The 72089-nt window shown below is 37.2% G+C and overlaps 5 protein-coding genes, 1 long non-coding RNA gene and 1 pseudogene across 8 annotated transcripts; 6 read left to right on the top strand and 1 right to left on the bottom strand.

The window, feature by feature from the left end:
• The first annotated feature begins 13745 nt into the window (after nucleotides 1-13745).
• Nucleotides 13746-14189, top strand: LOC139198152 (uncharacterized). The gene has a single exon (XM_070826419.1). It carries the CDS (start codon nucleotides 13746-13748, stop codon nucleotides 14187-14189), a length of 444 nt encoding a protein of 147 aa, XP_070682520.1.
• Nucleotides 14190-19710: 5521 nt separating this feature from the next.
• Nucleotides 19711-21486, top strand: LOC114819108 (UDP-glycosyltransferase 88F4-like). Its single transcript, XM_070826035.1, has one exon. It carries the CDS (start codon nucleotides 19736-19738, stop codon nucleotides 21347-21349), a length of 1614 nt encoding a protein of 537 aa, XP_070682136.1. The 5' UTR covers nucleotides 19711-19735; the 3' UTR covers nucleotides 21350-21486.
• Nucleotides 21487-23027: 1541 nt separating this feature from the next.
• Nucleotides 23028-27098, bottom strand: LOC114826630 (transcription factor bHLH80-like). 2 transcript variants are annotated; one of them, XM_029107303.2, is made up of 5 exons: nucleotides 26446-27098; nucleotides 26240-26332; nucleotides 26021-26086; nucleotides 23576-23644; nucleotides 23028-23377 (listed from the first exon to the last, which is right to left on the bottom strand). In XM_029107303.2, exons 1-5 carry the CDS (start codon nucleotides 26860-26862, stop codon nucleotides 23330-23332), a joined length of 693 nt encoding a protein of 230 aa, XP_028963136.1. In that variant the 5' UTR covers nucleotides 26863-27098; the 3' UTR covers nucleotides 23028-23329. The 2 variants fall into 2 exon arrangements, with proteins under 2 accessions (XP_028963136.1, XP_028963135.1); XM_029107302.2 differs by having other exon boundaries at nucleotides 23028-23412; nucleotides 26446-27092.
• Nucleotides 27099-37069: 9971 nt separating this feature from the next.
• LOC114826629 (26S proteasome non-ATPase regulatory subunit 1 homolog A-like) lies at nucleotides 37070-44712 on the top strand (annotated as a pseudogene).
• A 4577-nt stretch (nucleotides 44713-49289) lies between these two features.
• LOC108173880 (uncharacterized) lies at nucleotides 49290-52021 on the top strand. Of its 2 annotated transcripts, XR_011583764.1 has the most exons (4): nucleotides 49290-49618; nucleotides 49760-49977; nucleotides 51223-51289; nucleotides 51613-52021. It is a non-coding gene; the product is annotated as an uncharacterized lncRNA (long non-coding RNA). The 2 variants fall into 2 exon arrangements; XR_011583765.1 differs by lacking the exon at nucleotides 51223-51289 and having other exon boundaries at nucleotides 49304-49618.
• A 5457-nt stretch (nucleotides 52022-57478) lies between these two features.
• Nucleotides 57479-60553, top strand: LOC103441818 (patellin-3-like). The gene is made up of 4 exons (XM_008380528.4): nucleotides 57479-59039; nucleotides 59423-59547; nucleotides 59631-59781; nucleotides 59867-60553. Exons 1-4 carry the CDS (start codon nucleotides 57726-57728, stop codon nucleotides 60122-60124), a joined length of 1848 nt encoding a protein of 615 aa, XP_008378750.3. The 5' UTR covers nucleotides 57479-57725; the 3' UTR covers nucleotides 60125-60553.
• A 2160-nt stretch (nucleotides 60554-62713) lies between these two features.
• Nucleotides 62714-63769, top strand: LOC139198151 (uncharacterized). Its single transcript, XM_070826418.1, has one exon. It carries the CDS (start codon nucleotides 62714-62716, stop codon nucleotides 63767-63769), a length of 1056 nt encoding a protein of 351 aa, XP_070682519.1.
• The last annotated feature ends 8320 nt before the right edge of the window (nucleotides 63770-72089 follow it).

The following is a 72089-nucleotide window of genomic DNA, read 5'->3' as shown; positions in this document are numbered from 1 at the left end:
GAAAACTTTTGTCTTGTTAATTGATCTCTGAATGTTTGTTTTTTGCGATTTTTTCTGATGTGATCTCGAAGCATATACAAACAAGTTTGACGGTTGGATCGTTGAAATTAGTTTCGTAGAATTCATATCCCATTAAGTTCAATGGTGTGTGTATATATATTTATTAAGTAGATTTAAATTTATTTATTTTGTATGTATAACACTTAAGAAATTGAATGGTATGTATATTTAAGCTGATCCAATGGTCAACAATTTTTAAAATTTAATTTAATAATATATATATATAATTATTATAGTTTTTAGTTGTATAAAATTGTTACATTAATATAATTATTTTTTAGGGTTATAAAATTATAAAATTAATATATATATATATATATAATTATAGTATTTGAAATATTAGGCGGGAAATTTCCCGCTTGTTTGCATGAGGAAATGGATGGAGAGATTTAGTGTCGGTTTTAACCGACGCTAGTTTCATTAAAGCGACACTATGTGAATTTCAAAAAGTGTGTTAGAAGTTGCGTCGGTTTAAACCGACGCGAGTTTCATTAAAGCGACGCTATGTGAATTTCAAAAAGTGTGTCAGAAGTTGGTGTCTTTTTAAACCGACGCTAGTTTCCTTAAAGCGACGCTATGTGAATTCAAAAAGTGTGTTAGAAGTTGGCGTCGGTTTAAACTGACGCTAGCTTCATTAAAGTGACACTATGTGAATTTCAAAAAGTCTGTCAGAAGTTGGCGTCGATTTAAACCGACGCTAGTTTCATTAAAGCGATGCCAGTTTCATTAAAGCGACGCTATGTGAATTTCAAAAAGTGTGTCAGAAAGGTACCCATATTTAAACCCCTCTCTTTCCCATTTCAACCATGCTTTCATTTCTCCCCCAATTTCAGACTTTCTTCTTCTCCTTCCCCATTTCATCTGTGCGTCCCCTTCTTCCTCCTTTTCAGTTTTTCCTCAACTCCTTCCCCATTTTCTTTGGATCACCAGTTTGAAGATCAACATTCTGAGGAAGTCCAATTCGAGGAGGAAGAGCTTGAAGGTGGTTCATTTTTAAATTATTATGATTATTAATTTTAGTTTCTATTTTGTATTCTAACTAGTTTTATGCTTAAATTGAAAATTTATTTTTGTTTCTTGGTTTTTAATTGTTTTTTTTTTTTTTTTTGTATTTATGCATGTTGGATCTGAAGAGCAAGGACACTGGAAATCGCAGATCCATAATTTTTGAAAGGTATAAAACCTGAGTTTAATCTATAAAGATTAGAGCCCTAATGTTGAAGTAGTAAAGTATTGGAGCACTGATCTGATGGCAAGCATGGCAGCATGGAGTTGCTAGTATTATATATGGCAGTATGGAGCTACAAAATCTGTGGTCTTTGACAAAGGCAAGCACAGGAAAGCATCATGGCAGCTGCTAGTATTATATGCAAGCATGGAGCTCTCATTAGTATTATATGTAATTGTTAGTTTTTTTATCTTCATCTTGTAACCGGTTCTCTAATGGCTCCTATATATGTGTTATTTGTACTTCCTTATTTATATGAAATAGAATACATTTAACAAGAAATTCTACACCCAAAAGACCCAAGTTGAGTTCTTGAATAAATTGAATTTGTGAAGTTTGCATCTCATTTACCATCTGTGTAGGAATGCATGATAATTATTTTATTATCGAGATGTTAGGTAAAGTCGGTTAGGACCGACAATAGATTGAGTATTTTATTTGTTAGCTGCTAGTTGACGTCGGTTATGACTGTCATCATGTCAAAACATCACGTCGCTTTAAATCGACGTAAGACTGGATATTTTATAATTTAATTGCTAATTTGCATCGCTTTAAACCGACGTTAGTGTCAATGTCAGTGTCGCTTTAAATCGACGTTAGTATCAGTGTCGCTTTAAACCGACATTGTGTAGTGGCAGATTAAGCGTACAAACTGACATTGAAGCCCTTTCGCGACACTAGCATTAGTGTCACTATTCAAATCCGACATTGCATTGTTATGTCGGATTTTTACTAAATTTCCGACAAAAATTGGGTTTCTTGTCGGTTTTTGCTTCACCAGTGATAGGGTATATTGTAGTAGTGTGGGTCACATCAGGCAAGCTCATCATCCACCGCTACAGGCCCCACAATTCTCCATCACCATTCTCTACACCTGTGGCAGCTTCGTCAACACCCCTAGCATCCCCGCCTACATCCGCCGCACCTCATGTTAACCTATATTGATTGAAGATCTATGATGTATGTAATGAAGAACAATTTATAGAGAGAGAGAAGAGAAAATGTATATCTTTTCTTAATTAACAAGTAATACAAGGTACAATAGTATTTATGCACAACAATCTTAACTACATAACTAACACAGCTCCTAATCTTATGGCAAGTGTAACAATCCTACATTCACTAACTCATACTACAACATCCCCCCTCCCCCAAATCTCTTGTTTTGATAAGCTAAGCATGAAATTGTTACAATGAGTTTGAAATAAAGGAGCACTGAACCCTTTTGTCAATATATCCTAACACGCCCCAATCCCGATGTTCGTGGGACATCAGGATGGTCACGTGCTGGCCGACACCCGAAGGTGATGCAAGCCATTTATGACTGCAAATGTAGATAACATGTGACAATATGCATATAAATTTCATTGACATACTAATACAACAAAAACAATATTCAACTGCCAACAATGAATTCATAAAGATGATGCATGGATGTTCAGAGCATATTAGCGGAAGGTGGAATTACAATGAAGTCAAAGCTGAAAGGATAGCACGATGTCAATGGTAGGGGAATGCCTCGTAGCTCGGGTCGTATTCCTCGTACCCAGGTCCTGAGGGGGCGCAAAACAAACATGAGTGGACCAAGTTGATATATATATATATATATAATAAAAGAGTTATCAACATACTAACCCCCAAAGCTTTATGAAAACTAATAGCATAATAAGTGATAGGTTTTCTGAAAACCCTAGCACGCCATAAAACATCTCATAAAGCATATCTCATATATAGTGTGCTAAAAAGTGGTATCAATAGTATAATATCTCCCGACCCATTGCCAGCGTCATGTCTCTCGGCCTAAAGCTAGAGATTATTTCTCCAGGCCCTTTGCCAACTCCATGTCCCTCAACTCGAAGCAGGGATTATTTCTCCCGGCCCATATGCCAGCACCAGATCCTTGCCCCTGGCAGAATAGTGACCACTTGATACACACAAAAACATTGAACATAATCTTTCCAAACATAGGTACATATATCTAAAAATCATCTTCATAGTATAAAGTCATCCATCATCTATACTATAAAGAAGTGTGTGAAACCATGTTCTAAATAGTACATCGTCATCCATCAAATGCCCTACAAGAACATGGGTTTGATAGAAAGTATGGTATTCCGAAATAAGCTCAGTAGAGCATGATAATCAATTTCTCATAAAACATTCACAAAACGTATTTAGTAAATCATGTTTTTCATGTATGCATTTCTATTAATAAAACTTGCATTTTAGAAGGGTCCACTCACATATACTCCGTTGTAGATGAGCCATACGAAATAGGAATAACGAAATCACCACTAAAGATTGCACCTAAGCAGATAAAGCTTATAATTAATAAACTATACTTAAACAATTTAATTTGGGAAAACGGACGTCATTAACGGGTCCAGGATGTCAAATTTAGCCTAGGAGGGGTTCCAGACGAAACCTGAAAAAGTCAATGAAATGTCAAAGTTGACGATTAACAATCAAAGTTAACAATCAATGTTGACCGGAAGTCAACGGTCAATGGGTCGGGTCGGTCAACGGGTCTGAGTCAATCAAAGTCAACCAGGTCAAACCAGTTTAGGGTTGGACCAGGGCAAGGGTTTGGATTCGGGTTGGGCTTAGGGTTTAAAATGGAAATTGGTTGGGCCGGTGAATCTAGGCTTAGCCATTGGGCTTTGTCCTAAGGCCCGAAGGCCTGGGCTCAATAAGGTTTAGGGTTACAAGGGTTTTGGGCTTAAAACCCAAAGTGTTTAGGATTTTGGGTCTACGAGTCGAAGGCCCTGTGCTACACCACTAAGAGGTTTAGGCTTGAAGCTTTGCCCGATTATTTTTTGGGCTAATAAAAGAAAAAAATTAACTAAAAATGATTTGGGCTTAAGGCCCGACCCAAGAATTGGGCCAAGGGCCTATGCTACACACTCAACTCAAAGGCCTGTGACGCGTTGGGCTTGGGTTTCTCGCCAGGGAAGAATGTGTGAGCTCCTTAGCTCTGGTTGCCGTCAAACTAGCAACCTAGGGTACAAGTTTGGTACCAATTGAAGCTGAAGTCGAGAGGGGAAGGTTGGTTACCTTTGTTTCTCCGAGAAGTGAACGGAGGTGGTCGGATCTTGCTCGAAACCCACGGGGTTAAACCAAAGGGATTTGGGTTGATTTTGGGTGTTATGTGTTTCACCGTGACGAGGAAAGATGAGAGGAGGAGTCCACGAAGGTGATGGTGGCATTGAGATGTCGTCGAAGGTGGTGGTGATGTCTCGACGTGTGTGCGTGGGTAGATCGGGGAAGAGTGAGAAAGAGAGAGTTAAGAACTGAGAGAGAGTGAGGGATTATAGAAAGACTCGAGAAAGAGAAAGAGAGAGATAGGGGATAAGTTAAGGTGGTGCCACGTGGCAATGTAGGGGAGAAAGGAAATCTAGATGGAGGGTCCGAATTAAATTAAGATGGGGGACCAAATTGCACATTTCCATAACTTTTTGAGGAATTGTACAACTACAAGGAAAGTTTGGGGAGGGGTTTAACATATCTACAAATTGTTCTCTGGAGGAAGCAAACTACACAAAAAACTGCTACTTTGCCACTCTTTCCTTAACAAAATGCACATCAAATTCAATATGCTTTGTCTTTTAATGCTGAACTGGATTGAATGAAAGAGCATTGGCAAACATATTGTCACAAAATAATATTGGAGCTTTAGAAATGGGAACATGCATAAACACAAGTAATTGTTTGATCCAATCGAGTTTAGCAGAAATAGTAGACAATGCACGATATTCAGCTTCAATGGAGGACCTGGAAAAAGTTTGTTATTTCTTAGAAGACCAAGACACAGGATTTGGTCCAAGAAATACAACTAATCCAGTAGTGGATCTTTAATCATTTGGGTCTCTTGCCCATTCAGGATCACTAAATGCTGATAAATTCAAGTCTCCTCAATTATAACTAATTCCCAAGTGCATTGTTCCCTTTAAGTACCAGAGGATTCTCTTTACAGCTATGAAATGGGCAACTATTGGAGTCAGCATAAATTGGTAGACCCGATGCACAGAAAATGCAATATTAAGCCTGGTGAAAATGAGATATTGCAATGCTTCTACAATGCTTCTGTACAAAATGGGGTTTCCATAAGGTCATCATCTTTAAGAATCTGTTATAGGGTAGACAGGGAGTATCACAAGGTTTGGACTCATTCATTTATGTCTTGACTAATAAATCATGTACATATTTAGTATGTGACAAAAATAACCCAATTTTGGTATTGGAAATTTGTATTCCCAGAAAATAATGCAAGGCCCCTAAGTATTTGATCTCAAACTCAATTGTGACTTGTGAAAGATTGAATAATCTCTTTAATTGCATTTGATGCACTGCCAGTAATAATGATGTCATCAACATACAATAATAAAATGACAATCTCATAATCCACTTGTTTCACAAATAAGGAAGAATCAGAGTATGTATTCTTGAACCCCAATGTAGGTAGAAATGCAGTAAACCTTTCGTTCCAAGTTCTAGGAGCTTGTTTTAAACCATATAGGGATTTATGAAGTTTGCATACCAAAGTTGGATGATTGGGATCCACAAATCCAGGAGGTTGAGCCATGTACACTTCTTCATAGAGACTGTCATATAGAAATGCATTCTTTACATCTAACTACCTTAAATTCCAACCAAAATTTGTTGCAAGTGCCAATACAATCCTCACTGTAGTTGGCTTAACTATAGGATTAAAAGTTTCTTCATAATCTTGTCATGGTTCTTGACTGAATCCTTTAGCCACTAATCTGGCCTTGTGTCTAGCAATGGACCTATCTGCATGCTTTTTTTATCTTAAATATCATTTACACCCCACCAAATTCTTATTTGTAGGAAATGACACCAAACTCCATGTACCCTAATAGTGAAGAGCATCAACTTCTTCTTTCATAGTTGTCAACCAAACAGGAACTTTTAAAGCAGTCTTGTAAGTAGCTGGCTCAACTAGAGACAAATCAACACCACCAAACTCTTGGAGAGTAGTCAAAAAAGCCTTATTTTTCACGATTCCACTTTTGCTTCTAGTTTGCATTGGATGCAAATTCATAAGGGGAATCTCTAGAACTACTTGCAAAGTTTCAGGTTGAAATGAAGAAACTTGATGCAAATTATCAATTGATGCTTCATTATTGGACTTAGGTACCACAGAGATTGATGAAGAAGATTCAGATGTACCAGTAATGGATAGAGGTGAATTTTGAACAAATAGAGAGGGTAAGAATGGTAGGGGTGATATATATGGTACTGAAGAACATGAATCAAATTAATTACTAAGTGCAGTAGATTTATCAGAGGTAGAGGTATCATGAGATGCAGGTAAGACAACAATATTAGTATTTGTGACAATAGGTAAAGAAAATGATGTACTTGGAAGACACATCATAACAAATGTACCCCTTATACTGAGATACATATCCTAAAAAGACATACTTAATGGTTTTTGGTTGAAGTTTGTTGCTGAGATATGGTTTTAGCAAGGGATAGTAGGCACAACCAAATATTCTTAAATAAGAAATTGTTGAAACATCTCCAAATAGAACTTCAAATGGAGACTTATCATGTAAAATTGGTGTGGGCATTTTATTAATCAAGTAAGATGCAGTTTGAACAGCATAGGACCAGAAAGAAGATGGTAACTTGGCCTTTTGCAAATAAAGTGATATAAGGTGTCTATGTTTTCTCTCAGCTAATTCATTTTGTTTAGGAGTATGTGGACATGAAGAAAGGATTGAAATTGTTCACTGACATACTCTCGCCCCCCCCCCCCAACATCACTTTGTAAATTCTGAAAAAAGCTTGAGAACTAAGTTTGAACATATTTGTAAAAAGTAACAAACACAAAACACAAGTCACTTTTATTGATTAATGGAAAAAGTCAACAGTTCCTCGTACATTCATCAATAAATATCATATAGTACCTATATCCATCTACTGAAATACAAGGATAAGGGCCCCAAAGGTCACGATGTATAGTTTGGAAGGGTTGTACAGACTTGTTAACACTTTGGTGAAAGGGAAGTTTACAAAACTTGCCCTGTAGACAACTGTGACACATGACAGGTGAAGAAACCTGTTTACATTGTGCATAAGCTTTATGTAACATCAATGTAACAATCTTATTTGTAAGGTGTTCTAATCTATGATGCCAAGTAGAAGATAGTACTAGCTAACCAAGATATGCTTGAGGTTGATATTTGATGGTTTTTAGGACAAAATGAGAAGATGCTAGAGGGATGGGATAGAGTCTATTACTGCATAGCCCTTTATAGAGAATCCTCATTGTGGTATTGTCCTAAATCCAAAAGCAAACTGCATCAAAAATTAGTCAACAGTTGTTATCCAAACATATATGATGAACTGACAACAAATTTTGTGTCAATTTTGGAACATAGAGCATTGAATTCAAGTTTATTGGTTTCACTCTTATATTAATAACAGATTTACCAATATGTGATACTAATAAACTGACACACCCCAATTCCAATGTCCAGAAGGACATCGGGATGGTCACGTACTGGCCGACACCCGAAGATGACGCAAGCCATTTATGAATGCAAATGCTGCGAACATGCACCTAATTTGTAACAAGATAATAGAATGTGACATAAATAATATTCAACTGCCAACAATGAATTCACAATGATAATGCATGGCATGTTAAGAGCATATTCTAAGTCATATTACAATAGAAGGTGTTATTACAAGAGTGATCAAGCAGAGGAGATAACACGGTATCACTGGTATGGGAATGCCTCATACGTCAGATCGTAGTCCTCGTTCCTATGTCATAAGGGGGTGCAAAACAAACATGAGTGGACCAAGTTGATATACATATATAATAAAATAGTTATCAACATACTAACTCCCAAAGTTTTATGAAAATTAATAGCATAATAAGTAATAGGTTTCTCTGAAAATCCTAGCATGCCATAAAACATTCATAAAACGCATATCATATATAGTGCTAACTAGTGGTATCAGTATCAATAACTAATTAGTTAGAAACCTTCATTTGCCAAACATGTCATTTAGAACACTTCCTTCATTTGCCAAATAGGCCCAACCTACGCTTGGCACAAAGCCAATATAAGTATCATTGCCAAATAGGCAGAATAGTGACCACTAGATACGCACAAAAACATTGAACATAATCGTTCCGAACATAATCGTTCCAAACATAGGTACATATATCTCAAAATCATCTTCATAGTATAAAGTCATTCGTCATTTATATAAAGAAGTGTGTAAAAACATGTTCTAAATAGTATATAGTCATCCATCAGATATCCTACAAGAACATGGATTCGATAGAAAATATGGTATTCCAAAATAAGCTCAGTATAGCATGATAATCAATTTCTCATAAAACGTTCACAAAACGTATTTAGTAAATCATGTTTTTCATGATGCATTTCTACTATTAAAACATGCAATTTAGAAAGGGTTCACTCACAGATACTCCATCGTAAATGCATTGTACGAAATAGGAATGACGGAATCGCTACTATTAATTGCACCTATACACATAAAGGGTACAATTAATGAAACTATACTCAAACAATTTAATTTGGGAAAATGGATGTCAAAAACGGGTCCAAGACGTCAAAATTAGCCAATGAAGGGTTATGGACGAAACCCGAAAAGTCAACGGTCAATGTTGACTGGGTTAAAGTCAACGGGTTCGAGTCAAATCGAGTCAGACCGGTTTTGGGTTGGATCTGGGTTAGGTCCAAAAGGGTTGGATCAGATTGGGCTTAGGGGGTTTTGGGTTTAGGGCTAAAGGTTAACGGGCCTAAGGGTGTAGGATTTTAGGGTAAACAGGCTGGGTGCCAAGGCCCGAAGGCCTAACCCCACACGACCCTAAGGCTTGAGACCAAAAGGGTTTTGGGTTTTCAATTGGGCTGGGCACTTAGGCCTGGCCCGATTGTTTTTGGGTTTTAAAAATTAAAATAAATAAATAGATAAACAAAAAAAGAAGAAATGGGTTGGGTTTCTAACGGGCTTAAGCTTGAGTTCTAAAACAGCCCAAAGGGCCTAGGTTCATTTGCTATCGTCAGGGAAGGAGGCTGGAGACCTCCTTGCTCCGGTCAATGCCATTTCACCATCTTAGGCTCCGATATAGATACCAAAACGAAGGTAAAGGTGAGAGGGAGAGGTTTGTTACCTTTGGTTCACCATGAAGTGGCTGGAAGTGGCCGGATCTTAGCTCGAAACCCACAGGTTCACCGGACCTGGGTCGAGTGTCCTCTGGGTGTCCCGGAGCTTCATGAAGGCGATGAAGAGAGTGAGAAGGTTCCTACGAGAATGATGGTGGTGGTGGTGAGGTCGCTGGGATGGTGTCGTCTCGATGCGTGTGTGGGTGTAGCTCGGGGAGGATGAGAGCGAGAGGGGGAGAGGTGAGCTGAGAGAGAGTGACAGTGAGAAAATGAAGAGTGAGAGAGAGAAAGAGAGAGAGATAGTGGTGAGTTAGGGGCTGCCATGTGGCAGCGCGAGGGAGAAAGAGAATCCAGATGAAGGGTTCGGATTAAAATAGGATAAGGGACCAAAAAGTAAAAATCAGTAAACCTTTTGGGCAATTGTGAAAATTACATAATCTTTAGGGGTGGGGTTTAACACAAACCTTCATCATTGGTAGTTTGAATGATTTCATTAGTTGGATAAAGAGTTGTCAAAGACATGTTAGACATATCGGTAGTCATATGATTTGTTGCACGAAAATCAATGAGCCATACTTAGGTAGATTCTGAGATGTGGATGCCTGAGTTGGTTGTATTGTAGTATGCATAGCTTGCATAGAAGATTGCTGAGATTGGTAGTGCTGAGATCAAGAATGTCCAAATAACTAAAAAGACATCTGAGAATAATTATGATGACAACCAGCACCAATAAAATTTGGACCTTTGTCATTATAGAAGTAGTACCATGTGATATGATTTGTTTTTTCACGGATGTGACACTTGGATCTCTTAGGAGGCTTAGAACCACAAAATGGAGCAGTATGACCTTCACTATTGCATAATTTACATGTAGGAATAAGAGGTGCAGGTGGTGAAGAGTAGTATATCGTTGGGGATTGACCAAGAACACCCGAAGTTGGTGTAGGCAACACATGAGTTTATGTATAAAACTGTTGTCTTGAATTAAATGATCTCTAACCTTAATTGAACTTTCACTTGCCCTTGTTTCTATTGAAAGACTTATAACCTCCTTTAAAATAGGAGGATTGTCCATGAGAACCATTAGACTGCTGAAATGTTGGTGCTTGAGACATATTAGGTCCAGAGTTAGCACCCATATCAGTGAGATCGGATGGTGCAACAGAGATATTATACACAATACTTTCTTCAGCTAGTAATTGAGATCGAAATTCTTTAAGGGTAATAACACTCTCTATACCCCTAACCACACATCTGAATGTATTATATTCAGGAGGGAGTTCATTCAAAGCTAGAATTCCAATGTCTTCATCAACAAACTACACACCTGCACCTGCCAAGTAATCCCTAGCCTCTTTGATTTTATGCAAATACTGACTTATAGTATCAGACCCTTTTCTGATGTTCTACAAATTAGACTTCATTTGGAAAATGCTAGTTCTTGACATAATGGAAAATTGTTCTTTTAGGCGAATCTAAAGATCTTTAGAGCTTTTACTACCAATCGCACAAGACATAGCAACATGTGACAAAGTCGCAATAACAAGTTGCATAATAGCCCTATCATGCATTTTCCATACTAGCAATTCATCACATTCCACAGAAGTAGATGAATCAAAATAATTCATACCAGATTTAGCAAAGACAGTATTAGCAGGGCAGGGATTGGAGCCATCAACAAATCCCATAATTCCATTGCTTTCCAGCATGAGTTGCATCTGAAAATTCCAAGTAGTTTGAATCATCTAATTTCACGTTTACAGACGTAGAAATCATAGAAATTAGAGCCATGATTGGAGATTGAAGAATCGTAAGTTGTGCTGCAGTCACCATTGTTGCAGTAGAGAGTTGAATCAAATCGTTGTTCGAAGAAGAAAGTCATTGAGGACTAATCACAAACACTTGGACTGTACAATCCAGAGAAATACAGAAGAAAAATCGATCACAAATCAAGATCGAGCCAAACCCTAAAAAATGAGGGTTTCAAGAAGATGAAGAATCCTTGAAGATCAAGAAACAGAAATCAGAGGTAGCCGAAGACAGATTTGAAGGTAGCGGAAGCAAGAAGACGGATCAAAGTATCATGCGCAAGCATTAGAGGCGATTGATACCATGTTAACCTATATCAATTGAAGATCTTTTATATATGTAATGAAGATCAGTTTCTAGAGAGAGAGAGAGAGAATAGAGAAGAGAGAAATGTATATCTTTTCTTAATTAACAAGTAATACAAGGTACAATATTATTTATACACAACAATCTTAACTACCTAACTAACACAGCTCCTAATCTTATGACAAGTGTAACAATCCTACACTCACCAACTCATACTCTAACATCTCCCACTCCCACCTTTCCATATCCTTCGGCAAATTCCCTCGCGTCACCAATAAAATTACCAAAAACATCAGTGGCCCCGCAATCATGGTCGACTTCGTTCGGTAGAACGATCACCACATCCGCCGTGCCCTACAAGAAATGTCCAAATCCGCCGTGGTTCGCACCTTCGCCTTCGACTTTTTTTGCACCTCCGCGATGACGGTTGCCAATGAATTCGACATCCCCACATACTACTTCTACACTTCTGGTGCCGCAGTTCTTGCTGCTTTTTTGTATTTCCCTAAAATCTATGAACAAACCACCCAGAGTTCTAAGGACCTCACCGATATCATTTTCGAATTCCCCGGATGGAAATCTCCTATGAAGGCTATCCACATGGTCGACCTGATGCTCGACCGAGACTACCCTGGTTATTGGGACAAGCTCTCCTTTTGCTCCCATTAATTCCTGGACTATTGTGCCTTTTCATGCTCATTAATTTGTGTTTGCTTTTTTTGTTGCTTAATTTGTGTTTGTGCTCAAAAATTTTGGAGGAAAGAGACAGAGAGGCAAGATTTTGTTGTCTGTTGAAAGAGATGTAATCCAATCTTGAGCCGATACATCACTTTATAATATAAATAAAAAAAAGATAAAAAGAGATATCCTCACTTCATTTATATAATGACGTCGTGTGCCGACTGTGTTCCGATACATGGGAAAAATCTCTAGTGGAGACATTTAGTCTGAAAGTTGGGTAATTATTCTAGGACAGACTGCCTCATCATCTTCTCAAGTCAAACAACATGTGGTAACGTTGACCATCAGCTTAATTCCATCCAATAAGATGCATTTCTTTCTTGCTGAGTCGTTGGTTAATTCGTTGGTTGGTTTCGGAAGAGATGATCCTTCAACAATGACCTTAAACAATGAGTTGCTCTGCTTCAAATCTGTCAAATTTACTAGCTTATTAATGCTTCGGAGTGTATAATACCAATGCAATGTTGCAACCAACATGAAATCGCAATTCACTCAGCCTGGACATCATCACAATTCACAATCGCAATTTGGTTGCGACTCATGTGACTAACAAATGAAAAGCATATGAAGTTTTCTTGTTAAAATAAGGATCATGATCCTTAGTTCCTACAAAATTTATGAGCAACAGACAATTGAGGGTTACTAAACCAAAATACTTGACCCAAATTTCAATCCCAAGGTTTCCGCATCCTTCCCACAACTCATCATATATTCCTTTGTTCATCTCTGATTTCTCCCTCGTATTTGCTTTTCATATCTAACCAAAAAGTCAAAACTAAAGACTAAAAACCAAATGGTTAACTCGTCAAGCAACCCTACATTTCTTATTCGCTTTTGGTTTTTCTTCCAAACTTTATGCGGAATTGACATTATTGACGAAAGCGTCTTACAATTTTCCATATCCTACCACTCTCCCTTATTCGTCAGCCTCTCACCATTGCCCACTAGAGAGTATTGACACATATTCCAGGACATCATAACAGTTTCTGTTATGCTTAGTGTAACTAATAGTTATCTTAGTGTAATTAGTTATACTTGATTAGGTGCTAATTATGATTAGCAGATATATATATATATACACAGTTGTAAAGCCTCATTAATTCAATGAAACAGAATATTTCATAAATCTCATATGGTATCAATTGCCTTTGCTTAACCGCCTCTTCGCGATCCTCTCCACCTCTTCGCGATTTTCATCGATCTTCGAGATCCTCTCCACCTCTTCGTGATCTCTGTGATTTTCTTCAGCTCTTGATTGATTCTTCCCCTTTTCGATCTTTCATCTCTGTTTTTCTGTCTCTCCGATGGCATCTTCGACGTCTTCTCCAGCGAATCCAGACATTCTTGCCCCAAATTCCTCTTCGATGAACCCTAACCCTAATTTCCCAATTTCATCTATTTCTTCAATCACAATCCAAAACATTAGTTGTATGGTTCCCACGAAGCTCAAACGAGACAATTATCTCGTCTGGAAGGCGCTCTTTGCTCCAATCTTTCGCCGTTACAAGCTCACTGGCATTCTTGACGGTACTGAAGTGTGTCCACCGCCGTTTCTTCTTGATAGTTCTGGCCACAGCACCGGTGCTCCGAATCCAGCCTTTGAAGCTTGGTATGAAAAGGATCAAAACATCCTCATTTGGTTAAATTCCACTTTATCTGAAGAAATCATCCCTTTTACTGTCGGTGTATCTTCATCTCGCGAACTGTGGATCAATCTTGAACAACGCTTTGGTGGTGTCTCCGCTGTGCACATTCACCAACTCCGCACTCGCCTTCACTCTGTTCAGAAAGGTGATCTTTCAATCTCTGCCTACATTCAACAAATCAAAGGAATTTCAGATGCTTTAATGGCGGCTGGAGCGCCAATTTTCTGATCCTGATCTTATTGCTGTTACGCTCAATGGCCTCTCTGATGAGTACGAGTCCTTCATTGACTCTATAATGTTGCGAATTTCCTCCACCTCTCTTGATGAACTTCATGGCTTATTGATCAACAAAGAACTCTTTATGGATCGAAAGAAGAAGTCTGTTGTTCCTTCTGTTACAGAACCATTTCATGCCTACGCTGCTCAGTCTCAGCGTTCTCAGGCTCCGCTTCTTCCAACGCCTCAATTTAATGCCTTTCCTCAAGCATTTGTTGCTCCATACTCCAACTATAATTCTTCTAAGAATTATCGAGGCAGCCATCGTGGTCACACTCGTGGCAATAATCGTGGCAACAATCGCAGTTTTACCAATTATCGTGGGACTAATAATTTCCGAGGCAACTCCTACACTCCAAGTCGCTCTTCAGGAGGCTCCAATCGACAGTACTCTGGTGGCCGAGTTCCCTGTCAAATCTGTCACTCTCATGATCATGAAGCAATTGACTGCTTTGAACGCATGAATCATGCCTTTGCTGGAAAAATTCCACCTGCAAAATTGGCAGCAATGTGTGCTCACACCACTGCTAAATCTACCTCTCCTACCTGGATTTTGGATTCTGGAGCTACCTCGCATATCACGAATGATATCTCTACTATTCATTCTCCTATGCCTTATCATGGTGACGACAAAGTCTATATTGGTGATGGTCAAGGTATGCCCATTCACCACACTGGTACTTCTGTTCTTAAAACTCCAACTGCCGCATTTAAGTTGAACAATGTTCTCCATGTTCCTCATATGAAGTTTAATCTCCTCTCTGCATATCAATTTTTAAAGGATAATTACTGTCAATTAATCCTTGATTCTGATGGTTCTACAATCAAGGACCGTTCTACGGGGAGGATGCTTTTTCAGGGGCCAGTTAGCTCTGGCTTTTATCCTGTGCAAGGTACTTCACCTGCTTCTGTTTGTGCTCCAGTTTCTACCTCATCCTATGCTAATATTAGTACTCCAGCTTCCTTACAACTTTGGCATAAGCGGCTTGGACATCCCTCTTCTGCAATCTTCCGGAAGATCTTAAGTAGAAATAAGCTTGCTTACACTGGCAAACCATCTGTATCTTTCTTTTGTCAAGATTGTGCAATTGGTAAAAATCATAAGTTGCCATTTTCTGTAAGCACTAGCAGTACTACTCACAGTTTAGAACTTGTTCATTGTGATGTTTGGGGCCCTGCTCCTATCTCCTCTGTCAGTGGATATAAATTCTATGTACTGTTTGTTGATGAGTATACCAAATACAGTTGGCTATTTCCTTTGAAGTTCAAATCTGAGGTCTTCTCCATATTTGTGCATTTTAAATCTTATGTTGAGACCTTGACTGGAAACAAAATCAAGACTTTACGGTCTGATTCAGGGGGTGAGTTTACAAGTTCTCAGTTTCGTTCTTTTCTTCTCCAACATGGTATTTTGCATCAGTTCAGCTGTCCTCACACCCCAGAGCAAAATGGGTGTGTTGAGAGGAAACATCGGCATTTAACTGAGACCACTCGAACAATGCTTGCTGCTTCTAAAGTTCCTCACAAATTTTGGGTTGAAGCTTTCTCCACTGCAGTTTATCTAGTTAACAGATTGCCAATTTCTGGTTTGGATAAATCACCATGGGAGCTTCTTTTTCACAAACCACCAGATTACTCACGGTTAAAGGTTTTTGGATGCAGTTGCTATCCTTGGCTTAAACCTTATGTTTCTTCTAAGCTTGATGGCAAAAGTACACCATGTGCCTTTCTTGGCTATAGCCTGCAGCATAAGGGGTATAGGTGTTTAGATATGCACACATCTCAGGTCTATATTTCCAGACATGTCTTGTTTAATGAGAGTCATTTTCCATTTCAGCACAAGCCTCTTCCATCATCTACCCAATCCTCCTTTTCTGTTCCAGATTCAACCTTTCTTTTACCCTTTCCCATTACTTCATCTAGTACTGCCCCTCCTGCACCTTCTCATATATCCTCTTCTTCACCACTTGCCTCTTCCTCAGTTTCTCCACCCACTGTACCTTCTCATATATCCTCTTCTTTACCTCTTGCCTCTCCTTCGATTTCTCCATCATTACCCCCTTCACCTCCCCACAATAATCACCCAATGATAACTAGATCCAAAGCTGGCATATTTAAACCAAAGGCTTTAACAGCAACCAAACATCATGTTGACCTTGCTCAATTTGTTCCTACTACATATTCCCAAGCCTCTAAGCATGCTCCTTGGAAACAAGCTATGTTAGAGGAATTTCAAGCTCTCCAATCTACTGGTACATGGACTCTTGTTCCCTCTTCTCCCCATCAGAATTTAATTGGTTGTAAATGGGTTTTTAGAATAAAGAGGAATCCTGATGGCTCTGTGGACAGATACAAGGCTCGATTAGTGGCCAAAGGCTTCCATCAACAAGAAGGTGTGGATTTTACAGAAACATTTAGCCCTGTTGCAAAGCCAGTGACCATTCGGATCTTGCTCACACTAGCTGTTCAGTTTGACTGGTTCTTGAATCAATTGGACATTAGCAATGCTTTTCTTCATGGTTCCCTCAAAGAAGAAGTATTCATGCAGCAACCTCCAGGCTTTATTGACTCTTCTAAGTCTACGTATGTTTGCAAGTTAAACAAATCACTATATGGGCTTAAGCAAGCTCCTAGAGCTTGGTATGACAAACTGTTTCATGCACTGTTATCCCTTGGCTTCTCTAACTCACAATCTGATTGTTCCCTCTTTGTTACATTCTCTCCTGCCTTGGTGATAATTTTGGTTTATGTGGATGATATATTGGTCACGGGTCCCAATCCTTCAGTCTGCAAGGATATTATCACTCAACTTGGTGCACTGTTTCCAGTTAAGGACTTAGGTCCTCTTCATTACTTCTTAGGCCTGGAAGTCCACAGATCTTCAGAGGGTATTTTTCTTTCTCAAGGGAAATATGCGCTTGATTTATTACTCAAAACAAAGATGGAAGGCTGCAAACCGTGCTCAACACCACTTGGCAGTCAGAAATTAGATCATGTTGGCTCCCCTTTATCTGATCCTCATGAATACAGGTCTATTGTTGGTGCTCTTCAGTATTTGACCTGGACACGGCCCGACTTATCCTTTGCAGTTAATCAAGTCTGCCAATTCCTTCATTGTCCACGAGATCTGCATTATCAAGCTGTCAAAAGGATCCTCAGATTTCTTAAGGGTTCTGTGACTCAAGGATTATGGTTTCGAAAGAGTGCTCTACATCTCACTGCTTTCTCTGATGCTGACTGGGCTGGCTGTGTTTATGACCGGCGTTCAACCAGTGGCTACTGTGTGTATTTGGGCAGCAATCTTATCAGTTGGAGTGCAAAGAAGCAAAGCACAGTTGCTCGCTCTTCCACAGAAGCTGAATATCGTTCTCTAGCACATACTGCAGCAGAAATTACATGGATTTGTAAGATTTTCAGAGACATTGGTTTTCCTTTATCCAAAGTTCCTGTTGTATGGTGTGACAATGTTTCTGCCATCTCTCTCTCATCGAATCCAGTTTTTCATGCTCGCACCAAACATGTTGAAATAGATTATCACTATATTCGGGAGTTGGTCCTATCCCATCTTCTTCATGTCAAGTATGTGCCTACTCAACATCAAATTGCCGATATTCATACAAAGGCTCTTTCTAAAGCTCGGTTCAGTGCTTTGCAGTCCAAGCTTTCCCTCGGATTACCTCCTGTCTGCTTGAGGGGGTGTATTGACACATATTCCAGGACATCATAACAGTTTCTGTTATGCTTAGTGTAACTAATAGTTATCTTAGTGTAATTAGTTATACTTGATTAGGTGCTAATTATGATTAGCAGATATATATATATACACAGTTGTAAAGCCTCATTAATTCAATGAAACAGAATATTTCATAAATCTCATAGAGAGACCACATTCCACACAAGAGGTTGCAAATGCAAGGATTCGAACATAGGATTTTTAGCTATGATTCCCTAAGCTCTAAATTTTTAAATATAAACTAGCTGCGTAATTGATGAAGATAGCAAATCACTTTGTAATTTTGTTCTAAATAACTATCAGCCATATGCAAGTCGATAATCTCTCACTTGAATCCTCCTTTATCGCGATGACAACATACACATCAAAACTCAATATCACTATGCTACACAGTAACTGAAGTTAATGAGTTCTGAGAATCCCACATGAGAGTTTATTAATTATGTAGCTCCTCACCACGTAACAAAAAACTTTGTGAATATATAAACATCCAGATACACGATAGTAAACGTGATAGATGCATAAATGAAGCCTGTTAAGAGTAAATAGAACAAAATATATTGTCATACTATTGTACGACTATAATTCCAGAACAATAATCTGTTTCCTTGGAAGTGAAAACCAAAATCATACCGATTGAACTTTTCCAAGTAAAAGCAGCTAAGTGCATGATCATGGAATTTAGGTATGGCACTCTTACGCCTGTATACTTCCAACAACACTAATATTGTCTCCAACTTAGTAATTACCACATGCACGATCCATCAGTTGTGGAGTGTTATCACAAAAAGCCTCGGTATTAGTTGGAGTGGGATTAAGATATTTAAACTCTTCTTTTCTCATAAATACGATCGATATAGGATATTTCAACAATTACACTAAACAGTAGGAGGCATTTCGGGTATCTTCTGGTCATTCTTTAGTTATGCATTTGCACCTGCATTGATGCTCCGAAATTTCCTGCCATGTTTCGAAGTTTTTAGTATGTAACTTCCCTTCAATTACATAGCAGACATACGTAACATCTTATTCAAAAGAGGCACCTGAATCAGCTTCTGAAGAAACTGGACATACTCCACTGCCTCATCTAACAATTGTAAGCTATTGTCAACTTAGTTTGCTGCAAGGAATGAAGGAAAATCGACAGAAGCACCACACCAAACAATTGTAAGCTGTTGTCTGCTTAGTTTTGCAAGACACATGAAAAGTTAGACAAAATTCATGTACAGAAAATATCTTCTGGTTTCTCTTCATTTTGCAAAATTTTAAGATAGTTTTACAAATTCTAGGATTAAGAATTCATTAAGACACAGAGTTTTATACATAAATGTTCTCTAGTAAATAAGGAATGCATGGTCACTCACTCTTGAAGTTGTTATCAATAGTTGGATGTGCTTTGAATGTTTTAATCTCACTACAGTATTGTGATATTAAGATGATGTTTGCATTATTGTTGTGTCTGTATTTTATTTCGACTGAACACTTTTAAAATTAGTCTGCAATGGACTAATTTCCCTTTCTTTTATAACAATCTTATTGTTCGTCAAACTTTAAAGGTTTCCTTCAATTGGGATCATTGTCTGAGTCAGATTTTTATTATTTTAAGCTATTTGTTGATGTATATCTCTTGGCCAATTTGTAATTATTAAAATAGAAAAAATACAAAGAAAAAATAAAATAAGGAAAAGACAAACAAATTATGGTCTACTTCCATGTCGTTTTGATTGACTTTTGTTTGCTTCTAACTATTTGGTTAGATGAGAGCATGCGCTGGTTAGATGAGAGCATGCACTGGTTACCTATCTTTTATTCAGTTGAATTTTCTTTCAAATCAAATCAGATAAGCAATTTACCGAACTCAGTTGAATTTTCTCTCAAATCAAATCAGATAATTTCAGCAGAAAACACAACACACAAATCAGCAGCAGCAGCTGCCATGGGAGACGTAATAGTGCTGTACGCAGCTCCAGGAATGGGGCATGTCATCTCCATGGTGGAGCTGGGCAAGCTCATCCTCCACCGCTACGGCCCCCACAAGTTTTCCATCACCATTCTCTACACCTGCGGCAGCTTCTTCGACACCCCTAGCATCCCCGCCTACATCCGCCGCATCTCCCACTCCCACCCTTCCATTTCCTTCCGCCAATTCCCTCGCGTCACCAATAAAATTACCCAAAACATCAGCGGCACCGCAATCGTGGTTGACTTCGTTCGCCAGAACGATCCCCACGTCCGCCGTGCCCTCCAAGACATCTCCAAATCCGCCGTCGTCCGCGCCTTCATCATCGACCTCGTCTGCACCTCCGCGATGACCATCAGCAAGGAATTCGACATTCCCACATACTACTTCTACACTTCTGGTGCCGCAGCTCTGGGTGCTTTTTTGTATTTCCCTAAGATCCATGAACAAACCACCCAGAGTTTCAAGGACCTCACCGACACCGTTATCGAATTCCCCGGACGGAAATCTCCTCTGAAGGCTATACACATGATCGAACCGCTGCTCGACCGAGACGACCCTGCTTATTGGGACTTCCTCTCCTTTTGCTCCGATCTTCCCAAATCCAAAGGAATCATCGTCAACACGTTCGAAGAGCTCGAGCCGCCAGCCGTCCTCCATGCCATTGCTGAAGGCCTGTGTGTTCCTGATGGGCCAACTTCGCCTGTGTACTACGTTGGACCATTGATTGACGAAGAAAAAGTATCGGGTAATGATGCAGCTGCGGCCGAGGAGGACTGCTTGTCATGGCTCGATAAGCAGCCAAGTCGAAGCGTGGTTTTTCTCTGTTTCGGAAGCAGGGGATCACTCCCTGCAATTCAACTGAAGGAGATAGCGAAAGCGTTGGAGGCGAGCGGGCAGAGGTTCCTGTGGGTGGTGAAGAAGCCGCCGGTTGATGAGAAAACAAAGCAGGTCCTTGGAGTTGACGACTTTGATTTGGAGGGTGTGTTGCCAGAAGGGTTCTTGGAGAGGACCAAAGACAGGGGGATGGTAGTGAAGTCATGGGCACCGCAGGCAGAGGTGTTGAAGAAGGAATCGGTTGGTGGGTTCGTGACGCATTGCGGATGGAACTCGGTGCTGGAAGCAGTGGTTGCGGGGGTGCCCATGATTGCTTGGCCGTTGTACGCGGAGCAGCATTTGAACAGGAATGTTATGGCGACGGACATGGAAATAGCGATTGCGGTTGAGCAGAGAGATGAGGAAGATGGGTTCGTGAGTGGGGAGGAATTGGAGAGGAGAGTGAGGGAGTTGATGGAGTCGGAAGAAGGGAGAGTGCTTAGAGAGAGGAGCAAGAAAATTGGGGAGATGGCTATGGCTGCTTTGGGAGAGAATGGTTCGTCCACCAGAAACTTGGTTAACTTTGTTAATAGCTTAACATAATTATGCAAGTTCTGGATTTTCATTTGCATTTGGATTTTGGTGAAAAATAAAATAAGAAAAATTGTATCTGTTTGATGACAATTGTATTGTCTTCCCATCACCATTTTTTTTTTTTATAATAAACTCCTCGTTCTTTATATTACCAGACAACTATAGTTTGAAATTGAACCGTCGTTCTTAGCATTACTAGACTGACGGTTTGTATTCTTATGAGCTTGCTCAGCTCCAGGCTCAAGCGTGGAAATAATGTAGGACTGGGCCTGCCCATTATTTCCTGGATTTGTGTCTTTGCATGCTCATTGGTTTGTGTTCGCTTTTTTTGTCGCTTGATTTGTGTTTGTGCTGAAAAATTTCGGAGGGAAGATTTTGTTGTCCGATGAAATAGATGTATCCGGAACATAAGTCGATACATTATGGGTCATAATATAAATGAAAAAAATGCTGTAAAATATATCTTCTCTCCATTTATATGATGACGTGATTTTTTTTTTTTTGGTCGAAATATGATGACATGGTTTACCAACTATATTTTGATACATGAGAAAAATCTTTAGTGGAGAGATTTAGTCTGAAAGTTGGGTAATTATTCTAGGACAGCGTGCACCATATCATCATCTTCTCAAGTCAAACAACATGTAGTAACGTTGACCATCAGCTTAATTCCTCCCAAGAAGATGGATTTCTTTCTTACTAAGTCGTTGGTTCATTTTCGGAAGACGTGATCTTTCAACGATGACCTTAAACAATGAGCTGAGCTGATTCAACAATGTCAAACTTGCTAATTAATTAACGCTTTAGCTAGACCTGTAAACGGATCGGGTTTATTAAGTTTGGATCAGGTTCAACCTGACCCGTTAAGCTAACGGGTCACCCGAACCCGACCCGTTAACAATTAATTTTTTTTTTTTGCATAAAGTTTATTTTTTATTATTAAGACTTTACTAAAATTACTAAAATATCTTCAACTAACCGGTGCTAACGGATGTTAATGGGTCCTAACGGGTCTAACGGGTTGACCCAAAGTGATCCGTTATTTAACGGATTGTTAACGGGTTCATCCGTTAGCAACCCGACCTGTTAAGCATCCACCCAAATACAAATATTAACGGGTTGAGTCGGGTCGGATTAACGGATTGGGTCCAAAATACCAGGCCTAGCTTTAGCGTGTATAGTATCAATGCAGATGTCGCAACCAACAAGAAGTCACAATTCATTCGGCCTGAACATCATCACAACCGCAATTTGGTTGTGACTCGTAACCAAAATACTTGTATTCGACTTCTAATGTCCCAAAGAAGCTAGACCATCTGCAACAATAATGGCTTCACGCAAAGCATGCCGAATATGAGCAACCCGAACATTCACCATCAAACTCCACATATCTTTCATTCGTGAAAGAAGACGCCATGATTGTGGTTTCTCTCCACCAAGTAGGTTGATCAAAATTTGAGAATCTTCCACCAGAATGTTCACAAGACCTAACTTGATAATCTCTCGCCTAAATCCTCCTTCATCACGATGACAACATACACACCAAAACTCAATATCACTATGCTATTGCTACACAGTAACTGGAGTTAATGACAGCTCTGAGAATTTCACGAGATTTTATTAATTATATAGCTCCTCACCAGGTAACAGAAAACTTTATGAGTATAAATATCCAGATACACGATAGTAAACGTAACAGATGCATAAATGAAGCATGTTAAGAATAAAATAAAATAAAAAATCTTGTCATACTATTGTATGACTACAATTCTAGAACAATAATCTGTTTCCTTGGAACCGATTGAACTTTTCCAAGTAGAAGCAGCTAATTGCATAGTCATGGAATCTAGGTATGGTATATCTCAAAATTACAACGGTAAGTCTCTTAGAAACGATTATCAACAAACCACCGCCATGATGAATCTTGGCTGCAATTAATATATCTAATAATTACACTAAACAGTAGGAGGCATTTCGGGTACCTTCTGGTCATTCTTTAGCTATGCATTTGCACCTGCGCTGATGCTCCGAAAGTTCCTGCCATGTTTCGAATTTTTTATTACGTAACTTCCCTTCAATGACACAGCAGAGACAAACATAACATCTTATTCAAAAGAGGGAAAAGAAAGGAAAGGCTAATGTAAACTTTTTCCATTCAAGTCCTTCCCAAGTGTCTCGTTTGAGGAACAATTTATACTGACAAAGTTTCTTCAACAAGGTCAATGTATATAATACCTGAATCTGCTTCTGAAGGAACTTAACATACTCCACTGCCTCGTCTAACATATCGGCAGTATTAGTTTGCTGCAAAGAAAATCGACAGAAGCACCACACCAAACAATTGTAAGCTATTGTTCACAAAACACATGAAAAGTTTGGACAAAATTCATATACACAATATACAGATTTTGAAGTTATTCAAAATATCTTCCGGTTTCTATTCTTTGTACAAAATTTTAAAATGGTTTTACAAATGCTAGGGTTAAGAAGTCGGAAAGACAGAGTTTTATACAAAAATGTTCTCTTGGTCACCTGTTGACCACAGGATGCATGGTCCCTCATCCTTTGATTTGATATCAAGGATTAGATATGCTTTTAATGTTTTAATCTTAACCCTTGATATCTAATCCAAGGGTAAGTGACCATGTATCTTTGGTCACCAGGTGACCAAGAGAATGGGACTCGAGTTTTATAAGTATTAGTATTTAAGTTCGAAGTTTATTTATGAAAGGTAAAAATTTAATTAACATTTTTTTTTTTTTGAAAAGAGAAACAAAAACAATTACACTAGCATGGGACAAAAACAATTACACTAGCATGAAACAAAAACAATTACACTACCATGGGACAAGCAGTCCTATGATGTTACAAAATTGAATAACTAGCAATTACATAACACACACCACAATCTCAATAAATTGTAGCCACAGCCCAATCCGCATGGATGAAGAACATGTTTCTTTAAGCTATTTAGAAACCGAAGACCACTATAATGCCAAACAACACACTCATTCCCGCAAAAGGGATACCTCCTCTCCTCATGTTCCTTCAAAATCATAGCATTCCTTTGATGAAATTGGGGTTCCACCATAAAACCAATTGGCAATATGGGGAGTAGCCCAAGACCATATAAGCACATAGCAAACCTTGTCCCTCACCGATGTGGGACAACTCTCAACATCCTTTAGACACAAATGTTCAAAATCCATCAGCTCCATCATATTTGCACCTTTTCTGCTCCACCGAAGGTACAATCTCTCTCGTTTATACAGTATGCATGACTAGGGAATCATAAAAGTCAACCTTGCCTCCCTAAATAACTTTCTCCATAATCAAGTGGGACCAATGGCCCAAATAACACTAAGTTCACCAACATATACATATTCTTTTCAATAATCTCTCTACTGTTATGGCTCCAATGCAGGCTGCAGCGATGCAACTTATTCCTGCACATGACCTTTTTTCCATACCTTGAAAAATGCACGTGCTACTCTCTTAAAGAATTTCATTCACTCAAATTCTTCAATACGAGATTCAAGTGATTACTACAGTTTGAAGCATGAAAAGTATTGCTATCACATCACCATTATAGCAACGATTACTGTGCGTAGAAATACTCTATTTAAATAGCTCCCAAGCCAAAGATTACTCGCGACCTCTATCTGGAAAAAAATGCGTTAGTGTACTTTTCTCATTCATTGTAATTTTCCTGACCATTATTTTTTTTTTTTATCTGAAAGAGATTATCTTTATCAGTAACATTAAGTCCAAACTTTTACCTACGAGTTAAGCTTGATGGTAATTTGAAATACAATGGGTGCTTACAGTTTACTGCATATCGTGATAATTTTGCATCTCAATAAAAAGCGGAGAAGAAATGAGTTACAAAATACGAAAGTAAACAAGAAGTCATTTAAATGTTTACTAACCATTAAAATTGATGCAGATAATTAAAGCAACCCTTCATAACCCAATGACCTATCATGGGATAATTTTCTTGTAGATACATTCCTTAAACAAGCATCGACCCACGAAGCCTTAAGGAAAGTTGATGCAACATAGAATAGACATGGGTCTGAATTCTAAGATTTCGTCATAAACTAGATACTGATTGCCTAAATTTAAAACCGATATAATGGGTATAATAATGAATACATCAGCCATATACTGTTACCATTTCTGTAAGTTATCTTATGCTGTAAAATGTTTAATTCAAACATCTAGACTCCAAATCTACGAAAATTTGATTGCCTAGATTTAAAATCTAAATACTTGAGAATCCAAACCGAGCCTTAAATTTGTTTGAGATATGATTTTCATACAATTCTATAACTTGAATTAATTTCACCGCTAGTTAGTTTTCAATATTCATGAGACAGATGATAATCATCCAAACATGTTTCAAGTAAGTGATGCAGGACTCGAAGGAGAGATTTTTCCAAGTACCAGGTATTCAGGCGGTACTCCACATGTAATAATACAAGTGGAGTAAATAATATATTTTTTTCTGTGTCCCTCCACTTATTTTATGACACGTGGAGCATCCGCTTGGATACCGGACATTTGGAAAATTTCTCGACTAGAAGAACTAAAATGTGTAGAAAACCGGGGCCCTAAAACCATACAAAAATTGATAAAAATAAAATGAATAGGAGGGAGGGTCAGGCCTCAAGGGTGTACCTTATCCATGCTGGGCACAAGCTCTTGAAGCTTCCTTATGCGATCACTGATCTTAGTCCTCCTGACCTATAATATAACAAATTAACCAACAAAATTAAATTTGGTATTTTATAATTAATATAAATAAATTCCTTCACCTTTCAAATTTCTGGAGAAATATATACAATTAGTGTGTAGGTAACGAGTGATTAATTTAAGTTAATGGAAACAATAACGAACCCTTTCAGCAATGCTCCTGGGATGCGTGGCACAACCACGCTTGGCCCTCACCCTGCAACCCACCGAATCCTCCAATCCTCCTTCCTCCACTTTCTGCCATTTCACAAATTAATCCAGATTACTAAATTTAATTTTAATTAATTAATTAAACTAGATTAACAAACTAATAACCATATAATTCATTAATTAAAAAATAAAAAACTGACCACATGTGTGTCGGAGGAATAGTGGTGTTGCCGGTGCTCCCGAACCCTCTTATTAGCAGAGGAAGAAGGGCTGTTTGGGGACAACGACGACGACGACACAAAGTCGAGGTCGGCCGGAATTCCAAACCCGGCGAAATATCCCCCCGACCCCCCGCCGCCGCCATTAAAATCAGCCGGTGAGCTTTTCTGTCGACTAAGGTACCCAGCTGCAGCATCATACGAAGCTGGATCCACCGTCGTACAAGGTGTGTTGTCGGCAAGAAGCTCAGTCAAGCACTGCGTCGGCTTCAGTGGGTCCACCTCGTCCTCTTCCAGCAGCGCTTCTAACCATGTGGCTGGGGCCGAGCTGTACCGCCCGAGTCCGCCTCCTCCTTGACTCACTTCACCGCCGCTGCTTCCGCCGGCTGCCCGTTGCATCTGCTTTGGACGGACACTCAGACTCAGCTCTTTGCTTGCTCGCTCGCTCGTTCGCTCGCTCCTTCACTACTTTTAATAATAAAATAATAATAGCTTGAATTATTTTCTATTTTTGTTTCCGTCCGTCCTTCCTTTTCCCTCTGAGCTTTTGATGGTTTCAATATTTGGAGAAAGAGAAAAAAAAAAGAAGGGAAAGAGGAAAAAGACTTGTACTTGAGCGACAATTAATGGCCAGACTCAGATCAGTATCTATTTGTAGATTCTTATATTTTTTTTATAATATTTTAATGTTAGTACGTAAATTTCATTAAAAATATAAGATAATAGAGAATTCATACATAATTTCACTTTTAAAAGTCTTGTTCATGTTTCTCTTATAACTTATTACTTTGATTACTTTTGTTTTCTTGCCTCTTCAATGTTGTACCAAATTAAGAAAATGAAATCTCATAGATGAAGAATAACTCACATAATACATGTACATCGATATAGTTTTATGTCAATAAAACAAATATATTTGAACAAAACTTATATATGTCTTCAATTTATTAGTAAATAATGTCACTGTAGCGGTATATCTGTACATGCAAGCCTTTATCCATCAAACCAAAACACTCTTGGATAAAAGTTATATTTTTTTCGTTTCATCTTAAATAAGCGTTAGTGTTAGTGTGGAAAAGGAAACAAACATGATTAATATTCGTGCCAAGCAGTTAAATATATCATAACTGTGCAAAAAAATTAGTCCATGAAGCCGTTTGCGTTAAGAGTTTGATTCAATAGAAGAGTGTTAAAATCTGTAGAATGTCATTTTTGTACTACAGTTTAGTACTATTTATTTTCACTTGTAAGTAAAAGAATTTAGGTTCGATTCTCGTCAAATAAGAATTTGAACCATATTATTGCTAGTCCATTATAAGGGTAAACCCACCTCCTTTCCTTTAATGTAGTTAATATCGCTTGTTCAAAAATTAAAAAAAAATTGTAGAATTCTAATACATAATGTCTCCTTTATTGTGCATGTGATGGAATGTCACAAAATAGTGGCATCGGCTTGTTTGAAAGTGCTTTTGATGAAATTGTTTTTGGATTCCAAAAACACCTTAAATGCTTCCTACAAGTAGTACTGGTTATGGATTGGTTCTTTCAGAAAGTACTTAAAATACCTTTTAATAATTCACTTACATTTTCATTAAGAATCGATTTCAAAAACACTTTCTATAAAAATGTTTTTAATCATTTTATAAATACTTCTAAAAAAATCTATCGCTAGCGTTGAGTGCCTAATAATTGATAAATATCTCCTAACACATAAAGATTTGTCGGCCTTTGATTTAGCAAGTACTCGAAAATGAAATGAAATGATAGCAAATATGTGTTTTCCAAACCGTAGCTCCTCCTTGATTTTGGACCGTTGGATGGGTGGAAAAGGTGTATGATTGGTAAAGTCAACGGTGAATGATGAGTAACAATGACGTGCACGTTACTTATAGGGACAAAGATTGTCTGCCTTTCTTGTTTCCGTGCCCTCTCATACCGTCCTGTTTATATAGTCACGGTTAAGACACGTCAACATTTTATATTACTATTTATTTTTGTCTTATTATCTTCATAAAAAATAATATAAAATATTAATATGACTTAATCGTGATCACAGAACACGAACATAGAAACAAGTAGGGTAGACAATCCTTGTCCTACTTATAGGGGTGGTTGAATATATACGTGTGGTTGGACGGTCACGGACCGTGCAAGGCTGGAGTGCCTCAACGTCATCGTTCTGGACCGATAACGGTGTCTTCAATGTCACAAAGACTGGCAAGCCCCAGACGAGACACAGCGCGTGGATGGACGTATGAATTGAAATGGATACAAGTGTTGACATTGGCGCGTGGAGGTATATTATGTTGGGTAGATATTTAATCTGTGAAGAAAGTTCTGTTGCTTGGTTATGCTTTTTGTGGCAAATTTAAGGAGAGGAGACAGCAATGGTTCCCATTCTACAAAGAGCAAGTTATTGTTTCGGCTTTGGATGTGGACCTTTCACTTGCCGTCTTCTGTACTGCCAGACGAGAAATTTTTTAATGTACTTGAAACACAGTTTAGTACACTATATAAGCGGTTAAATTTTTTTAAGTATCCAACTATTTATATTATGACAGTTGGTGTACCAGAGCGTGTTTTGAGTACACAAAAAACTTTTTCTGCCAAAGGGTTTGTGAGAATAGTGAGGACCCATATTGGTAGGGTTGAGTGTATCATAGCGTATTTCTAGCACAAAATTCCTCTTTTGCTAAAGGGTTTGTGAGAATGGTGGGGACCCATATTGGTAGGGTTGGTTGGAATCCAAACGGCTGAAATGTGTTGGGGAAGACTGATTTTTCAAAAATGGGACTCACCTTTGTACATAAGTAGAATTGTCTGAGCCGCAAAATGATGAAATTGCCCTTCAATAATCGATCTTGTTAATATTTGGTTATTCCCTACGTTCTTTAATTTTCATTATCGTGTATTTAAATATAAGTGAGTGGTATAATCGTTTTTCCACTAATTAAGCGTTTCATATTAATTAACTCTTCTTCTTTTTTTTGAACAAACGATATTATCTACACTAAATGAAAGGGATGGGCTTAGCTTCACAATGTGGTTCAAATTCGTCTTTGGCGAAAATCGAACCTAAGACATCTCACTCACTTATAAAATGAATATCATTAGACTGTAGTACTAAGTGACAACTAATTAACTTATTTTTTAATACATACAACATTATCTACACTAAAGAATGAGGAAGTGAATTAAGCATCACAATAAGCTAATTGTAATACTTTGGTTTAAATTCGCCTTTAGAAATGATCGAACCTAAAACCTAACTAATTTAATTAATTATTTCCTCCATCTCATCATTCCAATTTATTACGTCATAATACCCTAATTTAGGTATAAAAAAATGCGATTGACTAGATTATAAATCAACGAGAGACAATGAGATGTCCACATTCTAATCATTTTAACGGATTTACACATCCTTGAATCCAACTCATAATGAAGATAATAATTATCTTCGAGGATCACACAAACTATGATGTTAACAAAGAATTTCTAGATCATATTAACAAAGTATTCAACCTTCTCTTATCGAATGTTCAGTGTTGTAATTCACATGTCAGTGCGAATAGGTTATTACAGTCTGGGGGGTGTTGGTCTCCAAGAACAATAATTGGTCTCCAAGAACAATAATTTGTAAGTTTTTTTCTTTTTATAGTCAAAGGAAAAGTTAAAAAAGAATTTAAAACAAAATGTGAAGATTATTTTAGAAACAATAATGGGTGGGAAAATGGTGTTTTTACTTTTTAATTTTAACAGTGGTGAAGAAATAAGGTGGGTGGAGAAACATGAAATGTGGTTGACTCTGGCAACTCCTTACATTTTATTCTACTAGCTTATTGCCACAAACTCATGCTTATGGCAATTTTTTTTTTTTTGGTATATTTTTATCTTGTAACTTTTATAGCTTTTAATTTTCTTTTTTTTTTAAATTGTTATTATTAAAAGAAGAGTTCAAAACTATTATAATAATTTATTAATTTTACTCTCTTTATCATTTTATTATTTTATCTAAACTACATTAATAAAATTCTCTTTGTCAACTAAAAGAGGGTAAAAAGACAATTTTGTCTTCTACCACAATACAAAATCATGAGCAGTAAAGCAAATTCACACAAACTAAATTTTACAGTTTTTTTTAAAGCCTCACCCAAGGGTGATCCTAACATTCTCTAATTTTGAAAACTAAAATATAAAAAAGAAAACTTCTCTCTAATCCACATTCATTTTTTTTTCCTCCCTTTCTCCTTCTCATTTTAAAATAAAAATAAAAATTATTTTCACACACAGAGTGTGGGGCATATGCTAATTTCTATAAACTAAATTCTTTTTATTTTGGAAACTCTTATTAAGCAAGGATAAATTTTTTTGGTAATTTGAATAATTTACTAAAGGGTTTTCGACACGTCCCCGATCCCCATATCCTCCAAACATCAGGATAGGCACATGTTGGCCGACATCCGAGAGTAACGAAGTCATTTTAACATGCACGCAAGTTATGAAGAAAGAATGAACGTAAATAAAATATGTAAATTTTAACATAACAAAATATGCGAATGCGGGAACATGTTCAGAGCATATAACTAATCAAGAATAATACGAAATGAATATTATAAAAAGGTACGAACAAAGGAATGGGTCTTCCACCGAGAGGACTCAATACCGATACGGGATTGCATTCACGCCAGGATCGTATGCCTTGATTCTAAGTCTGAAGGGAGCGCAAAAACAAAGCGTAATTGGACCAAAGTTTAATATAAATAATAATAATAATAAGAAAACCGTTTTCTTTCGAACATACTAACCCTCTATTTTGAAAACACATATAGCATAATATGTAATGGGTTTTCCGAAAACCCTAGCATGCCATAAAACATTCGTAAAACATGTATGTATAAAACAACACTCAATAATGGTAACATAGTCACTTGAAGGCAATTCCATAAAACCTTTGTAAATCATAAGATAATGTACGTAACTAGGGGTATCATAGTCGCCCGAAGGCATAAGCATCACCCAAAGGTAAAGTTGTACGACACTGGGTTACGCCAATGAAGAAATATGGTAGGTTCCATCACCCGAAGGTGAAGCTGAATGACTCTGGATTACACTAGAGAAGAAAAAACATAACACTACACTAGCCGTGACTAATGAAGTTGTCCGACACTGGTTTCGCCAGTGAAGCTAGAAGTATGTCATAGATATCTTACTACTCATCAATTGTGTCATATGGCCATAGACTGATACATACTTGTGTTGTGTGTATGTGTTGTATGATTACCCACTAAGTAAGCACAAAAAACATAAACTTAATCTTTCCAAATCATATCATTGGAGCTCAATAGCTCAAACATCATATCATAAAACCGTAGGAGCATTCTAGCTCAAATCATCATCCTAAATCCATATTCACAAGTCCATAATATCTCGAAAGGCGTAAAAACAATAGTTCGTAAAATCTTTTATAAAACGTAAGTTCGATAAATCATAAATATGCATAAAATGTAAAATTATGAAATCATGCTTTTTGTGAATGCAAGCCTAGTATTTTAATAAAAATCATGCAATTTGATAAGGGGTCCACTCATATATACTTCGTCACCAAAGAGTCGTGCAAACTAAAGAGGATGGGGTCGCCACTAACAAACACACCTCAGAACGAGACAAACAGATTGGTACCCTTCTCGATGTCTAACTTGCACGTGGTTTGGCCAGATTATGGCTTGGAAGGTTGTAGGCTTTGCCAAAAAATTGGGTTTTTCGCTGGATTTCAATTTGGGACCCAGTGGTGGCCAAAGTTGGCCGAAAAAAACCTACAAAGAGTCATCCCCCCGCCGAAAAACTAGGGAAGACTTTCCCCGAGAAGTTCTTCGTTGGAAACAACGACAACTTGCCAGAGAAAAACTTGAACAGTGGCAGAGCTACTGTGCAGCGAGAAAATAGAGATTTGAGAGGGCATGGGGATAATGATGGGATTGTCATTGTTGTTGTTGTATGTGTGTATGTGCGTGTGCGGCTCGGAGAGAAGAGAAAAGTGCAAAGAGATGATAGGGAAGGCAAATGAAAGAGAGTGAAATAAGAGAAAGAGATTGATGGGAAAAGGGGGTGCGGGGAACAAGGAAACATATGTGGGCCTTAGTGGCTCACACGACAAGGCCAAAAAAGCCGAAATGGGAAAATATCCTACGAACATAAAATTGCCAAAACCCCTAACGTTTCAAATTTCAGTAAAATGGTCGTCATAACTCCAAATCTAATTTCATTCGCGCCTACGTTTTCATAAGAATGGGTATTACAAGGATACGTTAACAGAATGGGTTATACGTCTCCCGATACGAGGGTCAACTAAAGTCTGCGATTTCACCTCAATGGGCATTTTCCTAAAATCACACTTTTAAAATTAATAAAACTGTAAAATTAGGGATGGGTGGTTACAGTTTTTATCCGTCCTTGAAATTGACCCCTCATTAAATAGTCCATAAAATAAAAATTTGATAAATGTAGACCCTGAAATGGGTATTGGAAAAAAATGTAATCATTCTGACACAATTTTATTAAAAAAATTGTTATGTACTGATATGGTATATAACTAGTCCCATAAGTCTAATTATATGTTAATATATGAATTAAAAATATTTAGATGATAATGTCAATTTCTATTTTTATTTTTAATATACCAAACATAATTTTTGTGACATCTCGTCCTGAAATTTAATGTATTTTATTCCCAGTAGCAATTAAATTTCTAAAATATCCCTGAGATGCCACGTAAGCCTTCCACGTGGACCTCAATTTTCCTTTCACTTTCTCACTTTTATTTTACTATTTCTAAACAGTACTTATTTTCACGAACACGTGGCTGCAGACAGAATTCAATTCGGAGTTATAACGAACAAGTCAAGTTCGAAATTGTGTAAAAATACCTGAGACATATTTGCCCCTTCCTTTATCATATAATTACATTGAAGTCCCCCTGAGTATTTGTACGAGATCTAAATACGAGGCCCTAAATATGGTATAAACAAGTATAAAATGTCGCATGACATCTTTATTCATTATATATGCTCATTGTTACATTTGTGCTAACATGCCCGACCCTGATATTCCCCGAACACCAGGGTAGTCGCGTGCTGGGCGACACCTAAAGGTGACGAAGCCATATTAAGATGCATGAGAACTATGAATATGAATAAAATAATAGAAATTAAGAATATTCCAGGAATATTCTATCCTGGTTGGGCTGGTGGATTTGGGCCGAAAGGTCCTAGGCCCAAAGGCCTGGTTTCAAAGGATTTTGGGTTGGGTTTCAAAGGAATTAGGTTTGCCCATTTGGGCCGATGTTCCATGGCCCAAGGCTCGGGTTAGGGTTTTACAAATATGGGTTTGGGTTTAGATAAGGCCAAAAGCCTTAGCTTTGGGCTTTAACAACTAAGCTGGGTTCATAGCCCAATAAGTTGGGCCGATCTAATTAATGGGTAGGGTTTGACTAGCCTCTAGGCCGAGTTGGCCTGATTTTAAAGGAAGGAGAAAGTCGGAGCTTCCATGCTCCGTTCAACCTTGAAACGTGACCAAAACATGCAAACCAATATACCAAATTGAAGCCTGTGAAGCAAGGAAGAGATTCGTACCATTGGGAGGTCGAGAGTTGGCCAGAAAACGCCTACAAACCTCCAGTTTTCTGCGAAAACTGGAAATGCTTCCATCAAAGCATTTTTTTGCATTCAAACATTCTAAGTTTCTAAAAAACAACCCAATCTAACTTATAACAACAACTAAAGAGGTCTAGGGTGCTTACCATGGTCGGAGATTCAAGAAACTCGCCAGAGGTCACAAGCACAGTGATCGTGCTACTGTGCCAAGAATGAGAGAGGAATAGATGGTTGTCTAGCCCTAGGTGGTCATCATAGTCAAAAGGTGGTGATGAGGGTGTGTTGTTGTTAATGTTGTAGGTGTGTAAGTATGTGTAGGTGTTGGTCGCCAGGGAAGAGAGAGCACTGAGAGTCGAGAGGGAGAGCTGAGATAGAAAGAGAAATAGAGAAAGAGAGATAGAGAGATAGAGAGAGAGAGAAACGGGAGAGGTGAGGGAGAGAGAGCAATTTGGCCCGGGGGACAAAATTCAGGAGTAGGCCCCTTGGCACACCCATTAAGACCCAAAAACAATTTTAAAAGAAAAATATCTAGCCCAAGGTGAAATTTCACGAAAATACTCCCTTCATTCTGATAAAATCGGGGCAAGTTGTTACATGTGCACGATGTTTATTAGTTAGTTGTATTGTCATGGGCAGTGACTAGCTTCACGTGTATGTTCACATGCACCGTTTACATTCCCTTTGGATCCAGAGTTAGGTGCCAACCTGTCCCTAGGTTTGTTATTTGAACTCGTATGTGATGTGCGCAGTGCTAGCTTCACATGATGTAGTACTAGAACATAAAACCTACACCCAACTTGTTCATGCAGCTACTTTCTGTATGACTTGTGTGCCTAAATAGATAATGAGCGATGATTTTCATAAAAATGAATTTTTAATGATTTTCATAACCGTGATCTTATGACAGCTATTTGAGTTTTGATGATGAGATATTTCGTAATAGCACCCTATATCCTTTAACTCATTTGTGCTACAGGTTCCCTACTAGCTATTATTATATTATTACTTTGGGAAATCATATACTTGTTTTACATCGAGGGGTTGCACGTTTTCAAAAAGGTTTCAAATTTTTTTATTTTTCTAGGTCCATTCACCTTTGTTTTTCGCACCTCTAGGACATAGAGATTGAGCTCGTGGGAGTACGAGGTTTCAGTGGAAGTAGCTGACGGTCAAAGTCGTTTGCTTATGTACTAAATAATCATCCTTTACAAATGAGACAACTTTTATCTTTCTGCATTATGCTTTGAACTTCACGTTTTGTAATAAGGGTTACCACCCAATTGTGCACTCTGTCTTATTTATTTAAAGTTTAAATTTATTCTCACTTTTACACATCAATTTTATTTTATGGTTTCGTCACCTTCCGGGTGTTGGCCAACACATCATGATTCAAATGGACACGTGGACATTCCAGGTCGGGATGTGTCAATTTTTTTTATTATTAAATTTTTTTTAATTCACATATTAATATTTAATTAGACTTGTGGGATCTAGTTATGTGCTGCGCACATAGCATAATATTTGACAAACTTGTGACAGAATGACCACATTGATTTGCAACAATTCTTTTCAAAGATTATATTGATCGATTTTCAATTGCATTATTCATTTTAATAAAGTGTGTCAATTTCAAAGACTATTTGTGATAAAAACTATTAATCTTGCCTCTACCTTTAGGTTAGAGGTTACCCCCTAAAAATGGATCTTTTCTTTTCACCGGTTACCTAAATCATTTTTATGGTAGGTCCCATAATCATATTTTTTGTTTAATTTACACCCTCACAAACCCTCAATCGATCCGTGTGTTTTCTTTTTCTTGAAATTTTTGAGGGTTTAAATGTAACAAAAAATTCATACAGGGGGTTAATAATAATTTCATAAATACAAAAGTAAAAAGAAAAAAGAAAATAAGAAGAAGAAGTTAAACTGCACTGTGTCTCTACTATTCCAATGTCTGGTTTCGGTTTGGAATCTGCGTCTGGCTATAAACCCGAATCGTAGGAAACCCCTTGGAACTTGCGTTAATCGGTGTGCGGTGGTGTAGCTATGGCGACTATGGTGAGCTCGGCCGGTGGGCTACTAGGGATAGGCAAAGGTTATGACGGGCGGGTAATCGCGGTTATTTATTCATAACCGTTTATTCTCATATCCGCATAACCGTTTACCCGTTGAGTAATTGTCTAAACGGTTATATCCATATCCATAACCGTTTATAAACGGTTAACCATATTCATAATCGTGTACCCATTTAACCGTAACCGTTTAGTACCCATTTACCTATTTATTGTTTTTAAACCCATTTATCCTTTCTTTTTTACAATTTACTCATTTTTCACCCGTCTACGTGTTTTTTAAAAACTTGAAAATTAAAAAAGAAAAATTTGTCATAATTTTGTTTTTCTAACAATTAAGCACCGTTATAGGTACATTACATTTTCGCATTTTAATTTTTTAAATCCGTATACCATTCTAATAATTGAAATAATAGTTTATAGACGATATTTTTAACTGTTAGCAATGAAGATAATATAAAATTTGCTAAGTATTCTTAGGTTAAGAAAACTGTTAAAATATAGTATTCTTGGGTTATTTAACTTAGAATGTAAAGTATTAACATAATATATATAATGGACCATGAAATTTAAAGTGGTTAAGGAAAACTATATTATATTAGCTATAGAAATCATGATAGCATTGATCTAAGTTTTGTCCGATAGGGAACATGATTTGTATTAATTTTACATATATAAAATAAATAGATAAATGGTTATCCATTTATAACCGCGGTTAATACCTATAACCGCTCATTTAAATTTCACGGATAAACGGTTATATGTACAATATAACCGTTTATTTATTTAAAGAGTTACCATATCCGTTACCGTGAAATTTAAATGTACCGCTAACCGCGGTAACCATAACCGATGGTATTTGCCCATCCCTAGCTACTAGCGATGCTGAACGAGTCCCATCCTTTGCTCAAGCTCCACGCTTTGTCCAACCTCAACAACTTGGTCGACAACTTTGGCCCGAGATTTCCACCAGCGTCCCCGTCATGTACTCTCTCTCTCTCTCTCTCTCTTTAATTAAATTTTTCGTTTTCATTATATTTTTTTCTGAATGCTTGTGATTCGTGGGGTGTGTTCGTGTTTCGCTTGTTCCAAGAGGAATAGTTTGAATTTTGTGTGTATTTTGGATTATTGAGCAGCTAAGGGGACGCGTGAACTCGAATATTTTGTTTTGTTTTCGATTTTGTGCGAATGAGAACAGTGTTTCAATTTTTAGTTCCAGTCAAGAGAATTAGGATTTTTTTTTTTTAATGACGAAGAGATTGAATTTCAAAGTTGGAGATTTACAATTGTTTTGTGGGTGGTGGTGGAAGTGAGCATTGTGTAGGCTGCAGTAATTGACATCATGCGGGCGTAGTGGATGCTATATAAAGCTTCTAAGCCTATAAGGAGGCAGATAATGGGGTTTCCGTTGTCTTCAAATCTGCATTGGGTAGTTGAATTGTACATTTAAGGCAGTGTTGAGAAATAAGGCTATGGTTTGATTATACAATCGACACGAGAAATGCAGCTAAGTTTTACTTAATTAACTCTGCAGTAAAAACTATAATGGTTGCTGATATGGATTAGTTTGTTAACAAACAATAAAGGTCGTACCCAGTGCACAAGGCTCCCGCTTTACGCAGGGTCTGGGAGAGGTGAATGTCGGCTAGCCTTACCCCCATTTATGGAGAGGCTGCTCCCAACAATAAGTAAATAAAATTATTAGACAAATAAAATTGACCATGTTGTAACCTGTCTCATAATTTTTATTTATCTATGCTTATTTGTTTTTCTGTTTTGGCTTATACACAAATAAGTAAATAGTTTAAGTGTATTTTGAAAATGGTAGTACAAGTAAAGGCCTAGAAACTTTTCATTTTACAGAAATAGGTTTCAAATGATGATAATTTAGGTAGATAGTGAACGTACAAAGTTTTGTTGTTTGACTTTGTCTTTTGTTGTCTCAATTGTGAATACTTATCATGATGTCTTTTTGTTTCTCAGAGAAAGTTTGTATGGAGATGAAGAGTTTGATCAACATCAAAGACAACTGGCGGCATTGCTTGTGTCAAAGGTAAAAGTTAACTGCTGTGCAGCCTTCCCTTTTAAATTAGTGTGGGAGTTCGAAAGTTATTTTTAATCAATCAATTTGGTTGCAATTTTGCACACAAATAAGGTTGGGAAAATCTTTTGGCGACCTGGACCCTGTTGGCTGAATTTTATAAGGTTGCATTTTTTTCGTTCTAACAGCCAAGAAATTCTTGAAAAACATCAATGGATTAGTAATACTGAGTATTTGCATGCAATCTGCCATGTTAACTTTGAAGTTCGTTTGTCTCTCTTTCATTTGTGGGTGTAAATTCCTAATTTCTTCTGTAATGTAAGCTTAACTACTTTAATCTTTTGTTTACATGATCTTTTTCCTCACTCCAGGTTTTCTATTATTTGGGTGAACTTAATGATTCACTCTCCTATGCCCTTGGAGCGGGTTCGTTATTTGACGTGTCAGAGGATTCTGATTATGCCCATACTCTTCTAGGTAAGCATATATTTTTTTTAAGTATGATACTCTTAGGTAGAGGTCGCACTTGGTGCGATGGCAAGTGCCTTCGCCCATGAGCGGTAGGTCTCGGGTTCGAGACTTGGGAGCAGCCTCTCCATAAATGGGGGTAAGGCTAGCTGACATTCACCTCTCCCAGACCCTGCGTAAAGCGAAAGCCTTGTGCACTGGGTACGACCTTTTATGATACTCTTAGGTAATAAACTGACTTCACTTTGTAAGCAATGACTGAGTACAATCTACAATGTACTTTGAGGGTTAGAAGACTGTGAAAGGACAATGCAAGCAAGTTTAAGATATCTCAAACTAGATAATCAATTCTGCTTCTTGATCTAGTAGAACATCATCTCTGATATTGTTAGAGGTGGATTTGCATGGAACTTTGAGGATACACAACCACAATTTATTTACATGACATATTTGGTTGTTTGCTCCTCCTCAGCTAAAGCTATAGACGAGTATGCCAGTCTTAAGTCTAAGGCAGCAGAATCAAGTGCTGAAGCAGCAATGTGGATCCTAGATTGGAGGCAATTGTAGAGAGAATGCTGAACAAGTATGCAGGCCTCTAATGTTTTTAAATACAGTTCTTCATTACCTTTGGTTTTCTTACCTGTTTTCCCCCTTAGGTGTATCATGGATGGAAAGTACCACCAAGCTATGGGGTTGTAATTGAATGCCGAAGATTGGATATACTTGAGGAAGCAATCACAAAATGTGAAAATGTTCATGGAACTCTGTCATATTGCATAAATGTCTCTCATTCCTTTGTTAATCTTAGAGAATGTAGACGTGAGGTAAGATGATACCTTATTGGCTTGTAACTTTTAGATACATTTGATTCTTTTGATAACATGAAGACGTGTGATTTCATAGCTTTAACATGTAACAAAGGTGTGCATAATGGATAGTACATAAAGTGTGCATAATGGATAGTACATGTATAACAAAGGTGTGCATAATGGATACTACATGTATTACAAAGGTTTGTATAATGGATAGTACAGTACATTGCACAGCTTTAACATGTGTTTGCACTTTCATGATGTAGTTTAGATTTCTTTTCCATATTAATTTCGCATTTCATATCATATTATGCTTAAAGAATGTGGAGTTAATTAAAATAGGAGAAAATTGTTTAGAACTCTAGGGGTTCTGATGATGGTGTTATAGATGTACCAGTGGATGTTGAGTTTTGAGTGAAAGAGCCTTATTTGGAAGAGTTAGAATACAATTGCTATACATGGAAGAGTTGGAATATAATTACTATGACAGAATTACAAGCAATTTTGTAGTAAACCTGGAAGACGAGTTTTAATTCCTTTTTGGCTGTTCTTTGTTGGTATATGAAAGTTGGGTTACATATTTGCCAAGGTATTAGGAAATGTGTTCCAGCACTCAGTTGGAGGTGTTTGATGGGTACACATGCCAGATTGGACAGATTACATCTCTTACATAGGTAAGCTAGGTTATAAATCTTAGAGGTGTTCTCTTCTTTTTTCGTCTTTCATCTGTTGTATTCCAGGTTACATGCTCCGAAGTTAAATCTTGATGTTAGAGAAAGACGGGGATTTAACTGTTTTGGAACCAAAACCAAAGGCTTTCAGACGATTGATTGGAAATTGTCTGTTTTTTTTTTTTTTTTTTTTCTTTTTTTTTGTGGCCTGTTGGTGTCCAATTTTCTTTGTTATGCTTCCATATGTGTCATGTTTGATAATTTCTCACACTTTGACAGAAGGGACTGTGTAGTGAGTCAGACCTTTTTTTCTCCTTTGGTTCTTTGTTACAGGTACTTCGTCTTCTGGTAAATGTGTATCAGAAACTGCCTTCTCCAGATTACTTGAGCATTTGTCAGTGTCTCATGTTCTTAGATGAACCTGAAGGTGTTGCAAGTATATTGGAAAAGCTTCTGCGTTCTGAAAACAAGGACGATGCGCTCTTGGCATATCAAGTAGCCTTTGATCTCATAGAGAATGAACACCAAGCTTTTCTCTTAAGTGTGAGAAACCGCCTTTCACCTCCCAAGCCTCAGCCATCAGAAGCCAGTGAAGCTGCTCAAAATGAAAGTTCTGCTCCAGAGGATGTTCAAATGACAGACGGTGGTTCTACTTCTAATGTGAGTGTGCTTGATGATCCTAAAGAAGTAATGTATTCTGAGAGGGTAACAAAAATTAAAAGAATTTTGTCTGCCGAGACATCAATACAGTTTGACTCTACAATTTTTGTACAGTCATAACAAGTGAGGCTTCTGTTTTCTTCCCTCTTTTTTTTTTTTTTTTTTTTTTTTCATGTAAGCAAGCATCAGAACTTTTGTTTCTTCTGAATTGAGCGGTGGTTAAATGTTTTGACTGTTTTGAAATTTGAATATAGGTCCGATCTTATTCTGAAGACAATAAAGCAGTCTGTTGAGATGAGAAATAGTGTATGCCATAGTGCAACCATTTATGCTAATGCAAGTATGCGTGCTGGAACGACTGTGGACACATTTCTTAGGGAGAATCTGGTAAAGCACATATCTTAAGTTTTTCATTTCGCCACCGTCTCCATTGGCATATTTCTTTGTTATCAATATCGACAACATCAATTTAAATTGTCAGGATTGGTTGAGCAGAGCCTCAAATTGGGCAAAATTCAGTGCGACAGCAGGGTTAGGTGTTATTCATAGAGGCCACTAGCAACAAGGAAGATCTCTGATGGCACCTTACTTGCCCCAGGGTCGGGATGGTGGCGGCAGTCGATACTCTGAAGGCGGTGCTCTGTATGCTTTGGGTCTCATTCATGCCAACCATGGCGAGGGTATCAAAGAATTCCTTCGTGATAGCCTACGTAGTACTAATGTAGAGGTGTGTACTTTGTAAATTAGCGATCACATCTTTTTGTGCATATTTGGTATATTGCCAATTTTTTTTTAATGGGATCTCTTTACGCAGGTTATTCAACATGGTGCATGCTTAGGTCTTGGCTTATCAGCTTTAGGAACTGCTGATGAAGAGATCTATGATGACATTAAAAATGTGCTGTATACTGACAGTGCTGTTGCGGGTGAAGCTGCTGGGATTAGTATGGGTTTGCTTATGGTTGGAACTGCAAGTGAGAAGGCTAGTGAGATGCTTGTTTATGCACATGAGACACAACATGAAAAGATCATCAGGTATAGAAAATTGTGTGATCTTTTTGTTGTTTCCTCTCGGCATTCTTTACCTAATAATACTATTAAGCAAAGTATGATCATTTATGATCTGTGGTGGGGATAATACGTTTAGGGTCTTTGCTAACCGTATAGTATGTTGCAGGGGGTTAGCATTGGGAATTGCCCTGACAGTATATGGAAGAGAAGAAGAAGCAGACACTAATTGAGCAGATGACAAGGGATCAAGATCCTATACTACGTTATGGTGGTGTGTATGCATTGGCATTGGCCTACAGTGGGACAGCAAACAACAAAGCCATTTGTCAGCTGCTGCATTTTGCCGTGTCTGATGTGAGTGATGATGTCAGGAGGACTGCTGTTCTAGCACTTGGGTTTGTGCTGTACTCTGAGCCCGAGCAGGTTGGTACTTTCTTACTTGTCCATTGCTATGCCCTATCCAAATCAATTTGATGCTGCTGCCGTATTTTATTTTTTTATTTTTTTATTCTCTTATGATGCCTTTGCATCTCCGAAATTGCGCAAACTGCAGACGCCTAGAATTGTCTCCCTGCTATCTGAGTCTTACAACCCGCATGTTAGTTATGGTGCTGCTCTTGCAGTAGGCATTTCCTGTGCTGGTACTGGCTTGAGTGGGGCCATATCTTTGCTGGAGCCTCTGACTTCAGATGCTGTTGATTTTGTGCGCCAAGGTGCTCTCATTGCAAAGGCTATGGTCATGGTCCAGATTAGTGAAGCCAGTGATTCTCGTGTAGGAGTTTTCAGGTACTGCTCTCTGTCTCTGTCTCTGTCTCTCTCTCTCTCTCTCTCTCTCTCTCAAAACACAAATCCCGTGCAAGCCAATGATCTTAACTGTCTATTTCTTAGGTTTTATTTTCAAGGATAAACCATAGGAAAAACCTACCAAATTGAAAGTCATTAGTTATCTATCTAGACAAAATAAGGCAACCATAATGTGCTACAATGCTCACGGTGATAATCAAATGGTTAAAATGGTTTCCGAAAGTTTATCCGAATTGGAAGTTGTTAACCACTTTATTCTGAGAAAGAAGATTGTATACTTATGTATGTCTATCCATAGGAGTAGCTTCGTATGAGGGATCCCTTGTATGAGCAATTTCTAGGGATAATGTTGTAGGTCCAGCAACAATGTGGTCTAATGATTAGAACCGTTTACTTTTTAGGTTTCCATTCAATATCATCTTTACAAAAAACCGGCCAAATTGAAAGTCATTCAGTCATCTAACTGCTATCAAATAAATAGATTAGTAGTTGTGATAAACATTGAAATCATTGTGTGATGATACTATGGCCAAACAATTTTTGGTTTGGCTGATTAGTTATAAGAATGATCCTAGAAAATGGGAGTGTTCAGAACATTGGACCGTAATGCTGGTTGAGTCCCACAGCATGGAGTCATATATAGACAAAAATATCGTTATCTATTTACTATCCATGATGTCTGAAATTTAGAAAATTTAGTTAGCTTGTTTTATTTTTGGTTCTGCTGTTTTTTAAATATAGGCAGCAATTGGAGAAAATTATTCTTGATAAGCATGAGGACACCATGAGCAAAATGGGAGCAATCTTGGCCGCCGGAATTCTTGATGCTGGTGGAAGGAATGTGACCATCTCACTTTCTAAGACAAAACATGATAAGGTCACCGCAGTTGTTGGCCTTGCTGTTTTCGGCCAGTTTTGGTATTGGTATCCCCTTATTTATTTCATAAGCTTGGCATTCTCACCAACAGCCTTGATAGGACTGAACTCTGACCTGAAAGTGCCGAAGTTTGAGTTCATGTCACATGCAAAACCTTCGCTGTTTGAATATCCTAAACCGACGACTGTGCCAACTGCCACATCGGCTGTAAAACTCCCCACTGCTGTACTGTCAACATCAGCAAAGGCAAGCAAAGCTAAGGCCAAGAAAGAAGCAGATCAGAAGGCAAATGCTGAAAAGTTATCAGGGGCGGAGGCTTCATCTTCCCGTGCAAATACTGAGAAAGGAAAATCAAGTGAGAAGGATGGGGATTCAATGCAGGTAAGTCCTGTCTCACCCGTTCCTCCTCTCTCTTACGCTATTTCAGAGAGTTCATTGTCTACGGTTTATGTTTCTTACAAAAGTTGCTCGTTTGATGACATACTAGTTGTTGAAATTCTACCATAATCATCGTCTTATCTATACACACAAACAGTAGGTACTGTTGGAAGAAAAAAGACCTCTGATTAATTCAAAATCCCCCCTTCCTTTTGGCAGGTTGATGGCCCAGCAGAAAAGAAATCCGTGCCCGAGCCTTCTTTTGAGATTTTAACCAACCCTTCTAGGGTGGTTCCTTCTCAGGAGAAGTACATCAAATTTCCGGAAGAAAGTAGATACGTGCCCATTAAGTTAGCGCCTTCGGGGTTTGTTCTCTTGAGAGACCTGTGACCTACTGAGCCCGAGGTGCTTTCACTCACAGACACTCCCTCTTCCGCAACTTCTGCGGCTGGTGGTGGATCAGCAACTGGACAGCAGGATTCTGCATCGACCATGGAGTTGACGATGAAACTCGGCCTCCTCAGGTTCGTATTTTCCTGGGAAGTGATTTTCACATCCTTTTTTAACTTTTCACTCATTTTTCTTTATTTATAGCCATCGGATTAAATAAATTAAACAGAATCAATACCCAAAATTAAACGGGTGTATAAGAGTTGCACTTTGCACCCATCTAGTATAGGGTCAGTAACATTTTGGTCCTTTACTTTTTTTTATTTTTGAATATATTATATTATCTACACTTATAAATAAAGAGAAATACCACCAAACCATTGCATTAAGTAGCTGGTCCTTGGTCTTTAAAATTGACATTTTACTAACATCGAGATATGGGTTCCTACACTTTTAGCCCTCTTAAGTTTAAATAAATTTCCGACTGAAACAGACGGTTGGTTTATTTTTTGTTTGCATGGTCACTAATTGATTAACAAATTTTATATGAACAAATAAGATTCTTTGCTTAATGAAAATTATAGCTTTTCAAATATAGATAGAAATGAATCGGGTAGTGTTATTCATACACTTATTTTATCTTTCATACACATTTGTTAATTTTTGTTTATTAATCAATTTATTTGATCGACAGCCAGAATTTGAAAGGATTGTATGAAAAGTAAAAAATAATGTCCCTTGAGTGTCATGTAAATAATGTAGCAGTTTTTTTTTTCTTTTTTTTTTTTCTGCCAATGGTCGCGGCATAATGTGCAGTAATTTGCAACTTTTAGGACAGTAAAAGTGTCGATTTTTAAGATATAAAAGCTAAATGGTTACATATGCGGGGTGTAAATTGTAATTCACACTTAAATTTCACATATTCAATTAAGTCACTTGAAAATTTTCTTCAATGCTACAGAGCTTTGAATGGCTAAGATTTAAAGCCACAAATCTGACGGTTGTAAGAAATGATGGAGATTGAAAAACATAAGACCGGATAACTTGCTCTGAGCAGGTAAAAGTTAAAGCCTGCTTATCTAACACATCAGACAAAAAGGAAAATGCTGTGTCCACTTTGTCGCAAAAAAATCAGAGTTTAAAATAACAGCATGTCAATTTGTGGAAATATCATTAGATAAATCGATATCTATCGGTTATTTTTAATAGAATTGATGGAAATTTGCTTAAAAACGTGAAATTTTTAAAATAATATTTTAGGAAATGTCAATTACTGATTTAGACAAATATAACTCGTATATTTAACCAATATGTCAAAAATATTCACGAAATCTGTCGATTTTAGTTGATATGTAAGAGTTTTTCCAACATTCCGCTTTTTATATCTTTCTTTGATTTTTTTAATATTCTCACAAAAATATCAACCGTATCAAAAAAAAATTCTAACATTGAAAAAAACTGAATGGTGAGTCCCATAAAAAAACTTGTTACCTCCTAAAATTTTTTAGAAACCTACAAATTTAATTTAAAAAATTACGTGGTATCAAATGCTACGCAGTACTCAAGTTGGATCTTTCACCTAAAATCATATTTTGTAGATCATGGCTAAACTATCTCAGGTAAAACTTAAGATAAATGAGATATGTGTTTGTCAGTAGATGATTGAATTTATTTTTAAATTATTAAGAAAAAATAGTCCAAAGTCGCATCATAAAATTTATAAGAAATGATCTAAAAATTTGATATCTTCTTTATTTTTTTTATTTAAATACAATTTACAAGCAAGTGGCCATTTACGACGGTGGTATACATGTGTTGAGTTATTCATGATAAGGTGAATTCGAATCTTATCGTTAATTATTCTAATATCTAATCTAACAAAATTTATCACGATTGACATGGCGCCTACATGTATAAATATCCCCCAACCCATGTGAATCGTGATCCCCTCAGTCCAATCCCACGCTTCCAAACCCAAACCCAAGCCCAAAGAAGCTCTCACGCTCACATTCGCTGCCGTGCTATGAAGTCAATGTCCTCGATTCCCATACTTCAACGGGCACGATCTCTCCCTCTCCCTTCCCTTTCCCAACCCTCGCCACGCCCATGATCATGCTCGCCGCCGCGTCCTCCTCCTCCACATGGCTCCGAGCTCGCCGGATCAGCTACCTCTTTCCCCTCCTCTGCCCCCCGATTCTCATCCATTTCCTCTGCTCTGCCTCGCCGAGCTTTGCCTGCGCCTCTGCTGCCGCATCGGTAGAAAGGCGTCTCACGGCGACGACGAGGGGGAGGAGCGGATGCGCCGGTGGGAAGAAGGACGCGGCAGTGGAAGTGCAGCGGCGGTGGTGAAGGAAGAGGAGAAAGAAGAGATGGGGCTGCTGCAGAGGTACTTGGAGGATCAGTTGGTGCTGGTTGGATGTGTGTATGATTGCGGGGACGATGAGAGTGATGGCTTGTATCATGAGATTCATGACTATGATAATGATTCCAACACTACTCTTTTGGCTTGATTCATTCCTTCTTTCTTTTACATTTTTGTTTGCTTTTTGTTTGGTTGATTTTTGGTAAAATTTGTTTGTGAAGTTTATGAGATTTTGTCGATATTTTCGATATATTGATTAAATATCAACAAACTGACTTGTAATATTCTCTAAAGTTTCATTTTAAACTTTCACGTTTCTAAGTAAATTTTCATCATTTCTATCGAAAACAACCGAGGTCGATATCGATTCATCCAACGATATTTTCACAAATTTGCCGATTGAATTATTTCTACCGACGTCGATGGTTTAAACACCGTTTATCTTTGCATTCCCAATATCACCCAGGTCCCAACGCCAGATGACCACGAGGGTGCCAATTGTCATGCCAAAAGAGAGTTCAAACCCAATCTCCGACAATGGTAGACGAGGGGTCTAATTGGAAGTTCCCAACTTCACCCAAAAACTGTTGCCTTTAATTGGACGGATCCGATGAGGGATGAACATGTTTAGAGCAGACCAGAGAGCGAGGACAAAATGGTCCAGGACGTCACAATTACAGTATATATATGTCATATAAGTTACTTTAATTTTACGATTTCCTGATTCATATCAATTCCTCATTTTTTGGGTTTCTACTTAATTTTCTTGTGTATCACGTTTTTATTATTCAATTCTTACGTTGTACAAGTTGTACATTTGAAAAAAATATATAATTAAAAAAAGCTAAATTTAGGCACCTCGTATCTGAATCTTATGGTCATGTCATGGCCGTGTGTCTTTCAGTTCACACTTCACATTTCATTGTGAGCTTCAATCCTCAGTCCTCAGCCCTTAGCCTGCGAGAGAGGCAACTGGATATATGTTCAGTGGCGGATTCACGAGTTGAATTTTGGAGATTTTGATGTTAAAGTTAAAAAATTAAAAAAATAGACTACGCGCAAAGCATGAAAAAATTGTAGTTTATTCACAGAAGCTTTTCATCGGATACTTCGGGAGATTGTTGTCGTCAGTTGAATAATGTTTCGCATATGTCAATAGATATTGACATTTGCCGATGCAATCTGATAAGTCCTATCGAGAGCACGTGTCGAGTGTTGTCGACGCAACTTGTCGAGTGCTACCGAGATATGCTTATTAGGCATTACATCAAACATTTAATGGATACAAAAGGAATTTATACTATACATTTGGAGGACCTTCACATGCTTATTTCCCAGCCTCCAATTGGTACTGTGACCACCTTTTTCTCAATGTACATCCACTCTTGTATATTTTTATGTGTAGAGAGAGAGAGAGAGCAGGCTCAAGGCTGGCTGTAAGTTTGTAACTAAACCGTTAACGAAAATCAAGGGTTACAAAATGAAAACAAAAAGTTAAAAACTAGCAGCCACTACCAAACCACCCCAGTCACTTCCTGTCTTTCTTCTTCCCCCGTAAAAACAACCTGTTAGGGAATATGATACTATCTGGATACTCTTTATGAGAATTCTAATGATCACTTTATTATGTCCGTTGTCAGAAATCATTTTGAATTTTTTTTATTTAAAATTAAACACAAATAATATATGACAAAAACTTATGATCAGACACGACATACAATAATCGAACACAATAAAGTAATCTTCCGGAATCTCACAAAGAGAATCCACAGAGGATTCTCATTCCTCAACCAGCTCCCTACCCACCTGAATCATGACCCAGCCACCCAATGGGATTATGGAGTGTATGGTGGACCCATGGAAAAACCAAAGAAATAAAAAGTATATTTCGTTATATGTCACAAAACTGTAAAATCTGTAAAGCTAAAACAAGAAAATGTCACAAAAATGTCTCATGAGCTTCCTTGCATGTCTTCTTATTGCATCTGGCAACTAAAATGTTACAAAAATATAAATTTTAGATCGTTGTCTCGTTCTTATGAGATATCTACCAATTATCAAGTTGAATATCATATTGCATATCTAAGTGCGCAAATTAGAAGCAAATTAGAAACACGTGCTCTCTGATATTTTGTAGTCTTCCTATTATTTCGAATAATCAAGTTGAATATCAGATTGCATATCAGAGTGTGCAAATTAGAAACAAAGAAATAAAACTGATACGAACAAATAGAAGCAAATTAGATCTCGAAGAATCAAACATGCTCTGATACCAAGTTAAATATCAGAGTGCGCAACAAATAAGACTACAAAATAATAGGAATATTATTAAACTAACGAAAATGCCGAAACGGATACAAAATCTTAGGGTACATTGTGACTAACTTGTTTTTTAATGAATAACAAAGCACTTTATTTATAATAAACTAACTCTAACCGTAAGCTCAAACTAAACTTATAAGAAAACTCGAACAAAATAATACCTAAAATATTAATATATTCCAACAATCTTGTTCCCAAACATTTCCTCTGTCACTCCCTCCGTGAACAGCAGCCATGGGCGAGGATGGTGCTTTGAGGTGATCGGGGTGAATAATTTACTGTTCGTTTGTTCGTTTGAAAGCGCTTTTGAACTACTTAAAAACGCTTTTAATGAAGTACTTTCTGCAAAATGCACCGCTTAATATATTTTTTTAAAAAGCACTTGCTTTTACATGATTTACTTGTAAATTGGTTCTAAAAATATTTTCATCATAAACACTTTTAATTATTTTAACAACATTATTTAAAAATGCATTTCCAATTGAGTTCTGAGTTTGTCGTTGAAGTCCACATTTCAAGTAAAGCTCAATGGACACTACCCTCCGCCAATCCCCGGAGCCGGACACCCAAACCCCACTGCTGAACGACGTCGTCGACGGTACCGTTGACCACAAAGGCCGGCCCGTTCATAATCGGTAAGCACCGCACCGCACTGAATCGAATCGAATCAAATATCATTAATTTTGTTTGAAGCTTAAACTAAATTAATTGCTGATTAGTAATAAATTAATTATAATTAGACAAGTGTCGTCAAGTTTTGATCTGAATATTTTCAGGGGTGGAGGTGGCGGAGACGTTTGCGTACAGTGGAATCTGCTCCAACCTTATCACGTTTCTGACGGGGCCTTTGGGGCAGTCCACCGCCGCAGCGGCTGAGATTGTCAACATGTGGGACGGAACGGCGTCGTTGGTTACTTTACTCGGAGCCTTTGTCGCTGATTCTTTTCTTGGACGCTACCGCACTATCGTTTTTGCTTCTCTACTCTACATTTTGGTACGTGCCTCTCTCTCTCCCCCTTTCTCTCTCTCTCTACGTTTTGGCACGTGACTAAGTTGCCTTAATCCTGGTCGTATTGTCCTGTGTGTTGGAATCACTAAATGAGGTTAAGGGGAGTGTTGGAATCCTAAAAGAAAATAATGGAGTTTAAATATGATTATCTACTCTAACTAATATCGAGGTCTTTTGTGATAAAACCTATACCTGACAGATTGGGCAGTGATAAAGTTGAGAACAGTATCGATGTTGGTAGAGTGTGGCCCCACGGGCTCGCCGATCCAAAAATCCAACACTGTGATCACATTCACCGCATTAGTTGGAAATATAATTTGGGAAATTAGTTGAAGTGCTAGGTTTTGCAAATGTTAATTATTGAAGTGAACGAAATCAAATATTGGATAGACATTATCGATAAAATTCCAAAAAGTGATTATTGCAGTAATTTGGATTTTTAATTTTGTAAGTTACAAAACAAAAATTAGTTAAAGCGCGAATTCATGAGGAGCCAAGCAAATGGTTAATTAATTTCAAGAAATAGAGATGTACAAAATCAACTTCCAATTTCCAAGCGAATTGAACGATGCTATGAGATTAGCCATCAAGAAAAGGAGTTGGAATCATATTTTTGACCTTGTTGTACTCGTCGTAATACAACAAGGTCAAAAATAACTAATTAGAGTTGAATGGAAGATGGTTAAGTCGAAACTTTAGCTATTTGGGATGCCAAATGGTAGGTGTTTAGTAAATCTTTACAACGCCACATGTTTTAGTTGTATTAGTTCATATAGGAAGTAAGTATATGATGTAGGACAAGAAGGGGGCATTTTCTTAGGAAGAAAAATGAGAAAAATGGGTTCGATTCAAGAACAGGGAGGAAACGTTTAAAGATGGAAATCATGTACGTCAATTCAAATGGAACAAATTCCCATTTAGCTTTCTTGAAGGTTTTAAAGTTTTAGCCAAAAAGAAGAGAAACAGTTGTACAACCATCAGTGTCTGCCAATAGGTGATTAGAAATTTAGAACATTAATCCAGAAAAAAAATAAAAATAAAATCATTCGAGGTTCGATTTGCTATAGGTAACTCACCTTTTATATTTGACATGGGAGTTGGTACTTTTTCAGTTTGCTACTTGGGGTGCTACTTCCGTTGGAGAGGGCTTTTGTCTTTAGATGGCATAGCAAAATGGAATTTTTTTTATCTTGCTTTCGATATTGGCTAATAACTCACTAGGTTTTGCAGAAAATGAACCGGCTGGGAGTTGATTTTGGGTGAGGAGGAAGTGTGAGCTCAGTTTGGTGTGGGGGAGGTGAGATAGCTGATGTTACGAATGAAACATATCTTTCGTTATTGTATTAATTGCTTCCCGTGAGCTCAGCTCCCAGCCGGTTCTCGCTTTTTTTGGTCTGGCTTACAGGGCTGTTGTTTCAAAATACAGCATAAAGAACTTAGAAGAGTAAAACAAGAAAACTCTTCGGATTCATTGATATTTTTACTTTTCCTTACTGTGGACAGAGTTCCTAGGAAATGATTGGTTATTCTTCATATATAATTAGGGATGCAAGTTTGAGTGTTTTCTTTGTACATCTTGCTATGTCTGAATGCTATCATTTTGGACCTAAATTGAAACAGGGACTTGGCTTGTTGACCCTGTCCGCCGTGCTTCCTTCGTCTGAGATCCAAGTAGTGTTCTTCTTCTCCCTATATCTAGTGGCTGTTGCACAAGGCGGACACAAGCCTTGCGTTCAGGCATTTGGAGCTGATCAGTTTGATGTGTCAGATCCAGAGGAGTGCAAAGCCAAAAGCTCGTTCTTCAATTGGTGGTATTTTGGTATATGTGCAGGTACCTCAATGACACTTACCGTATTGACCTACATACAGGACAATTTGGGTTGGGGTCTTGGTTTTGGAATTCCCTGTATTGTAATGGTCTTTGCACTTTTACTTTTCTTGCTCGGAACTAGAACGTATCGGTATAGCTCTAAAGGGGATGAAGAAAGCCCATTTGTAAGAATTGGAAAGGTGTTCGTTGCTGCTTTAAGGAACTAAACCGTTAACGAAAGCCGGCCTTAAGGGTGTGCAACATGTGCCACCGCACATGGCCCCCAATTCGGAAGGGCCTCTAAATTTTCATTACATGTATACAGATGCATATAAAATAATTAGATGCAAAAGACAATCTTATATGTGGTTCTAGCACAAGCGGTTTAGCTCTTCTTTCTTATAGCCCGTGTGCTGGGTTTAAATCCCAGTGATATTGTTTTGTTATATTTTAAGCTTTTGCAAATTTATAAACAAGAGATAAGGAAAAACACCTGGTTGATCAAACAACTTATTTTTGTTGCAGTAACTTGTAATATTTTAGTTTTATAGATGAAATTTTTTAAAAAAAAATAATAATAAAGAAATATAACATTAAAAAAATTGAAAGACCTCCATCTAAGTTTTGCACAGGCCCCTCAATACTCAGAGCCGGCCCTGAGACTTACATTAGTATAGACCCATCATTTTTTACGAATCCTCATATTAACCATATAGACCCAACGTTTTACTCATGGAGACCCTCCATTTTTTTTTTAAATTGATTAGTTCGACACTTGAATTTTGTAAAATCATTAGTTCGACACTCTTATTTCTGCTCATTGGTAATACCACGACCCTACTTATTATTATTGGATAAGTTTAAATTTAAGATTTATGTCTATCTATTACACAGATCTCAAAATTTAAATTCATCTAATTATGATAATTAAAATAATAAACATCATCATCTCTTAAGAGTGACGAGCATAAATAATCCTTACGCGGTTTACTTGGACTAAATCCACATCATCTTTTGCAGAGTGGCACATGGATTTAATGATTGAAGCCCAATCAAGACTAGAATGGAGACAGTGTCAAAATCCCAAAGCCATCAACTATTTAGCTGAGTTACATAACTCGCAGTTTAATTATGTTTGGGTGACCTAATTCTAAATTCCAAGTGGTTGAGATAGCGAGATTTTACATTTGAATTACGTGAAGAACGCGTTCGATAACAACTTATTCTCCCACACCCTGTAATTCCTAAGCCATCAACTATTTGAGGTACTTAAATTGCACTTTTAGTTTTGTTTGGGTGACCTAATTCCAAGTTCCAAGTGATTGAAGCTAAGTTAACAAGAAATAGATTGCACCGTTATCTAATGATATTTTTATTCACTTGTTAATAAGAGATTTTATATTCGAATTACGTGAATAGCGCGTTCGATACCAACTTATTCCCGTGTATTGTAATCCCTAATAATTGTTTTTGTAGTGAGAGGTTTTAGCATCTCAAAGTAAAGTTAATCTCCATACATAAATCAGAAATTAAATCTTTTACACACAAAATGAATATGACTTCTCTGTGACCCCCAATCAATACCTGACACGTGCTTACAAAAACAAATTTTCTTAGCTTGTTTTCAAAAACTTAACACGTATCAATTATTGATTGAGGCCTCAGAGAATTCACATTCATTTTTTGTGCAGGAGATTTGATCTTCCAAAAACGAGAGATTTTTCAATGTGACCAATACACGGGGTGATACACCACTTGTCATTATATAAATGATGGAATATGTGTGCTAAAAAGTTAATAATTTAAAAAATAAAAAAAATTCATCATTTATATTAAAACACGTGATGTATTACTTGTGTTCTCGTCATAACTAAAAATTTCTTTCCAAAAACAAGCTAAACCTAAAAAACAAATTTAAAATTCTTTTGTTGACAAACCAGAAATAAAGAAAAGTTAAGATTTTAAAATTCAAAAGCAAAGAAAGGGACAGCAAAAAACAACCAGCCAACAGCTTTCGCTTGCTTTTAGAAGCAAAACTGATAGACAGGGGGGGTCCCGCCACGCCCCCAAAATGACAAGACTGGCACTGCCGCTGGCAGATGGCGTCACAACGTATATCCGTTGCGGGCGGCTCGATCGATGTTCTCAAGGTTTCCTTCCATATTTATTATTTTCTAATAAATTTAAAAATTTTAAAAAAAACCTACACAAAATTTACAATACATTGTTCTTGATCCTATGACAGCCTGTTCTGTTATATCAACGGAATCCGGATTTTCATCCGATTCTCTTTGTAAGAATTTCAGAGATCCGTTAATTCTGTTCGGTCATCGTACATTGTGTGGTCATAACTTATTTTAAATATTTTTATTTAAAATTAAACATAAACAGTATTTGACAAAAACTAATCGTACAATTTACGATTAACGGATAAGATTCACATATCTATAAGATCCTTACCAAAAGTATCCCAAGAGGATCTGTTGAATATCAATGCCTACTAACAACATAACACGTGTACTGAGAGGACCACGGTGTTGCCTTTGTCTGAAGGTTCCGAGGTGTTGATCTTTCTTGACAGCTTTGTCATCTATGCTTATCATATTCTGTAGGGAATAAAATCTTTGAAGAGGAGGAAGAGGGATATTTCTGTTTCTTGTTTTTTACCATGGAATTAGAGAGGCCGGAGAGGAGATGAGCAACCTACACCTGACATTGTATCTTTATTTAAAAAAGAGGAAGATGAGATCTGTTAATTATACAAATGAAAAAAGATTTATCGATACGTGACACTTTAATTCAATAATGTAATAATATGTGAAAAATAAATAAAAAACTTACACCTGATAATGTATAATGAGTAATGCAATACTTATCATCTATTTGTATCATTATTAGTACTATTTATCTAGCAGAGCCCACCAACATATGTGAGTCATATATTTATTAGAGAGATAATACAAATGATGTTAAAAAAATCATTTTTGTTGTATAATTATTCACGAGATTCAAACTTAAAAAGTAACAAATAAACTAACATCAGACTCGTTATCTACGATATTCAAATCTACCTCTCAATTATAGTAAACTCGTTTTATGTAAGTCATTGTCAGGTAAGAGAGGAGTATAATGATGTTTTGAAAATGTTGATAACACATCTCATAAAACGTGCTTAGCGGCTTCTGAAATTTCATTTCATGGGACTTTTTGTGTGGGTTGTGTGCGCGGCCCATTGTTTTCAAAAATCCGACGGCTTTTGGGAACTATTTAATTTGTGAAATCATTAAAATTTTCAAGGGAAAGAGAAAGAAAATTGTGGGAGGAGATGAATTGACAAATGAATCATTTCGTGACAACCATACCTCCAATCATCTTATCTCTTTATTTGGAGAGAAATGATAAGTGAATTCTCTTAAAAGTAAAACTATTTATGGATTTTTCTATTTTCTTACAGTTTAAAGTTAATTTTCGTGTTAACATTATAAAATATTGTATCAAAACATAAGGTGATAAAAAGTTCATGAAAGTCTCAGTTTTGAGATAGCCCTCTTAACATTTCTCTTATTTGGGTTAATGTTTAAGATAAATTTTTTTTTAAAATATATAAAAAAAGGGCCCTTGCATCAATTAATCGCGACTCTACCAACTTTCTCCACAAATTGAGGATTAAAGGGCTTCATCCTTGCATTGCATGTGCATTCACCAACAAAAGAGAATTAAAACGGAAAGAAAAAGCAGCCCTAGCTTGTTCATTTTTATCAGAATTCACAATCCTATCATGTTTTTAATTTAAAATCAATCAGCTTTAATCTCACATTTTTGTAATGATTAAAGGGGACGGATCCATGGTGTTATGTTTTTAATTTAAAATCAATAAGCTTTAATCTCACATTTTTGTAATAATTAATGGGGGCAGTTGTATGAAACCATTTTCTTTATGCAATTTTTTATACATGTTTTTGTGGGATCCAGTTCATAATGTATTTTAACGATACAAATCGTCTTATGGTTTATAATATCATTCATAGACCGTCATTGCAAAAAATTAAACAAATCCGAAACATTTAGACATTCATTTGTAGTAAAGGAAATTGACGAATACAGTTCTACAAAGAAACCCTAAACCCTTCACAATCATATATATTTTTGTAGACACGATTTTTGGGAAAGACCTAAAAGATAAACGGTTTCCATCGTGGAAAAAAAATTACAACCTGGGACCCATAAAAACATATGTCAAAAGTTGTTTAAAAAAAGTAGCGTCACAGTTCCGTCTCCATGATTAAATAGTGGTACATAACTTTTTATTTTGAGAAAAAACGGCTATTATATTATTATGTGGAGTACTAATATGCTAATTTTATGCACGTGATTTAGTAATACTATGTAACGTAATGACAAACTAATGTTCAAACTCGAAAATTTCTCATATGACTGAAATAAAAGCTTTTCTTTACTAAAAATTGTAAGCAAAAAGAAAAAGAAAAAGAAAAAGAAACGGCAACCTATATAGATTAAACGTAAGATAACTTTGTCCATTTAGGATAGTGAAAGATAAAGTTTTTCTTTCACTTTTGTTTTTTTTTTTTCCAAAATTCTTTCACTTTTGTTCAACTAAATGGAAGGGGAAGGGTTGAAGTCTTTGGTGTGATGGTAGAAATTAGAATGTTCTATCGCTTAAAAGATTATGTTATATTTTTTTTAAATAATATGTATGCACACATTTAATATTTATTTACTTATACTCATGCGTCCTCGATTTAAAATTCTTTGCTTTACTAAATTATTGTAATAGTTCTGAACTCTCCATCTTCATAATAATAATAATAAATTTACAAAGAAAATATTTATCTATTTATATTGGTGAGTAAGGTGACCTCTAAAAAGAATCAAATAATAATTCATATATATTGAACAAATTGCAGTGCCATCGACCTCAGGTCCTATTGGATTTAAAGCATAAATAATGGAAATTTATTTTATTTTAAATCATTTTTTTTATCACGATTATTTTTATTGAAATTTTTAAATACAACAGGGAGGTAGACATAGCCTAAAAACATAATGATCTAACCAAGATTAAAGTTTTCAAAATTATTAATGCTCATAAAAGTCGGATGTAGTACTTTTTTATTTTTAAATACAAAAATAAATATCACTAAACTGTGTCACAACCGATTCTTAATAATCTTAGATGATTGTCCTTTGGAGATATAACATAAAGTGCAATAGAATTTCCCAACTTTTCTTTTATTTGTTTTTGCTTAAAAAAGAGACTCACTTAGTAGCTTCGTTGTGTCAATTCACTGTTTCGAAAACCAATAAAACTTACAAAAGCATTTAAGTTTTTTTCTAACCACCATTGTATGATTCACTAATGTTAAAAATCAACATCAAAACATGTTGTATTAAATACAGATTTAAAATTCGTTCTCTCATCTATTGAATCAGCCCGTAATAATTTAATAAATTTGAACTTATTACACCAAATAAAATAACTTTAATGAGAAGAGAAAAGTATAAAAATGAACAAGTGGTCAGGGTTGACAGTGATATATGAGAAGAAGAAAGATCGACAATTAGACAAATTTGGGGCAAAGTACATTGGACTGGATATCTTAGGAAACAACAGATAGAAAACTTACAAGGAGAGGGGTGGGCCCCACAGAACAAAGTGGTGTACTAGCTGGCGAACCGGTCTGACAGACTGGTTCTTCCCATAGACAACACCACCAACATCAACAACCATCCATCCAACCCCTCTCCCCACTCTCTCCTCTTCCCCCCTCAACACCCTCAACTTCCGCTTCCCCCTCCCCCTTCTTAATCCCCCTCCCATATCTCTCCTCTCTCAAACTCTCTCTCTCTTTCTCTCTCTCTCTCTCTCTCTCTCTCTCTCTCTCTAGATAATTAGTTATTTGATATGGCTGAGGAACACCAGAAGCCTGAGGCTGCAGCTGCGCCAGAACCACCACCCAGCGAGGAAGTTGTCGTGGTGGCTGATGCCCCGCCTGCGGACAAGGCTGTGACCGAGAAAGAAGCGGTTCCGGTTCCAGAGCCGGAGGCCGAGGCAGAGAAGCCGGCCGTGACGACGACTGAGGAGGTGGAGGACAAAGCTGCCCCCAAGGCTGACGAGGATAAGAAAGTCATCGCTCAGTCGGTTTCCTTCAAGGAGGAGAGCTACGTTGTCGGGGAGCTTCCTGAGCCGCAGAAGAAGGCTCTTGACGAGCTGAAACAATTCATAAAGGAGGCTCTTAACAAGCACGAGTTCACTGCCCCGCCGCCCACCATGGAGGAGGAGAAGCCTGTGGCGGCGGCGGCTGAGGAGAAAAAGGAGGAGGGGAAAACTGAAGAAGTACCACCCAAAGCTGAAGAAGAACCCAAAACGGAAGAAGCCTCCGCGTCCGTTACTGAAGCCAAAGAACAAGCAAAAGCAGAAGCAGTAGAAGAACCCAAAGAGGAAAAAAAACCAGAAGTAGAGGAAGAGCCGGTGGTTGTGACGGAGACTGTGGTGGAGAAAATTACAGAGACTGTTGATGATGACGGCGCCAAGACTGTGGAGGCGATTGAAGAGACGATCGTCGCAGTAGTCCCTGCTCCTGCTCCGGAGGCGGAGGCAGCCCCAGCTAAAGAGACCGAGGTGGCTGCTACAGAGGCCGCTCCCGCTGCTGCAGCTGCGGAGGAGACCAAAGCAGAAGCTGAGGCCCCAGCTGAGCCACCTGTAGCACCGGAGGAGGTGGACATATGGGGAATTCCGCTTCTGGGAGACGAAAGGAGCGACGTGGTTCTGTTGAAGTTCCTGAGGGCGAGGGATTTCAAGGTGAAGGAGGCGTTCTCCATGATCAAGAACACCGTGCGGTGGAGGAAGGAGTGGGGCATCGAAGGGCTGCTGGAGGAAGATCTGGGAAGCCACTGGGACAAGGTGGTGTTCACTCATGGGGTCGACAAGGAAGGCCATCCTGTGTGCTACAACGTGTTCGGGGAGTTCCAGAACAAGGAGTTGTACCAGAATACTTTTACGGACGAAGAGAAGCGTTCCAAGTTCATCAAGTGGAGGATCCAGTTCTTGGAGAAGAGCATCAGAAAGTTCGACTTCAATCCGACCGGGATTTCGACCATCGTTCAGGTCAATGATCTCAAGAACTTTCCTGGGTTTTTCAACAGGGAGCACAACCAGGTCACCAACCAGGCCCTTCAGCTGCTTCAGGATAACTACCCTGAGTTTGTAGCCAAACAGGTACTTTACTTATTTACTTGTAGTAATTCATTTGTTTCATCTATATTCATTGTCTCGTCTTCTTCACCTGGTCGATCAGATTTGACAGCAGGAGTTCAGATTCATAGTGTAAAACACTAAAAGCATGTTTATTTATTTTTCATATTTTATATCAAATCCAAAATTGAGTGACACATGCATTCTTTGGTCACCTGGTGACGGAGTAATTCATTTGTTTCATCTATATACATGTACTCACTCTCTTGTTCACCTGGTTAATCTGGTTAATCGGATTTGATATCAGGGTTGAGATTAAAAGTTTAAAACACTAAAAAACATGTTCATTTATTTTTCATATTTTATGTGATTAATGATTAAGTGAATTGAACTCGAATTTTGTGAAGGTGTTTATCAATGTGCCATGGTGGTATCTTGCTTTTAATAGGATGATCAGCCCCTTCCTGACCCAGAGGACCAAGAGCAAGTTTGTATTTGCTGGTCCTTCCAAGTCTGCTGAAACCCTTTTCAAGTAAATTAATTCATTCCTTTTCAGTTCATTTGTCTCTAATTAGTAATTAATATTTCTAAATTAGAGAAAACATGATTACGCAGATATATAGGCCCAGAGCATGTGCCAGTCAAGTATGGTGGGCTAAGCAAGGAAGGTGTTGAAGGTGAGCACGAATTCACCACATCGGACCCTGTCACTGAGGTTACCGTCAAGCCAGCGTCCAAGCACACCGTTGAAATCCCTGTGTCTGAGGTATGTTGTCCTAATTAGTAATTACTGTTTGTAATTGTATGTAAATTTGTTTGTATTAATTGTAAAAGTTTGTGTATTCGTGCAGTGTGGGGAGGTCTTGGTGTGGGAAGTGAGAGTGGTAGGGTGGGAAGTGAGCTATGGAGCTGAATTCGTGCCAAGCGCAGAGGACAGCTACACCATAATCTTGCAGAAGACAAGGAAGGTTGGAGCAGCGGATGAGCCGGTGATCTCAAACACCTACAAGATTGGCGAGGCGGGCAAGGTTGTGCTCACCATCGATAACCAAAGCTCCAAGAAGAAGAAGCTCCTCTACAGGTCCAAGACCAAGCCCTCCGAAATCTGATTCAGCGAGCAAACACATTCAACTCTATGCCTTAATTCATGCTCTCTCTCCGTTTCACCGGTGTCTCGCTGCTTCGCTCTCAACATTTCCAATCAACAAATAGAAACACATTCATCTGCAGCAGAATAAACGACTCGTCGGATGTTTAAATACAGGGTTCATTTATTTTTTTTTCTTCCTTCTTCTGGTTGATATTTGTTTTTGTTCTTGCATTGTATGTGCCTGAAGGTATTTATATGTTTAATTTTTATTCATATTTGTTTTAGTGAATGGGGTTTGTGGTAATTTTAGTTTTTGGATTGTAAACATTAGTGGAAGATGATGGATGATGAATCTTTGATGTGCTGTCTGCTGTGATGGGGGAAACATTTGACAGTACATGGTTATGTCTGCTGTGATGTGGCTGTAAAATTATAGATTCTGTGTAAATTTGGTCCCCTCCCCTCCCTTCTCTTTATTTTTTATCTGTTCAGTGCTGGTCCTTGCCACTGTCGCCTGTATATTTGTGAAGCTCACTTTATAATGTTTTCAACGATTCAAGATTTTAGATATTTTTTTAAAGATCATGTTTATTTATAATGTTTTCACCGATTCGAACTGATTGACTTTATATATTTTCTTAGAGATCATGTTTATCAAAAATTATTTAAATCTATAATCATATGATGGTTGGATTAAGGGTTTAGGGGTTTTTTTTGCATAGAGAGAGAGAGTATGTGTGCCAATTTTAATAATAATTTATACTCTTCAATTTATTTGAAATCCAACCTTTTCGACTTTGTGATTCGTGTTTTAAGGGAATTAAAAGGATCCTCGTTGGATCATTTTTTTGGAGATCTGGAAAATTCTGTGATAATAATCGTTCATCTTATTTGAAATCCAACTTTTTCGACTTTGTGATTCGTGTTTTAAGGGAATTAAAAGGATTCTCGTTGGATCATTTTCTTGGAGATTTGGGAAATCCCGTGATAATGACCGTCCCTAAACCCTTATCCAACTTTTTCGACTTTGTGATTCGTGTTTTAAGGGAATTAAAAGGATCCTCGTTGGATCATTTTCTTGGAGATCTGGAAAATCCCCGTGATAATGATCGTTCATCGAATATCGTGTGGTCAGAAATCATTTGAAATTTAAAATTTAAAATTAAATATAAATAATACCTAAGGAAAATTGAACGCATGATTTATGATGAACGGTCATTATCACAGAATCCCCCATATCCATATAAAAATCTCATCAGTGCGTGCAAATGCATCATTACTTATGCTAAACTTGGCAGCAAACCTTTTCTCCTCCCATGAGTAAATTGGATGAAAGAAATGAGAAAGGATTAAGGTTGCGTTTGGTGCGCAAAAAGGAATTTATGGGAATGATTTCTCATGTTTTTTTTCTTCAGAAGAAAATGCAAAATTACTTTCTTATGTTAGGCAACAATAGGAAATACCATTTTTGAAGGATATAATGGTCATTTTAAATTATCAATGAGACCATATTTGTCATAAAAAGATAGTAATCGATAGTATTTTTTGGTTTCCCCCTAGAGACCAAAAAATACTCAAATGTTGTAAATAATGGGTATGTTTGCCCACATGTGTATAGTAATGTGTATAGTGAAGTATCACATGTGTATACTATATACTCATAAGCTAAATAGTAATGTTTTGTAATTTTCTATAGAAGTAGCTCTATAAATAGAGCACTTCAATTGTGCAAAGATTAGTGAATGAGAAGAAGAAAGAAAAGAGAAATATATCTAATAGCAATAATATACATTACTTCCTCTGCAACAGCTTGTGTCGGTATATTACTCTGCAACTGCTTCGTTCCTTCACCGAGTAAAGGTTATCTCTCTATAAATTTTGCCTATTTATAACACGTTATCAGCACGACTCTCTAATCATTTTCTCATTTCCCTTCACCGAAAAAAAAAAATGTTTCCTCTAAGGTTTTTACTGTTCTTCTTCTTCCTCTCTCTCAATTGCTGGGTATACCCTCGCGAAGAACTGTTTGCACCATGTTTACTTCTAGTTCTCCAACTAACAGTCACTTATATCTTTGATTTCTTGTTTGGTGTAGATATTGACTACTAACCCACTGATTATTTATGCAATCCAAGATTGTGCGGTTCTATCGCCTATCTTGGACTGCAGATCTAATTTTACTGCAAATTTTAAGTGGAGCGGTATAATCGCCCGCTCTATCCTGCATATTTAAATTTTCCCGTTATTTAATTTTATCGCAATTTTAGGTGGTGTGAAATAATCACCCACCCTGCTTTACATATTTAATTTTATTGCAATTTTAGGTGGTGCGGTATAATCGTCCACCTTGCTCTACATATTTAAATTTTCCTGTTGTTTAAAGTAGTGCGGAATAATCACCCATCCTATACTTATTTCGATGAGAATGGTGCGGTACAATTGCCCTTCTCATTAATTGTGTAAATCTCGAGCCTGAAGTTTCGAGTACTTATCATTTTGGCCTGAAGATCAAAAATTTGTAAGAACCAGAAGTTCTAACAATATATTTCTCCAGTACACATATTATTGCAAGTTCTTACACACCTCATTTTTCTTTCAGAAAAAGAAAATGGCAAACTTGGCAAAACTTGATTTTGCTGCCCTGGACATTACTGGAAAGAATTACCTTACATGGGTATTGGATACCAAGATCCATCTGGAAGCAGCAAATCTTGGAGATACCATCAAGGAAGAAAGCAGCTCATCCTCTCAAGATCGGGCAAAGGCCATGATTTTTATTCGTCGTCATCTTGATGAGGCACTAAAGAGCGAGTACTTAACGGTTGAAGATCCGTTAGCCCTTTGGAATGCCTTGAAAAGCAGATACAATCACCAGACAACGGTGATTCTTCCAAAAGCTCGCTATGACTGGACACACCTGAGGATCCAGGATTTCAAATCAGTGGCTGAGTACAATTCGGCGTTGTTCAGAATTACCTCTCAGATGAAACTCTGTGGGGATACTATCACTGAGGAGATGTTATTGGAAAAGACTTTCAGCACATTCCACGCCTCTAACATGGTACTGCAACAACAGTATAGAGCGCGAGGCTTCACTGAATACAACCAGCTGATATCTGTGCTCCTGGTAGCTGAACAGAATAATGAGCTTCTCATGAAAAACCATAATTCCCGACCTACTGGATCAACACCGTTCCCAGAAGTGAATGTTGCTTCCCTTGAAAGGAATACCATATCCTCTCGTGGCAATAATTACAAACGAGGACGTGGCCACAAGCAAGGTCGGTGGAAAGGGAAAAGCAAGAACCATGGTGTCCAGTTTCACAACCAGGTTCCAAGGTATAATCCAGGCCCGAGCTTTAAAAATACCAATCGCCAGAAAGGAAAAGCTCATGTGAACACTCCTAGAAGTCATGAAGGAGGTTGCCATAGGTGTGGTGGCAACGGACATTGGGCGCGTACTTGTCGCACCCCAAAGCATCTGGTGGAACTATATCAAGCCTCCTTCAAGGAAAAGGGTGTCGAGATCAATTTCCTTGACCAGGCTAAACCAATGGAAACCCCTGATCCAGTGACCAATTTATCAGGACAGTTAAACACAACCCACCTGGATGCTACAGACTTTATTAATGAAAGAGGGAATGAAGTTTATGGGTCCGATTGAATTATTTATGTTTAATGTACTCATGTTATTTGTACCTGTGGTTTAATGCTCGCATTTTCAATTCAATAAAAGTAGTATTCCAGTATGAATAAACTGCTTTTCCTTTACTCAGAGATCATGGATAAAAATTATGGTTGTTCTCAAAACAAGATCAATGGCGGAGACTTTTGTCTTGCAGATAGCGCAACCACGCATTCAATACTTCGAGACCGAAAGTATTTCTCGAATTTGGTACTTGCAAAAGTAAAGGTAACAACAATATCAGGACCATCAGATGTAATTGAAGGCTCAGGAAAAGCCCAGATTATGTTACCAAATGGAACAATATTGTCTATAAAGAATGCATTATATGCTACTCAGTCCATTCGAAATTTGTTGAGTTTTAAAGACATACGTTTAAATGGATACCACCTTGAAACGAAAAGTGTAGAAAATGTGGAATATTTATGCATTACCTCCAATGATACCCAGAAGCGTATATTGGAGAAGTTGCATGGTTTATCGAGTGGATTGTATTGTACATACATAAAGACAGTTGAGGCATATACTGTCATGAACCAGAAGTTCATTGATTCAAAGGTTTATATGCTTTGGCATGACCGTCTAGGTCATCCAGGATCTACCATGATGCGTAGAATCATTACCAACTCTAATGGACATCCATTACTGAGCAAACACATTAATGTCTCGAATGATAATCCTTGCAAGGCTTGTTCCCAAGGGAAGTTGGTAATTAGACCATCACAACTAAAGGTTGATGATGAATCCCCATCATTTTTGCAAAGAATTCAAGGGGATATTTGTGGACCTATTCAACCAACTTGTGGACCATTTCGATATTTTATGGTTTTGGTTGATGCATCTACCCGATGGTCACATGTTTGCCTATTGTCTACTCGAAATGTAGCTTTTGCGAGACTTCTTGCTCAGATAATTAAGTTGCGAGCACAGTTCCCAGATCATCCCATTAAGTCCATTCGACTTGATAACGCTGGTGAATTTACATCTCAAACCTTTGATGATTACTGTATGGCACTCGGCATTAATGTTGAACACCCTGTTCCTCATGTCCATACTCAAAATGGTTTAGCAGAGGCATTTATCAAGCGGCTTCAATTAATAGCCCGCACTCTGCTCATGAAAACAAAATTGCCAGTTTCTACATGGGGACATGCCATATTACATGCTGCATCATTGGTTAGATTGAGACCCATAGCCAACCACCAATACTCATCAATACAACTCGTGTTTGGACATCAGCCAAATATTTCACATTTACGAGTTTTTGGTTGTGCTGTTTATGTGCCTATTGCACCACCACAACGAACTAAAATGGGACCTCAGCGCAGATTGGGAATTTATGTGGGTTTTGATTCACCATCTATCATTAGATATTTGGAACCTTTGACTGGTGATGTGTTTACAGCTCGTTTTGCTGATTGTCATTTTGATGAGATAGTTTTCCCGTCGTTAGGGGGAGAAAAGACCGTTCCAGAAGAACGACAAGAGCTAACATGGGTTGTTCCCACCTTATCTCATTTTGATCCAAGAAGCACTCAATGTGAAAATGAAGTGAAAAGGATCGTTCATCTTCAAGGTATTGCTAATCAAATGCCAGATGCATTTAATGATGCTTCGAAAGTGACACAGTCATATATACCGGCTGCAAACGCACCTGCAAGAATTGATGTCCCCGTTGGACAAAATAAAGTGGCAGCGAATGATTCATCCAGTGCACGCCTGAAGCGTGGTAGACCCCCAGGTTCAAAAGATTCAGCCCCTCGAAAGAGAAAGATGAGGGCCCAATTGAACCCAAATGATATCATTCAAGAAAAGGAATTGAATGATAAATCCACAATTCGTGACTCTGTACTTCCAGAAAAAGAAAATGTCCTTGATGAGACACATGTCCCTGAAGAGACAGAAGTACATGAAAGCAAAGAAATATCCATAAATTATGCATGTACTAATGAATTGTGGGATCGAAATGAAATAATCATCGATGACATGTTTGCATTTGCAATAGCCACTGAAATTATATTAAGTGATGATATTGAGCCCCGCTCTGTTGATGAATGCAAACAGAGACAAGATTGGCCTAAGTGGAAAGATGCAATCCAAGCAGAATTAAATTCCTTGGAAAGGCGAAGTGTTTTTGGACCAGTAGTCCAAACCCCAACTGATGTAAACCCCGTAGGTTACAAATGGGTGTTCACAAGGAAACGCAACGAGAAAAACGAGATTGCAAGATATAAAGCACGACTCGTTGCACAAGGTTTTTCACAAAGACCTGGAGTTGATTATGAAGAGACATACTCTCCTGTAATGGACACAATTACGTTCCGTTATTTAATAAGTTTGGTGATTTCAGAAAAACTTGACATGCGACTTATGGATGTCATCACCGCGTATCTATATGGAGAATTAGATACTGACATATATATGAAAGTCCCAGAAGGACTTAAGTTGCCTGAAGCAACTAACAAACCACGGGGTATGTTCTCAATCAAATTAAGGCGATCACTATATGGGCTAAAACAATCTGGGCGAATGTGGTATAATCGTCTCAGTGAGTATTTGATTAAAGAAGGATATGCCAACAATGTCATCTGCCCTTGTGTGTTCATTAAGAAATCAAATACTGGATTTGCTATAGTGGCAGTATATGTCGATGATATGAACCTAGTTGGAACCCCTGAAGAGCTCAACAAAACTGCTGAATATCTGAAAAGCGAATTTGAAATGAAAGACCTTGGGAAAACCAAATATTGTCTAGGCCTGCAGATCGAGCATTGTGTTAGTGGAATTTTGGTCCATCAATCAGCTTACATTGAAAAAATACTGAAGCGATTTGGCATGGACAAGGCTTATCCACTTAGCACCCCAATGGTCGTTCGTTCTTTGGACATTAAGAAAGATCCATTTCGTCCAAAAGAAGATGATGAACTGGTCCTTGGTCCAGAAGTACCATATTTGAGCGCAATAGGTGCTTTATTGTATTTAGCACAATGTACTAGACCAGATATAGCTTTTTCAGTTAACTTGTTAGCCAGGTATAGCTCTGCTCCAACAATTCGTCATTGGAAAGGAGTCAAAGATGTTCTACGATACCTTCGTGGGACAACAGATATGGGTCTCTTCTACTCAGACAAGCCCACAAATGAACAAATCCTTGTTGGATACGCAGATGCTGGTTTTCTCTCCGATCCGCATAAAGCCCGCTCACAAAATGGATATGTGTTCACTAATGGAGATACTGCAATTTCATGGCGATCAACAAAGCAAACGCTAGTTGCAACATCTTCCAATCATTCGGAAATAATTGCTTTACATGAAGCAAGTCGTGAATGTTCTTGGTTAAGATTAATGATCCATCACATCCGGAATTCATGTGGTCTACCTTCAAAGACAGACACTCCAACTGTCATCCATGAAGATAATGCAGCCTGTGTCGCTCAGATGAAGGAAGGATTTATCAAAGGTGATAAGATTAAACACATATCTCCAAGATTTTTCAGCGCACATGAGCTTCAGAAGGCTAAAGTTATTGAAGTCAGACAAATCCGTTCTAATGAAAATTTAGCAGACTTGTTCACCAAATCTCTACCAAAGTGCACATTTCAGAAGTTGGTACAGGGAATCGGATTACGTCGGCTTACAGATTTGAAGAATGCGGAATCAGAGGGAGATACAATTCAGGGGGAGCATCCATGATACATGCATGTTGTACTCTTTTTCCTTCGCTTAGGATTTTTCCCACTGGGTTTTTCCTATCAAGGTTTTAACGAGGCAACCTAAGCATGCTCAACACCATCCGGGTAAAGTTGTACTCTTTTTCCTTCGCTATGGTTTTTTCCCACAGGGTTTTTCCAAGCAAGGTTTTAATGAGGCAACTGATGTTGATATGTGGGCATCCAAGGGGGAGTGTTGTAAATAATGGGTATGTTTGCCCACATGTGTATAGTAATGTGTATAGTGAAGTATCACATGTGTATACTATATACTCATAAGCTAAATAGTAATGTTTTGTAATTTTCTATAGAAGTAGCTCTATAAATAGAGCACTTCAATTGTGCAAAGATTAGTGAATGAGAAGAAGAAAGAAAAGAGAAATATATCTAATAGCAATAATATACATTACTTCCTCTGCAACAGCTTGTGTCGGTATATTACTCTGCAACTGCTTCGTTCCTTCACCGAGTAAAGGTTATCTCTCTATAAATTTTGCCTATTTATAACATCAAAATCATTTTCCGAACCTGAACTTATTAGACATGGAAAAGACAACATGTTTTTCATTCCCAAACTCCCTTCCCGCATACGACATATATAATGTATTTTATACGATTTTTTGATATTTTGAGACCAATGAACATAAATTTAGAGGCTTTATTTTACAATGTTTTGCTTTGATAACTATTTTAAAATACTAATAACAGCTCGGTCAATAACAAAAAACCAATCATCGTTATTTAACCATTCTACTACAAAACAAAACAAAAATTAAATAGGAGTTGGGACCACTTTGTTGATCTATTGGGCAGCGTTTTCGAGGTAAATAAAAACATCTTGGTACCAAACAAATCGAATTAGACGAAGGAGTGAATTGGACCATTTTGTTCGTCAACAATTGTATACTAATGTCACGCTCCTTTATTACTAATGCGAAAATTGCGCGCGCATATATAGGTCACACACACATTTTTTCTGACACAATTTAATATATTTTTTAAGGTACACTTCATAATATATTTTAAAATTTTAACTATTTATTTTTAGAAAACTGCAATTAGTACTTTAAAAAAATACTATATACTCTTGATAAGTGTATTTTTTTTAATTACAGAAAGTTTGAAGTGCAAAATGAGAGTTTTAGTGTGTCAATAACAATTCTCTAATTTTAAGTTTTCTTCAAAAGTTTTTTCTACTAAAAGTTACCAAAAATTGAAATCATATGATCATTTAATAAATGGTAATCAATTTTTTAGCGTTTCGTTGTAGAATCGTATTCGTTTACTCTTTTTTTTTTCACTATAAATGATGTCTTAATAATTGTGAATTTGTATAAATTTTTGCAAAGATAATCTATGAATGACAAATTTAAATATAACAATTCAAATTCTTACAAAAAAAAAAAAAAACCTACAAAATGAGAACTATAAAAAAATATGTCAAAAGATGTGTAAAAAGGACACGAGTCCTCCAATTTTGACCCTATAAACATATTGTAGCGGCAGATTAGATACCATTGATAAAGAAAGGGAAAGGAAAAAGGTAGGTAGATCGAGGCACTAGGAGGAGGACCAGCAATTGCATTTTTTTTATTTTACAAACGATAATATTTACATTAAGGGATGAAAGAATATGTTAAGATTTACAATGGGCTTTTCATAATAATATAGTTTAACTTCGTCTTTGCGCGAGAATCGAACTTAAAATCTTTTACTTACAAGTGAAGAAAAATATTATTAGACTGTAGTATTAAATGACCCCAACGATTGCACTTAGCTCTCCATTCATACATGGTGTATGCATGGGAACAAGGCTTGCAAATGTTGTTAACATTTATGATAACTTTCCGTCATTGGTTTATGAACTTTCTCTTTTTAGTACACAGGATATCAAGTGATATCATTAATTTACACTAAGTGAAGAGAAGAACGGTTTAAACACCCCAAAAAAAAAAATCCTAATTACCAAGATAATTTACGACTTGCTTGTTTATAAATTTTTGTTTACTTTATAAATTTTAGTTTACTTAAAAAAGAAAAAATTGTGAGAGGGTGAGAGTCGGTAGTAATTTAGGCAGTAATCAATCACTTTTGCACGAAAGCAAAGCCAAGGTCTTTAGAGGATCACCAAATGAGTTTCAAATTCAGAGCATCAAATTTCAATTTGATGGTTGATTTGATAATTTAATTTATTGTCAATATTTTTTTTCAAACGATATGCTAAAATTTATTATTTTATTTATGTTTTTTTAAAGCAAAAAGAATAAAAGTTGGGGAGTTGGTTTTTTTATTATTTTATTTTATTTTATATATAAATATGCTAGGATTTAAGTGAAGGCAAGTGGAATGTCTTTGAAAATAGCTAAAACCATATTTGAAGGCAGCTTCAAATTTGACATCTCTTTGTCCATGTTAGTTTAACTTTCTTTACTATGTTAGTTTTGATATCTCGATTAGAATAAATGATACGTTATTTATTAATGTTATATGTCTATATTGTATATTTGACATCTCTCGGGGTGATGATCTTCAGCTTAATCCATAGATGTTTGATTCCTTCCCTGGGGCTGGGACCCTCACCATGTTTGGTTTGTAATCATTTTCTCCACCACCTTAATTAATTAATTAATTAAGCATGTATCATTCATTATTGCTTTTTAAACTTATCATCAATTACTAGGTACTCCGCCTACTATATTACGTGGCATATGATATTGGTGTTTGAAGGGCCGTCACATATAGGTTCCTTATAACTTCTCAAAATATTGGCTTTTAAGGTTAATTATTTTGTTGCTGATAATTTGACTCGTTTAATTTTTCACGTAGTTTGAGCCTAATATGTTTTAATCAAGTTTCTTCTTTTTGTCATCAGTTGCTAGCTATAGATATAGTTGGGGTTTGTAAAGCTCAAAAGCAACTAGTAAATTTTCTCTCGACACCTTTTAGTAAATACTACTCAAGAAATCCGTTTGAACTGTTATATTCTGTTAGAAATTTTGCTTTTTAAGGAATTATGTTTACGTTTTTCTTCTTCTAAGTTTAAATTTAGTTTCTTCAATTTGAATGTTTTTTTTAACACATTGATATTATGTCTTCTCATCATCTTTTTTTCTTGAAACTACAAGTGTGATAAGAGAAACTGATGTTTATGTGACCATAAGTATCATGTTTCAAATTTGTGTTAGTGCTTGTCTTTTTTTTTTTTTTTTTTTTATGCTCTCTCATTAAAATGTGTCTAAGGTTGCGAAATTTTATTACGAGCCGACCAACTTATGTTGTGAAGAGCTCAATATCAACCTGAAGATTTGATTTTGACACAAATTATTCATTCAATTTCTGTGGAGAACTACTTTGCTTGAGTCGTTTAAACTACAACTACTGTGTTCTCTTGTAAGTATTTTTAAATGTTTTTATTCCTACTTTTACAGGTGATAAAAATCGTATCTATGGAGCAAAAAATAATCGAGAAAAATATGGAGCCGACCCGTGGATTCTAGGGTAAAAAGGACAAAATTACCCTCGAGGAATACCGAAACTTCTACACGCGAGCAATGGACAATCATGACTCAATCAAGGTCAAAAGTGCTCAAAACAGGTAATTATTCAAAACATATTTCATCCATCCTCATCAAATCTTCTCCATAAGGTAACTCCCAAATCATTCATTTCAAATTATATTAATTAGCTAATTAATTGATTTATTACTCAATTAATTCATTAATTAGCTAACAAATTATGAATCACACCCAAAAAAACCATCCACAAAATTCTCAAAATTTCTCTAAACACTTTTCCTTCAAATTCTAACTTTGACATTAGAAGATCTTCGGCCAAAACACCCCCAATAACCATAAGTTTGGTCTTTGATATGGTAATTGGGGTCCTCGATTTGTATTTGTCCTATCCTACCAGAATAATATGTATAATATATAATATAATAGTATTATATAGGGGTGTAGATCAATGGCACCACATTTTTGACACAAGTTCCAGGCCATTAGATTTGTATTCTTATAGTTAATCCACGTGGTGCCATATGAATGGATTAGTGAGATCATATCAACACATTAACAAAAAATATTGACGAAATTTTAACGGAATGACTAAATTGATGTGCGGTAATGGAAGTTAGGAACCAAATTTATCTATTTTTGAAACTCAAGGACTAAAATAAGGAGTTTGATCAATGTTAGAGACCATTTGCGATAAAAACCCTTATTTTGTATAATCCATGTGTCACCATTTTATGGGATTTGTGGGTCACACATTGATGTGCGGTAGTGATTGTCAGCGACGACATTGATTGATTTTAAAAGTGAATGTAAACAGAATGACCAAATTGATAGGCGGTAATGAATGTCAGGGACGACATTGATTGATTTTGAAAATGAGAGACTAAAATGATGAGTTTGCTCAATCTCATGAACCATTGGTGACAAAAACCGGATGATAAATGAGGGCACCACTAACATAGTAGTGGAACGAGTCATTGAAATCTAAAAGCTCCTTAACCAAGAGAGAAAAAAAAATCTAAAATCCTCATTAAAAAGAAAAACCTTACCACTTAGTACTACGGTTTAATGATGTTC

This window comes from Malus domestica, chromosome 08 (genome assembly GCF_042453785.1).
Source record: "Malus domestica chromosome 08, GDT2T_hap1".
NCBI classification, from domain to species: domain Eukaryota; kingdom Viridiplantae; phylum Streptophyta; class Magnoliopsida; order Rosales; family Rosaceae; genus Malus; species Malus domestica.
This window is presented reverse-complemented; position numbering and strand designations above follow the sequence as displayed.

Bases quoted from the DNA above. Each gene is read 5' to 3' on its own strand.
- LOC139198152 (XM_070826419.1), top strand. From the start codon at position 13,746: ATGGTTCCCACGAAGCTCAAACGAGACAATTATCTCGTCTGGAAGGCG.
- LOC114819108 (XM_070826035.1), top strand. From the start codon at position 19,736: ATGCGCTGGTTAGATGAGAGCATGCACTGGTTACCTATCTTTTATTCA.
- LOC114826630 (XM_029107302.2), bottom strand. From the start codon at position 26,862: ATGCAACGGGCAGCCGGCGGAAGCAGCGGCGGTGAAGTGAGTCAAGGA. The intron at 26,333-26,445 runs GTCAGTTTTTTA...GTGAAATGGCAG, and splicing joins ATTCCTCCGACACACATGTG to AAAGTGGAGGAAGGAGGATT. The intron at 26,087-26,239 runs GTTCGTTATTGT...GTTATATTATAG, and splicing joins CCAGGAGCATTGCTGAAAGG to GTCAGGAGGACTAAGATCAG.
- LOC103441818 (XM_008380528.4), top strand. From the start codon at position 57,726: ATGGCTGAGGAACACCAGAAGCCTGAGGCTGCAGCTGCGCCAGAACCA. The intron at 59,040-59,422 runs GTACTTTACTTA...AATTTTGTGAAG, and splicing joins CTGAGTTTGTAGCCAAACAG to GTGTTTATCAATGTGCCATG. The intron at 59,548-59,630 runs GTAAATTAATTC...ATGATTACGCAG, and splicing joins TCTGCTGAAACCCTTTTCAA to ATATATAGGCCCAGAGCATG.
- LOC139198151 (XM_070826418.1), top strand. From the start codon at position 62,714: ATGGCAAACTTGGCAAAACTTGATTTTGCTGCCCTGGACATTACTGGA.